Source organism: Nycticebus coucang, chromosome 21, assembly GCF_027406575.1.
Source record: "Nycticebus coucang isolate mNycCou1 chromosome 21, mNycCou1.pri, whole genome shotgun sequence".
Lineage (NCBI taxonomy): Eukaryota > Metazoa > Chordata > Mammalia > Primates > Lorisidae > Nycticebus > Nycticebus coucang.
In genome coordinates, this window is record NC_069800.1 from 1,878,912 (window position 1) to 1,951,000 (window position 72,089).

The window sequence follows — 72,089 nt, forward strand, 5'->3', positions numbered from 1 at the left end:
ATATATTGGCATAAAAGTTGTTCAAAATATTTTCTTACTATTCTTCTATAATAATGTCTACAGAATCGACAGTGAAGTCACTTTTCTTTTTATAATTTGTGTCTCTCCTTTACTTTCTTATCAGTCTGACTAGAGGTTTATCAAGTTTATTGATCTTCTCAAACTTCAATAGGTTTTGGTTTTATTGATGTAAATTTTTTTGTTTTCTGTATCATTGATTTCTGCTTAGATTACTTTTTCTCTGATTTTGCTTACTTTGAGTTTCATTTCTTTTAACACTCTAGTTTCTTGGACTGAATTGGAAGTCATCGATTTGAGATCAATCTTTTCTATTACATAGATGTTTAGTGCAAAGATTTTCTCCCTGAGTATTGCTTTACCAACATTCTACAAAATTTTAGTATGTTGTGTTTTCACTTTTATTAAGTTGAAAACATTCCCTTTAGACTTCTTCTTTGAGTTATATTTAAAGTATGTTATTGGGTTTGCAAATAATAGGGGATTTTCCAGATATCTTTGTTATTTCTGATTTGATTGTGCTCTGAAGATATATTTTGTGCGATTTTAATCATTTTTAAGTTGTTTAGACTAGTTTTACATTCCAGAAAAGAAATTATCTTGTTAAATGGTTTGTGAACAATTGAAAAATGACATAATCTTCTGTTGTTGGTTGATAATGTAGTACTATATATATATATATATATTTTTTTTTTTTTTTTTGGCGGGGGGGCAGTTTTTCGCTGGGGCTGGGCTTGAACCCACCACCTCCGGTATATGGGGCCGGCACCCTACTCCTTTCAGCCACAGGTGCCACCCAGTGTAGCACTATCTTAAATGCCTTTATTGATTCCACATCTACTTTTTCTGTCATTTCTTGACAGAGAACTATCAAACTACAATTGTGGGTTTGTCTGCCTCTTGCAGTTTTATATGTTTCCCTTATGTATTCTGAAAGTCTGTTCATAGGTACATTACTGTTCACGGTTGTTGTCCTCTTGAAAAATTGGTAACGCTCTCGGCCTTAGCGCCATCTTTCTAGAAACCTCCGCGCCATGAGAGCCAAGTGGAGGAAGAAGCGAATGCGCAGACTGAAGCGCAAAAGGAGAAAGATGAGGCAGAGGTCCAAGTAAACCGCCTGGTTGTGCACTCGTGAAGGCCACAAGAGAAGGAACATGGAATGCCAAGAGGCTAAGGAGGCTAGTACAAGCTGCTGGACTGCATGCTACTGTCTAGAACTTGCTCTCAGTGGATCTAAGATCTCATCGCCATCCAATCACCAAGACCACCCCTAAGAGACCCACCTTGTTCACACCAAAACAATCCTATTGGTCCCTTGCCCTGGACCTGACATCCTGGACTCGTTCTGTTCTCGCTTGTGGCTGAGTGTAACCAGTATACAATAAATCATACCTTCTGCTGTTTCGGCTGATGAAGCAAAAAAAAAAAAAAAAAAAAGAAAAATTGGTCACTCACCTACTTTTATCCTTGCTAGTATTCTTTGCTCTCAAATATACTTTCTCTAACATATGTATAACCACTAGGATTTTTGTTTTGTTTTGGCTAGTATTTCCAAGTTACATCTTTATCCTTTTACTTTTAACCAGTATGTCTTCATATTTAAAGTTCACTTATTTCTTACAGTCCATATGTAGTTATGTCTTGCCCTTTTAACCAAGCTATCAATCCTTCCTTTTTTTTTTTTTTTTTGCAGTTTTTGGCCAGGGCTGGGTTTGAACTCGCTACCTCCGGCATATGGGGCCAGCGCCCTACTCCGTTGAGCCACAGGCGCCGCCCAATCTTTCCTTTTTATTGGAGTGTTTCTATCATGGACATATAATGTGATAATTGGTGTGCTTAACTTTAAGTCTACAGCTTCACTGTTTGTTTTTATAAATGTTTTTTATTTCCCTTTTCTTCTTATTCTACCCTTTGTGGACTAATTGAGCATTTGATTAAATTTCACTTTGCACGTTAGCTGTAATGCTTCATTATTCTAGTTTCTACTTCAGGGTATACATCTTCAATTACCACAGTCCACCTTCTAGTGATATTTTACCACTTCTGGTGTAGCATATAAGGACCTTACAACAATATATTTCCATTTCTAAACTACAAGCATTCGTGTTATTATATTCATGCATTTTACTTTTATATATACACACCACAATATGCTGGAATTATTTGTGTTTAGACAGTCAATTATCTTTTAGAAAAATGTAATATTCTTTATTTAGCCATTTTGATGCTCTCCATTCCTTTGTGACAATCCAGATTTCTCTTTTAATATACTTTTTATAGTAAAAGTATGTGGATGATGAATTTTTTCAATGTTGAAAAAATTATTTTACCTTTATTTTTAAAAGAAGTAACATATAATCCTCGGGAAGTATAGATTTTATGATAGAAACGGAGCTAATAATCTCTCACATTCTTTCTCTTCCCTGACACTTCTCAGAGACTGTGTTGGTGAATGAGTATGAACGCTGATTTAGAAACAGCTAAGAGAAAAAAAGAAACAGCTAAGAAGACTCACAGCAGATTAAACTAGACCTGATAATATTGACAAATATCATCATCATCAATTTATTCATAATAAAGTCTCAGGAAATCATTATTGTCGTTTCATATGGATAAAAGCTTATAGCTTATTTCACGTGTTACCTTTCAAGTATTCCTCTATTGAGTCAGATGAATAAGATATTAGTTGCCTTTGGACAATATGAAAGACTTGAGAAATTCTCAGAATGACAATTTAGAAGGGCTGCTTCTAACAGGAAAAGGCATCTTAAAGAAAGATGCAAACACAAACACAGCTTCAGTCACATTCTGAAATTTAAGAGTCTGGCACCCTCTTCTTCCTCCACACATACACACTTCTTTCTTGCAAGTGAAAAGTTGAAATTGTTATAAACAAATGCCAAGTTTATTCCTGTGGCTTGACAAATTGCAAGGTCAGTCAAATTCACTGTTTTTCTGAATCTCTTAAGCAGAAGTCTGAGCACTGATTTTAAAAGAGATACCAAATGTTGGAATGTGAAGATATGGAGGAATTTAGATGATTTAAAGTTTAACTTGCCAGATTGTATGGTCCCTCCTTTGCTGAGGAAACTGTATCTCCTAGACTGGGCTCAAAGGAATTCTCTTATCCCTAATGAAAAGGCCAATAGTGTTTATAACTCATTGTCTCCCAGATGGTAACCAGATTAAAATGAAAGCAAACTCCAGAGGCTTTTTCTGTCACATATCTTTATGAGCAATACTTATGCATCATAAGAACGGTAGGATTTAATAATTAATATTGGTAACTATGGCTCAGCACCTGTAGCTCAGCAGCTAAGGCGCCAGCCATATGTTAGGGCACCAAACAACAATGACAACTACAACCAAAAAATAGCTGGGCATTGTGAAGGACGCCTGTAGTCCCAGCTACTTGGGAGGCTGAGGCAAGAGAATCACTTAAGCCCAAAAGTTTGAGGTTACTGCGAGCTGTGACACCATAGCACTCTACCAAGGATGACATAGTGAGACTCTGTCTCAAAAAAGAAAAAAAAAAAAAAATATATATATATATATAAACCGGTAACTATTTTAAAAATACAGAAGTTACAGATTCTGCTGATACTTGACAATGAAGAAAACTTTGGCTCAATTCACCGATGTTATAGCATCCTTACCAGACACTGTATATTCAAAGCTTAGGTACCTGCAAGAAGTCTGGTCTTTGTATGTCATCATTCAGCAAAATCTGGCCTAATAGAAAAGTGGGATGCTTTGTGGAGACTCAGACACAGTGGTGTTTGCAAGACAACACTATGTGAATTTAAAGAGCGGTCCTGCAAGACAACTTATGAGCTGAGAAGTGACTTATATATATGTATTGCCATTTCTCCTACAAGCAGAATGTCCATCTCCAGAAACCAAGCCTGGGGTAAAGGTAGCACCTCTCATCATCATATTCAATAATCCACTTTCAGTTCCCAAAACTCTGGACTTCAATAATGAAGAAATTCTATCTGGGGAAATAACAATGTTTACATCAATATGGAGTTTAAAGCTACCACCTAGCTATGTTAACCTCTCACTCCACTGGGCGAGAAACGACATTATAGACAAAAATTGAAAGTGTACTTTTGGGTGGTGCCTGTGGCTCAAGGAGTAGGGCGCCAGTCCCATATGCCGAAGGTAGCAGGTTCAAACCTAGCCCTGGCCAAAAACCACAAAAAAAAAAATAAATAAAGAAAGTGTACTTTTGGCTGGGGCGGAAAATCCTGAAGATCAAAAATAATTGCTATTCCTATAATCCTATGGAAACCATGAAGATTAAGGATTAAACCTAGATGATTCCCTAAATTACAACCTCAAACCTGCATTCAGTATAAAGGTTTAACTGACTTTACTAAACAGGAAGGGTCAGCAGCAGCTTAGGACCCTCAGACGTGACGATAAATACTTCTGAATGGCTGAGATGCTCGCTGAAAGCCTGGGGAACATGGAAGAAAAGTGGTGAAGTTACTAGAGACCGCAGGGTGAAGGGCTCCAATAAGGACTCTAATCTCATGTGCCTCATTTCTTACTGTCGTATGGACATATACTCTTATAATTTACCTTAGATTTATTTTCTCTCTTCCTATTGCATTTAAAGGTAAAGAGGATTTGAGGGTCATGGTTAACTTTTCAGTTTTTCCCACAGGATGAGACTTTTTTTTTTTTTTTGTAGAGACAGAGTCTCACTTTATCGCCCTCTGTAGAGTGCTGTGGCGTCACACTGCTCACAGCAACCTCCAACCCCTGGGCTTAGGCGATTCTCTTGGCTCAAGAATGAGACTATTGAGGTGGAATCATGACAGAACCAGAAGAATATGCATCAGCCAGAAATGCTATATTTGCAGCTGGATGCAACAGCTGTGTGTCTTTGGACCAACTCCTCCCATGGTATAAAAGCAACTCTAAAATCAGTTACCTGCACTTCTGAAGATAGGTTTCCAACTCAATAGTTCTAGGGTTGGCCTCAGACTTTGTACTTCTAACAGGTGGCCAAGGAATATCAATGCTGTTGGTCTGAAGACCCCCCTAAACAACACTCAAATATATATTTTTCTGTCTGTTTAGAGAAGGGGTGAGTATAGTCCTATTCGTTAAGTGTGAAAATTACAAAAATGCCAATGGGGATGTGTTTCTTAGAAGATTAGCTATAGGAAGAATAATTTGAGTGGATATTGGGAAGGCCAAAGAGGGGAGCTATGACTGTTTCTGATGTGTTTTTGGCTGTGTAGCATTTATACTCTCTCTATGTTTGCTGAATATTCTGTTCTGATTCTTCAGGGTATCAGAGCTCTTTCTCAGTAGAGATTCTATAAAGCCTAGGCATTTCTTTTCCCTGCTCCTGGCAACTGGAACACAGGTACATGGCCTAGTGTGTCCATGGTGGTGGGGTCATAGAGACTGTTTGGGGCAAGCCCCCAGGCCACAAGGTTTGTGCTATTGCCTCTCCCGCTGCTGTAGTCACACTGTCCTCACCACACTGTTCCTGGCATAATTTTTGCCATTGTTATGGTTGCCTGCCTTCCTTAATCACTGCCCACTTTTTCTTTTTTTTTTTTTTTGTAGAGACAGAGTCTCACTTTATGGCCCTCGGTAGAATGCCGTGGCCTCACCCAGCTCACAGCAACCTCCAACTCCTGGGCTTAAGCGATTTTCTTGCCTCAGCCTCCCGAGTAGCTGGGACTACAGGCGCCCGCCACAACACCCTGCTATTTTTTGGTTGCAGTTTGGCCGGGGCCGTGTTTGAACCCACCACCCTGGGTATATGGGGCCGGCGCCCTACCGACTGAGCCAAAGGAGCCGCCCAACTGCCCACTTTTTTAAAAAATGATTTTCTAATTTTTCCAGAAATTTCATGATGTACTATTTCTTTCCTGCTCAGGTTACAGTAGTGTATGTTGCTTGAAAAATAAGACCTAAGAACACAGGCCAAATATGATGTAGGTCACAGGTAATGGAGTTGTTTCAATGCTAGGCAAAATAGCCTCTGGGTGACTTTCCAAATGCACAGAGATTAAATATCTAAAGCAACTGTTAAGGCTGATGGTAAATAGGAATCATCTTACTCTAAAGTCGATACTCACATCAATCTTAAACTTGGTTTTACTAAAATTCCCAAATGAAAAATAAAAGTAAAATTCAAAAAAGCCAATTGCTTACTATGTACAGTCTTCTGACAGTATTTTGCTAGGCAAGGGTGGGACTTTCTCAGACCAATACATTGAAAGACAGACTCTTCTTGGAGCAATATAGAAAATGCAACATTTTGAAGTTATAATTCCTGTTTTATAGTATGCCTACTCACCATGCCCCATTTCTTCACAAAAATGACATCAAGAATGACCAGAAATAGTAATAGTAATGTCTGTCTATCCTTCAGGGTTGACTGGAGTAAAATGATGTTAACATCATTTGGAAGAGAAATTTGTGACTGTATCTTCAGGTGACTGTAATCATCCTGATTTTCATACATTTCAAACTCTGCTTTATATGGGTATACAGCAGACCTCCATAGTTGACCACCTCCCTACACTCACCCCCTCCTTAAGTTGACTAATTTTCACAGGTGGCACTTGCACACATGTACAGATCAGTCCAATAGGCCACGTTCCTTATGCTGACCACCTCGTATGTTGATCAGTTTGTCACAGTCTGTTAGGTGGTCAACTTACAGAGGTTCCACCGTATTTAGTTTTAGGGGTTTTTGTCCTATTCTTCGATATGCAAACTACACTTAGATACTTTGTCAGTCATTTTATTCCAAATGAAAGGAATTTTTATAAAATATTCCAATCAAATTTGTAATATCTATATTTAAGGTATACAACATGATGTTTTGATGAACATGTATATATGTAGTAAAATGATTACTACAAATGATTAGTTATTGTTTCCATAATTACCCTTCTAGGTGTGTGATAAGAGCTTCTTTTTGTGTGTGTGTGTGTGGTTTTTGGCCGGGGCTGGGTTTGAACCCACCACCTCCGGCATATGGGACCGGTACCCTACTCCTTGAGCCACAGGCACCACCCCCTTGAGCCACAGGCACCACCCAAGAGCTTCTTTTTTTTTTCCTTCAGAGACAGAGCCTCAAGCTGTCACCCTGGGTAAAGTGCCATGGCATCACAGATCACAGCAACCTCAAACTCCTGAGCTCAAGCGATTCTCCTGCCTCCGCCTCCCAAGTAGCTGGGACTACAGGCGCCTGCCACAACACCCAGCTATTTTTTTTTTGGTTGCAGCCATCATTGTTGTTTGGGCTGGATTTGAACCCACGAGCTAAGGTATATATGGCTAGTGCCTTAGCCTCTTGAGCCACAGGCGCCAAGCCGTGAAAAAGCTTCTTAAATCTACTTTCTCTAAAAATAAACCTGTTTTGCAATCAAAAAAAAAAAATCTACTTTCTCAGATTTTCCATATGCAATACAATATTACTAACTGTACTTATCCTATGAACATTAGGAGTCTGTGTTTATTTATCTTATAACACTGTAAGTTTTGACCCTTCAACTTATTTCTTTCCATTTCCTTCTCCTCCCTCCCCTTGATAACCACCATTCTACCCTGTTCTTAGTATTTCACTGTTTAAAAACATTCCACATGTACGTGAACACATGTATTTTTCTTTCTGTATTTGGCTTATTTCACTTAGCTTAATGTTCTCCAGGTTCCAGGTCTTTTTGATAAGGAGAGACTTTAAAAATGAATGAAAAACAGAACTTTATGTTGATTAGAGATTTTGTTTTGTTGTGGTAGGTGACCTGTTTGTATTTCAGGAGTTAAGATAGGGATCCTGTGACAGCTTTGGTCTGTGTGAAGACCTGAGAACTTTCATTCACTAAATCAGCTATTTCATATCCCCTTGGACCTAACTATGATCCTCTGACTTTTTATCCCCTCTGCTCACAATCTTATTCACCATATTTCCATGTAAAAACCAGAGTCTGTTACAAATTCATCACTTGATGTCTGAAAACTTCTTTCCCTCATTCCCTAATAGCTTATCTGTCTGGGTATAAGAAAAGAGCGCATTTAGAATGAAAGGTAGGGCAATTGTTGAGAAGGGCTGGCAAACGTCTGGCAGGCTTTTCCAGAGTGATCTGAGAATTAGCACGAATCTCAAACACTGCCAGTGCAGTTCAAGGAACAATGGGGTTTTATTATGGATATGAATCGCAGAATAGAGGTTATATTTCCATTGTTATGAATTAGACTATCTGTGGTCTGTTTAGCTGGTCAGGGAGAGCAAGCAGTTAGTTAAAGAGACTCAACTCTTTGGAGTAAAAATATGAAATAATTTTAGTTTTTCCAATAACTTCCTCTAATTATAAAATTTTTGAACACTCTCTTCTTGCTATTTTGTATTATTAGGGTTCTTTGTAAAATACTGTAGAAGGCCAAGGCTTTCTTGGCCACTTACTATATAATAATGTCACTTTTCTCTGTAGACATATGTACTTATTATACTCACCACTGAGGGGCATGGTACCCAAAGGCCTCCCTTTGGGTTTTCCTGGTTCTTTGTGATGCTGGTGGATCTTTGTTCATTTGTTGGTTGCCTAGTCTCCACGATTTTCCCTGGTGGAGTCTTCCTTTGAAGGAAGGTGAGATTTAAATTCTAGATCATGTAGGCTTTGGTACCCACTCACACAAACCTCAACAATGTTTTTTATTTATTTATTTATTTTTTTGTAGAGACAGAGTCTCACTTTATGGCCCTCAGTAGAGTGCGGTGGCCTCACACAGCTCACAGCAACCTCCAACTCCTGGGCTTAAGCGATCCTCTTGTCTCAGCCTCCCGAGTAGCTGGGACTACAGGCGCCCGCCACAATGCCCAGCTATTTTTTGGTTGCAGTTCAGCTGGGGCCGGGTTTGAACCCGCCACCCTCGGTATATGGGGTCGGCGCCTTACCGACTGAGCCACAGGCACCACCCTCAACAATGTTTTTAAATTTAAAGGCAGCCTCGGGGTGGGGGGAGGTTAGGGTGGAGGGAGGGTAATGGGTGGGGCCACACCTGTGGTGCATCTTAGAATGGGTACAGGCGAAACTTACTAAAGGCAGAATACGAATGTCTACATACAATAACTGAGAAAATGCCATGAAGGCTACGTTGAACAGTTTGATGAGAATATTTCAGATTGTATATGAAACCAGCACATTGTACCCCTTGATTGCACTAATGTACACAGCTATGATTTAACAATAAAATAAATAAATAAACAATAAAAAAAAATTTAAAGGCAGGCTTTGGAGGATGTTAAATAACAATGTGATCTGATTGTGGCCTTAGGAAGAAGAGTCTATATGAGTGAAAAATGGACTTCAATAGTGGAGGCACAGGGACCAGTAAAAAGCTTTGCAGAAAATAAAATAAAATAAAATAAAAAGCTTTGTAGAAGTCTAGGTAAGATATTATTGTAGTTGAGTGCTTCACCCAGGAGGTATGTCATCATATTAACCCTATAAAAGAAAATATATATATTAGAAAAACTTTTAAAAAGATATTGTTGCTAAAATTAGAAGGGTGCTGGTGAATAGGGTGAGCAGATGGGTCTAAATATATATTTTGATTGCAGAGTCAATAGACCATACTAAAGGATTGGATGTGAGATATGAAAGAAAATGAGAAGGGCCAAAGATGAGGTGAATCCAAGTTCCACAATGGAGCCATTTAAAACTACTAGAGAATGGCTCCGTGCCCTTAGCACAGTGGTTACGGCACCAACCATGTACACCCAGGCTAGAGGGTTTGAACCCAGCCCAGGCCAGCTAAATAACAATGACAATTGCAACAAAAAATAGCTGGAAGTTGTGGCAGGTGCCTGTAGTCCCAGCTACTTGGAAGGCTGAGGCAAGAGAATTGCTTAAGCCCAGGAGTTTGGAGAGCTATGAGCTGTGATGCCACAGCACTCTACTGAGGGTGACATAGTGAGATTCTGTTTCAAAAAGTCTCAAAAAAATAAAAAATAAACTACTGGAGAAGACAAGAATATCTTCTAGTTCAGTTGGGGACAATGATGAAAAGAGGAAGCAAATTACTAATCAGAGGGAAATGGCTTCAGAAGTGAGTACATTGAGAATAATGGTAGCCGAACGTGGGTCTCTGTGAGCCTGTGAGTCAATAAAGCAGCAATAACAGGACATGTCCACTTACCTGGTTCTCGGGGAAAGCAGTATCATCAAGGAAAAAGAGGGATCAGACAAGACCTGGTAGAACAAGTCTGTTAGAAGATTAGCAATCGACAGCGATTTATTCATAATCACATGATACTGAAAGAATATAGGGCCTGCATCTGAAATGAGGGGACAGGGGTCCTCGACCTACAGCCCGCAGGCCACATAAGGCGGTGTGATTGTATTTGTTCCCGTTTTGTTTTTTTACTTCAAAATAAGATATGTGCCGTGTCCATAGGAATTTGTTCATAGTTTTTTTTTAAACTATAGTCCGGCCTTCCAACGGTCTGAAGGACAGTGAACTGGCCCCCTGTTTAAAAAGTTTGAGGACCCGGGTGGCGCCTGTGGCTCAGTCGGTAGGGCGCCGGCCCCATATGCCGAGGGTGACGGGTTCAGGCCCAGCCCCGGCCGAACTGCAACCGAAAAATAGCCGGGTGTTGTGGCGGGCACCTGTAGTCCCAGCTACTCGGGAGGCTGAGGCAAGAGAATCGCTTAAGCCTGGGAGTTGGAGGTTGCTGTGAGCTGTGTGAGGCCACGGCGCTCTACCGAGGGCCATAAGGTGAGACTCTGTCTCTACAAAAAAAAAAAAAAAAAGTTTGAGGACCCCTGATTTGTGGTATTAGAAGAAAAAGCCCCTGGCACTGCTAGTTATAGCTGTCACGGGTGACAGGCTGAAGGCACAAGGAATGAGCAATGTTGGAGTGGAAAGATACAGTTTAAAGGCCAAGTTATATAACTTACCAGTGTCGAGGTTCCAGCTAGAATGTCAGCCTGATGGGAAGCACATTCTGTGCTGAGGGGAGGGGATGGGCAGGGGTCCTCTCTAAATTTTACACTTTAACTTGGTCGGTCTTTTCTAATTTCTACATTTATTGTTGAGTAGAGTAATTGTGACATCAGAAGAAAATCATCCAATCATGCTTTCTTCTTTTCTTTCAAAATTTCTTCTCATTTTCATTAGTCTTTTGCCCTTTCTCACTATCTGTATTCTTTTCTTTGTCTCACATCTTACCTGTTACACAGGGTTTGGAATATTGATTAATGAACTAACATTATAACATCCTGTTTCATGTTTGAAACTAAGTTTTGACAATTTAAGGGCCCAGAATCTTAGAAATATTAAACTGGAGTATACCTTTTGTTACGAATCACAGCCATCATGACGTAAACCAGCCATTCTTTTGGAAAATGAATATTGCTATCTGGATAACAATATCATGTGGGCTTATTATCTTTTCCCCAGTAATGCCACCTGTGACATCATTAATGGCATAATGTCTGTATCTGTACAGTGAGCCTGTCATATGAAGGATAAGGCAACACCTTCAAACAAAACATGAAATTTATGACACAGCAGCTGGTAAGACTCTGGGTTTGACAAATATCTAGCCTTTTTATCATTGAGCTAATAAACATTATTCCTTTTTCATTAAGGCTTAGTAATTAAATCTTAGTTCTATAAGCAGAATTTACATATACTGCTTTTTTGTTTGTTTTTTTTTTATTAAGTCATATACACATAGATCATGAATACATTAATGCATATGTGGGGTACAATGTGTTGTTTTTTTTATATAATCTTACTTGGTTACATCAAACCAATCAACATAGCTTTCACCTCATTTACTTGATTATTGTGTTAAGACATTTATGTTCTACACTTGACAGATTTGACTTGTACCCTTGCAATATGCTCCATAGGTGTGGTCCCACCTTTTACCCTCCTTCTATCAACCCTCTCTCTTCCCCTCCCTTCCTACTCCATTTCTCTCCTTCATCCTGGGCTATAGTTGTGTTCTGTCTTTCATAAGAAAGTGTGAGTAAAGTATCTTAAGTATGGAGGAAAGAGTACCAATGTACTCAGTATTTCTATGAAGCCAACTTATATTTACTCATATACTGCTTTATTAATACATATGTCACACTTTGTTTTGAACCTTGCCATAACCCATTGAAGGGCCTTTAACTTTACAGTTACAAAGTTGCCTCTTCTATGATGTGGGGTGGGGTGGGGGTGGTTACATAAAAACTAATTAACTTGAGTGGAGAAAATTGTGAATTCTGTAATGTTAAAGGTTTACTGAATTAGAAGAAGGTCACACAGGTCAAATAGTTTTACTGAGAGACTAGTTTTCCAATACTAAACATTTTTTATGCACTTTTAGCTTTGAAGGAAAATTTGAAAAGGGTTAGCCGAAGTCAATCACATTACTTTGTTAAGTGTGCTTTCAAGGTACAAATATCTGCCAAGGTGGTAATAATTAGAAACTATATTTTGATAGCATCCTTCTGTTATAAACTTAACTAAGATGAAATCTGAATACTTGTAGCTTCTGTATTAACAAAAGGCCAAAGACTTGTTGAACCAGCTAACTGGACGTTTTACAATGGATTGTCAAGATACAGATTGCAGGCGATGCCTACTGCGGCACAGACAACGTTCATATTTGAGGTAATACTCCTCCTTCTTGGAACACTTCACATTTAATTATTCAATATTTACCTTCTCATTGTATTGTTTCATAAAGGCAAAGATCATATCCTCAGAATTTGTTACAATGTGTGGCATGTTATAGCCCCTCTCACTAAGTGCTGATAGAATGATGAATAATCTAATTTCAATTTTGCAATATTAATCAAACTGGAAAATTTTGCTAAATAATTCATTGATTTCTTCTATTAGCCAAACTTCAAGTAGCTATAAAAATTGAGATAGTAGAGGGAAAAAAATCATGAATAACTTAGCCCTTTCATTCATTAGCTTCTACTTTCTCTTTCTCCAACAAGCCTTTTTTAAAGATGATTTTGATCTGCCTATTCAGAGATATCCGGCCAACAAAAAATGGTCCCATGCATAGCAGATAGAAAAAGCCAAGAGTCTAGAAATTAACAAATTATATAATCAAACCTCAAAATATTAGTATGTGAAGAAGTAACATTTATATTGTGTATGGCATAGAGGAAACCCTTGTCACCCAACTGCTAAAGCAGACACTGGATAGTGAGTAAAATCTCAATATTCAATATTCTTTTTTTGCAATTTTTGGCCAGGCTGGGCTTGAATCCACCACCTCCCATCTATGGGGCTGGCACCCTACTCCTTGAGCCATAGACGCCACCCTCAATATTCTTGTATAATACAACATATAAACGAATAATGTAGGGGAGTGTTTCTTAGTCCATGTTTTAGGGTTGTGGCTACTTCACTAGCTATGAACATTTTTTTTTTTTTGTAGAGACAGAGTCTCACTGTACCGCCCTCAGTAGAGTGCCATGGCGTCACACAGCTCACAGCAACCTCTAACTCTTGGGCTTACGCGATTCTCTTGCCTCAGCCTCCCGAGCAGCTGGGACTACAGGCTCCCGCCACAACGCCCGGCTATTTTTTTGTTCCAGTTTGACCGGGGCTGGGTTTGAACGCGCCACCCTCGGCATATGGGGCCAGCGCCCTAATCACTGAGCCACAGGCGCTGCCCTAGCTATGAACATTTTTAATAATTTCTTGCTAATTTCCTATATATGCTGCTGTATGTGTATGTTGGGGGGAACTTACTTTGTTATGAAAATATTGTTTGAAAGCTGTTATCTCTAAAATAGAAAACACTGGAGGAATCGCTCAAGGAGTGTCCAACAGACTAGTAGCCAAAAAAGCTGACATTAGTTAGGACTTAAATGACATTCAAACATTTCTTTTTTTTTATACTTTTTTTTTTTTCTTTTTGTAGAGACAGAGTCTCACTTTATGGCCCTCGGTAGAGTGCCGTGGCCTCACACAGCTCACAGCAACCTCTAACTCCTGGGCTTAAGGTAATTCTCTTGCCTCAGCCTCCCGAGTAGCTGGAACTACAGGCACCCACCACAATGCCCGGCTATTTTTTGGTTGCAGTTTGGCCGGGGCCAGGTTTGAACCCGCCACCCTTGGTATATGGGGCCGGCGCCTTACCGACTGAGCCACAGGCGGCACCCCAAACATTTCTTTTTTTTTAAGACAGAGTCTCACTATGTTGCCCTTGGTAGAGTACTGTGGCATCACAGCTCACAGCAACCTCAAACTCTTAAGCTTGAGTGATTCTTTTTCCTCAGCCTCTCAAGTAGCTGAGACTACAGACGCCCGCCACAACGTCTGGCTGTTTGTTGTTGTTTAGCAGGCCTGCGCCAGATTTGAACTCAACAGCCCCAGTGCATGTGGCTGACACCCTAATGACTGAGCAACAGGTGCCCAGCCAGGAATTCAAACATTTTATAACCAATTAATTTCCTACAGATTTTTGTTTTTTCCTTTTTTTTTTTTTTTTTTTTGTAGAGACAGAGTCTCACTCTATGGCCCTCGGTAGAGTGCCATGGCATCACACAGCTCACAGCAACCTCCAACTCCTGGGCTTTCCTACAGATTTTTGGTTCAAGGTTAACTATCACGGATTCTACTAAAATTCCTAGGGAAAATCATTATATCTGTCACAGCCACCTCCATTAAAAATAATTTACAATCTTCTTTTTTTTTTTTTTTTTTTGTAGAGACAGAGTCTCACTTTATCACCCTTGGTAGAGTGCCGTGGCGTCACACAGCTCACAGCAACCTCCAACTCCTAGGCTTAGGTGATTCTCTTGCCTCAGCCTCCCAAGTAGCTGGGATTACAGGCGCCCGCCACAACGCCCGGCTATTTTTTTGTTGCAGTTTGGCAGGGGCCGGGTTTGAACCCACCACCCTCGGCATGTGGGGCTGGCGCCCTACCCGCTGAGCCACAGGCGCCGCCCAATTTACAATCTTCTAATTTGTTAGGAGAAAGCTGCATTACCTAAGACCATCAGAGCCATCAGGGCCCCAGATAGTGCTGTGAAGGTTGGAGTCCCATCATCTGCAAAATCCACTCCAGTAGTTTTGTTTTGGTTCTGATACTGCTTTTGTTGAGATTTTGAGAAGACAATCATATTGCTAAAATTTTCTTCAGAGATGAGATGGATAGATGGATGTGGGAGTTCTAGTTACAAGGACCACTATTTTGCAAACCTTCTAAGCATCTTTCAAGAGAAATGCTTTAAAAATGTAACAGGAGACTAAGGAAAAGGGAATGCTATTTGTTAATGTAGGAGCCAAGGGAAAACTTTCCGGTCTTCTGCAGTTCTGCTAAAAAAAAATCAGCTCAAAAAAGCAGATTAACAGGCAGAAAAGAATACAAATTTATTTTAACATGTATAACACAGAGAAATGGTAGGCAATGATTTTCCAGTAACCCAATAAGGTACAGATGGCTATCCTTCTTCTTTAAGAAAGGGGGATTGTTACTGAAATTTTCAAGGTCTTGGGGATTCGAAGAATGAACCCACGGACCACAGATCAGTGGTAAGACAGGATTTTTATCAGACAGAAAAGAATACAGGAGTAAAAAGCACCAGAGATTCTGGCACAAGGGCAGACCTAAGTTGGAAGTCTTTCACCTGGAACTTTTGTCTAGAGCAGTGGTTCTCAACCTTCCTAATGCCGCGACCCTTTAATACAGTTCCTCATGTTGTAGTGACCCCCAACCACAAAAGGAACTGTATTAAAGGGTCACGGCATTAGGAAGGTTGAGAACCACTGGTCTAGAGGCATATATTACATTTTTGGTGGCGGCACCTGCAGCTCAAAGAGTAGGGCACCGGCCCCATATGCCAGAGGTGGTGGGTTCAAACCCAGCCAGGGCCAAAAACTGAAAAAAAAAAAAAATCGTTAGATCTCATATATTTTTGGCCAGGACTTAGTAGGTGGAAAAACACATTTTCAAACTTAATAAGTGTATTAACGAATGATTGCAGTCCCTCCTCTGCTAGGGCAAGGTTATCTCAGGGACTGGATTAGGGTGTGTGCCCCCTACTCAAGGTTGAACTACCCAAAACATTCCAGGCTGCTTTGTTCATGACCTTGCTGGAGGCCAGAGGGTGTAGCCTGGAATGGGCAGCCTGTTTGTGCCTGGAAATGGGGGTCTGATTTCTGAGCCTAAAGAATGGGGGAATCCCTGTCCAGTCAGAAGTGGGGGAATCCTGTATCAAGATGGAGAAGTGTGGATGATTTTGTAAGGTAGTAAATGATTTTTAGGAGAATTCAATGAACTTGAAGAACCTACAATGGCCTGAGATAATGTCTCCTGGGCCCTCTGAGCAGACAATAGTTCTTCCCAATCGCTTTGATAGACTTGAGTCTTTCTTCCTGGGACAGGAGTTCAGTTAATGAAAACTCAGGAAAGGGATCACAGGTAATTGTTTTTCTCCTGGGGCAGGTTTGGACTTTAAGGTGATAAGGAAACTTCAGAGAACTTTATCCTGTGCTCTGAGAGAGACAAAGGATATGGGGGTGGAACATCGAGGTCCGAGATACCAGGCTGCTTCTGCAGCCCGGTGTGTCCAAGGGCCATATTTAAAGGTAATTGTTTTCTGAGCCCCAATACTAGAACCGCCTGTCTGTATAGCACTGGCAGTGCAGCGGCACTTTCCGTGGTTAATTTTATTAATTTGAACCTACAACATTCCAACGAGGTAGGTAAAAACCCCAGTCAAAAGCAGAGGAAACAGAATTCCAGCAATCTGAAGACTTGTTTAGGTAAGGAGGAACAAAAATTTGATCCCATCAGCTTTGATGTGGACGCTGGTTGAGGCACTAACGCTTTAATGGAGGAGCAGCCAGGACCAGAAACTCTTCCAATTTCTTCTGTAAGAAATTGGAGCAGAAACTCTGGAAGCAGAGTAACCAACAGCGCAGAAAAAAAAAAAAAAAAGGCTTAAATGCGCTGAAATTCAGCAATTCTCGGGATGAGAGTGGCAAAGAGGCAGTAGTGTCTTTCGGAAACACCTGCGGCGTTTTGCGCAGCGCTGGCCGCCGCCTCTGCGCGGTTACGCAGCATCCAGAAAGTGAAAGCTGCCCGGGGCTGGACACTGTCCCCCGCGCTGCAGGCCTCCTCTCCACCCTGGGGCCGGGACCGCAGCAGCCCAGCACCAGCGCGGCCTTAGGGTGCGCCCGTTCCATTAGTCTGGGACCGACGGGGAGGGCGGAGCGGCCTTGGCGACCGGTGACCCTGGGGCGCTCACGGCGTTCCCGGCCGCTCTCTGTCTGTCCGCAGCCCCGAGGCTTGCGAGGGCGGCAGGCGTCCCAAGCTCAGTCCTGAAGAAGCCATGGCGAAGTCCCGGGGCCGTCTGTACCTTTGGATGTGCTTGGCTGCAGCGCTGGCGTCTTTCCTGGTGGGATTTATGGTGGGTAAGTGTAAGAAACACCTTCCCAGTTCCCGGGGCTCCTGCTTGTGTTCCGAGGTAAAGGGAGAAAGCTGGGAGTTTTCTGGCCCTGGCCTGGACCAGCTGAGCTACATTCAAGGAGCTTTGCAAACTTCCAGCTGAACTACCAAGCAAATGGAATGTGTTTTGGCCTTCCTAACAGGCAAAATATGACTGTAATTTCACATTGATTAAATGCTCGACAAATTCAGGCTAGTGGTACAGGCTGTTGAAAAAACAATAGCTGTCGGGCGGCGCCTGTGGCTCAAGGAGTAGGGCGCCGGTCCCATATGCCAGAGGTGGTGGGTTCAAATCTTAGCCCCGGCGAAAAAACAACAGCTGTCAATATATATATTTTTTTTTTTGCAGTTTTTGGCTAGGGCTGGGTTTGAACCCACCACCTCTGGTATATGGGACCGGCACTCTACTCCTGTGAGCCAAGTTTGAACCCACCACCCTCTGTATATGGGGACGGAGCCCTACTCACGGAGCCACAGGTGCCGCCCCAGCTGTCACTATCTTAAGGGATTTAAAAATGGTTTTATTTCGAGCAATATTGAGTCAGCACTTTCCACGAATATGGGCAGCCCTGCAAAGAACTGCTCTTCATTTAGATAAATACTGTGGAAAGCTCCCTGTGTGGCAGGCACTGTGCTGAGAACCTGGTGCCCGGGGAGTGGGGGAAAGGCCAGGCCTGGATGAATAACATAGGAGAAAATGAAAGAACATCCTCAGGGCGGCGCCTGTGGCTCAGTCGGTAAGGCGCTGGCCCCATTTCAAACCCAGCCCCGGCCAAACTGCAACCAAAAAGTAGCCGGGCGTTGTGGCGGGCGCCTGTAGTCCCAGCTACTCGGGAGGCTGAGGCAAGAGAATCGCTGAAGCCCAGGAGTTGGAGGTTGCTGTGAGCTGTGTGAGGCCACGGCACTCTACCGAGGGCCATAAAGTGAGACTCTGTCTCTACAAAAAAAATAAAAAAAAGAACATCCTCAAATAAAACAGTTTTAGCCAGCTCAAAGTCACATTACATATCAGAATTTTAATGTTTTCTGCATTTAATATGAACATATTTTTTATTAAACTCACGGTGATCTACTTGTTGGGTAATGGCTTTTAGGGGTGGGGAGCTATAGTTTTTTTTTTTTTTTTTTTTTTTTTGGCCGGGGCAGGGTTTGAACCCGCCACCTCCGGCATATGGGACCGGCGCCCTACTGCTTGAGCCACAGGCACCGCCCAGGGGAGCTATAGTTTTATAAAAAGTCAAAAGTGATTATGTGTCTATATATGTATATTTTTTCCGTCAGGCTGGTTTAGTAAGCCTCTCAGAGAAACAGCCACGTCAGCGCGCTATCATCAAAGCATACGGTGGAAATTGGTATCTGAAATGAAAGCTGAAAACATTAAATCATTTCTTCGGTAAGTTGATTTTGTCTATTTGATCTTTAAAAATAGTGTTTAAAAGATTGCAGAGTGAAAAGTGTATTATAACTGCTTTTTCTTTATGTGAAAGTATGTATTATTAATTGGTGATGGTTTAAAATGTCTATTCCAATATTACAGAAGGAGGTCTGTCTTTCTTAACTTCACCTACCAGAAAAGTATCTTGTTGGCTTATTGAGAGATGTTTCAATTTCACATAACTCTGGGGCTGCAACTGAATGTTATTCTTTGTTCCTCATCCCTGGGTTTAATCAGCAGTTTTATATAGACATCATATTATCTCAGGAAGAGTTAGATGCTTGGTAACTCAATGGTTTTAGGGGAAAAGAGATTGAAGTTACAGTTTCTGTCTGCCCAAAGTTAAACTTTTATTCCATATTGCAAATGTAAATCTATTGTTTACAAATAGGACAAAATGAAAGCAAAAAGATCAGTTTTACAGATCCTTCAGCTTCTAAGCATGAAAAAAGAGTGAATTCAAAGGAATGACTGAACTTCTTAAGGTCAATGACCATAGCATTTATTTCTTTGTTTAGACTCTTTCAAAAGGTAGCTAAAAAAATCAGCTTGTGGAAACATTATTTACATAAAGTAAGTTGCATCCCTATAGAGCCTACAATTGAGAGTATTGAGTACATGTGATATTTTTTCTTTTTTTCTTTTTTTTTTTTTTTTTGTAGAGACAGAGTTTCACTCCATGGCCCTCGGTAGAGTGCCGTGGCCTCACACATCTCACAGCAATCTCCAGCTCCTGGGCTTAAGCGATTCTCCTGCCTCAGCCTCCCGAGTAGCCGGGACTACAGGCACCCGCCACAACGCCCGGCTATTTTTTGGTTGCAGTTTGGCCGGGGCCGGGTTCGAACCCACCACCCTCAGTATACGGGGCCGGCGCCCTACCGACTGAGCCACAGGCACCGCCCCTACATGTGATATATTTTTTTTTTTTTTGGTCGGGGCTGGGTTTGAACCCGCCACCGATGTGATATTTTTTCATTCTTGTGATATTTCACTTTGAAGAATGGTCTCCAGTACATGTGATATTTTTTCATTCTTGTGATATTTCACTTTGAAGAATGGTCTCCAGTCCCTTATAGGTTGTTTCAAAAGGTACACTAGATCACCATTTTTTTTTCTGGCTGTGTAGTGCTCTGTGGTATACATGTATCCCATTTTATTAATCCATTTACATATTATAAACCCCTTTAAATGATTTTTGAAAACTAATGAAGGTGTATGCTATACCAAATAAATCTCCTCCTCAATCATGATACAAAAAAATTCCATAATTTTCTTTATTTTCGAGACAGAGTCTCACTATGTCACCCTTGGTACGAGTGCTGTGGTGTCATAGTTCACAGCAACTTCAAACTCTTGGGCTCAAGCAGTTCTCTTGCCTCAGTCTCCCAAGTAGTTTGGGACTACAGGAGCCTGCCACAATGCCTGGCTATTTTTTGTTTTAGCTTGCCTGAGCCAGGTTCAAACCCAGCAGCCCCAGTGCATGTGGCATGTACCCTAACTACTGAACTATGGGTGTCGAGTCTCTATCATGCTCTTTGTGGTTTATTCCTTATTTCTCTCCTGGCCCTAGGCAATCACAGATTATTTTTATGTCACTTGAGATTCATTTGCATTTTTTGCAAATGAAATTATATAAAATGCAATTTTATATAAATGGAATAATATGCACTCTTTGTATCTGACTTTATGATTTTGAGATTCATACAATTCTCTGCATGTGTCAATTCATTACTTTTTAAAAATTATTTAAAGAGGTTTACAATACATGAGTGGATAAATAAAATGGGGTATATGTATACTATAGGATACTACTCAGCCATAAAAAAAAATGGTGATCTAGGCTTGACACTTGTGGCTCAAGCGGCTAAGGCGCCAGCCACATACACCTGAGCTGGTGGGTTTGAATCCAGCCCGGGCCCGCCAAACCACAATGATGGCTGCAACCAAAAAATAGCCAGTGTTGTGGCAGGCGCCTGTAGTCCCAGCTATTTGGGAGGCAGAGTCAGGAGAATCACTTGAGCCCAGGAGTTTGAGGTTGCTGTGAGCTGTGATGCTACAGCACTCTACCCAGGGTGACAGCTTGAGGCTCTGTCTCAAAAAAAAAAAAAAAAAAAAAAAACAGTGATCTAATATGTCTTTTGTTGTTACCTGTAAGGAACTAGAGACCATTCTTCTAAGTGAAATATCACAAGAATGAAAAAACACCACATGTACTCAATACTAAATTGGAACTAGTTGATAAATACTGTGTGCGCATACAGAAATAAAACTCAACGGAAACCAAGTAGCTGGAGGAAGGGGGTGTGTAAATTCACACCTAACTGGTATAGTGCACACTTTCTGGGGAAAGGGCACACTTGTAACTTTGTCTTAAAATGTATAAAAGCAAATTATTTAAGTAAAACATGTAACATCCTCAAAAAAACCCCAAAATATTGCAATAAAAAATAATAATAACTTTAAGAGGCTTATTCTGAGCTGAGTTTGTGTAACACGTGGTCCAGAAGACATGGCCTTAAGAGGTCCTGAGAAAATGTGCCCCATTAATTAATTTTTATTTTGATTAGGATTCCATTGTATAGATATACTACAATACATAGTTGAGGCACATTTGAATTGTTGCCTGGTTTTTACTATTGTGAATAAAGTTGCTATGAGTCCATACAAGTCTTTGTATGGATAAATGTTTTTATTTCTCTGGAAATTGCTGGGTTGTATGATAAGCATACGTTTAACTGTTTAAGAAAACAACAAAGAAAATTCAGAAGTGGTGGGCGGCGCCTGTGGCTCAGTTAGTAGGGCGCCAGCCCCATATACCGAGGGTGGCGGGTTCAAACCCGGCCCCGGCTGAATTGCAACCAAAAAATAGCTCGGCATTGTGGCGGGCGCCTGTAGTCCCAGCTACTTGGGAGGCTGAGGCAAGAGAATCGCTTAAGCCCAGGAGTTGGAGGTTGCTGTGAGCTGTGTCATGCCATGGCACTCTACCGAGGGCCATAAAGTGAGACTCCATCTCTACAAAAAAAAAATACAAAAGAAAATTCAGAAGTGGTTATACCATTTAGCATTCCTACCTGTCATGTGTGAGGGTTTCTCCTCACCTGTTTTGACATTATCACTATGTTTAATTTTACCCATTCCAATAGATATAGTGATATCTCTTTGTGGATTTATTTATTTATTTAAGAGGCAAGGTCTCGCTAGAGTGCAGTGGCATAATCACAGCTCGCTGCAAACTTGAGCTCTTGGGCTCAAGCCATCCCCCTGCTTTGGCCTCCCAAAGTGCAGGGATTACAGCATGAGCTGCCGTGCCTGGCCTCACTGTGTTTTAATTTGCATCCCCCCAGTGCTGATATTAACCGTCTTTTCTTCTGCTTATTCACCATCTATATACCTTCTCGTCATTTGCAACATGAGTGGAATTGTAGGACATTATGTTAAGTGAAATAATCCAGGAAAGACAGATAAATATTGCATATTCTCATTCGTATGTGACAGCTAAAAAAAAAAATTGATCTCTTGGAGGTAAAGTAGAATGATGGCTACCAGGTTGGAAGAAGTAGTGATGGTGGAGATAAAGAGTGGTTGTTTAATACATACAAAAATACAGTTAGATATAAGAGATAAGCACAATTGGGTAACTATCACTAATGATTTATTACGTATTTCAAAATAATGATAGGAATGGATTTTGAATATTCCCAACCCAAAGAAATGATAAATGTTTGAGGCGTTGAACATCCTAGTTACTCAGATTTGGTCATTACACATTGTTTTCTCATATCAAAACATCATATGTATCCCATAAATGTGTATAACTAGTTTGTATCTATAAAAATTTTAAAATGACTTTAAAAAACACCATTGATAACTTTGGCCTATTTTCTATTTGGATATATATATATATAGTTTTTTTTTTGGAAGATCAAAGTTTATTTACTACCTGCATACAAAAAAACATATTGCACATCAAACAACCAAAAATCAAAAAAAAAAAAAAAAAGAAAGAAAAGAAAAAAGGGAGAGGAAGGGAAAGAAAGAAAAGAAAAAGATACTCTACCAAAGACTAACATGGAGTTTATACAGAACAAACCTTCTGGAAATTGATCTTTTTAGTAGTTCAGTGGATATATATTTTTAAATTAAGTTTTGAGAATACTTCGTATACAGTTAACCCTAAACAACATGGGAGTTAGGGGCACTGTTGCCCAGTGCAGTCGAAACTCCACGTATAACTTTACACTTCCCGAAAACTTAACTATAATAGCTTACTATTGACTGGAAGCCTTAACAATGACAATGTTGATTAACATACATTTTATACGCTCTATATATAATTCCTATATTATTACAATAAAGTAAGCTAGAGAAAAGAAAACATTATTAAGAAAATTATAAGGAAGAGGAAATACATTACTATTCATTCAGGAGAAGTGGACCATCATAAAGGTGTTCATCCTTGTTGTCTTTGAGTAGGCTGAGGAGGAGGAAGAGGGGTGGTCTGCAGTTCTGATGGAAAATGCAGGTCTGATCTTAACCTCAACTGTATTTGCACAAAATAGTAGAGCTAGCACAGCCTTTCTTGCTTTAATCCTGAGGCTCACTTCTCTTCCTGACTAATATCTGTTGTGGCTTTTTTCCCCCCAAATAGGGCACTTTCATCTTCATTTAAAATCTTTAGGCTGATGTCCTTCTCCTCAGGTGGCAGAGGCAGAGCGTGTGGAAGGGGAGGCGGGAGAAGTGGAACACTTGGTCTAACTTTAAGAAAAACGTCATAATCTCTGTCTGAGGTTTTCCTTTTTCATTTCTCTAATAATGTTTCTATACCGTACCAATTCTCCCTCCATTTGCCTTAGTTTCCATGCTTGTATCAGATGTGTGAGGAGGTCTGTGTTGTAGAAGTCAAAGGCAGGCTTGAGCACTCAGAGCTCTCCCACCAGACAAGCTGATGCCCCTTTGTCTCCTGGCTCTGCCGCTTCCCATCCTGCCTCATTGTCTGGCACTGACTGAAAGGCGCTCAGCTCCATGACATCATCCTCTGTTAATCCCTCTACTGTAGTGTAGACTTAGCTCTTAAATTTCTTCAAGATCCATTTCTTCTTTCCTTTTTTTTGTCAGCACATTGTATTTTTTAAAATTTATTTATTTATTTATTTTTTATTCTTGGGGACTCATCGAGGGTTCGAGATCCATTTCTTGTAACACTTCAACTGCCACCTTTTCTGCCATGTCTACAATTCCCTTTGCTATTTTCTTTCTTTCTTTTTTTTTTTTTTTTTGCAGTTTCTGGCCGGGGCTGGTTTTGAACCCGCCATCTCCGGCATATGGGGCCAGTGCCCTACCCCTTTGAGCCAAAGGCGCCGCCCTCCTTTATGATTTTCTTTTCTTTTTCTTTCTTTTTTTGAGACAGAGTCTCACTGTGTCGCCCTCAGTTGAGAGCTGTTGCATCACAGCTCACAGCAACCTCAAACTCTTGGGCTTAAGTGATTGTCTTGCCTCAGCCTCCCAAGTAGCTCGGACTACAGGCGCCTGCCACAATGCCCGGCTACTTCTTGGTTGTAGTTGTCATTGTTGTTTGGTAGGCCCAGGCTGGATTCAAACCCCCCAGCTCTGGTGCATGTGGCTGGCATCCTAGCCGCTGAGCTACAGGTGCCAAGCCCCTTCACGATTCTCTTGATTGGCTCTGTTGTAAATCCTGTGGAGTCAGGCACAACATCTGGGCATAATTTTCTCAGGCAGGAATTCATATGTCAGGCTTGACGGCTTTCAGGCCCTTTTCTATAACAGCAATAGCATCCCAAGTTCCATCAGAGTTCTATAGCACTGACAGTCCTTTCCACAGAGTACTGTGTGTAATGAGCCTTAAAGGTTTTTACAGCCCCCGGCTGAATTAGAGACATTGTGTTTGGGGGCAAGGAGAACACTTTGATGCCTTCAGTATTGAACTCGCAGGGTTCTGGGTGACCAGGGGCATTGTCCAATATCAAAAGAATTTTTTTTTTCTTTTTTTTGTAGAGACAGAGTTTCACTTTATTGCCCTTGGTAGAGTGCCGTGGCGTCACACAGCTCACAGCAACCTCCAACTCCTGGGCTTAGGCAATTCTCCTGCCCCAGCCTCCCAAGTAGCTGGGACTACAGGCGCCTGCCACAACGCCTGGCTATTTTTTTGTTGCAGTTTGGCCGGGGCTGGGCTTGAACCCGCCACCCTCAGTATGTGGGGCCGGCGCCCTGCTCACTGAGCTACAGGCACTGCCCATATCAAAAGAACTTTAAAAGGTCATCCCTTACTGGCAAGGCAGGGAGGGATGAAGCATCAATGGAACCAATCTAGAAAAAGAGTTCTTGTCTAGACATTCTTGCTGTATAACCAAAAGAGCAGCAGCTGGTGTTTATCTTTTCCCTTTTCAAGGCTTAAGAGTCACTAGCTTAGTAGGAAAATGCAGTTCTGATCTTAACCTCAACTGTATTTGCACAAAATAGAAGAGCTAGCACAGCTTTTCTTGCCTTAAATCCTTGGGCTCACTTCTCTTCTTGACTAATATCTGTTGTGGCTTTTTCCTCCCAAATAGGACACTTTCATCTTCATTAAAAACCTGTTAGGCTGATGTCCTTTCTCCTCAGTGATTTTCTTTTTTTTTTTTTTTTTTTTTGTAGAGACAGAGTCTCACTTTATGGCCCTTGGTAAAGTGTTGTGGCATCACAGCTCACAGCAACCTCCAACTCTTGGGCTTAAGCGAGTCTCTTGCCTCAGCCTCCCGAGTAGCTGGGACTACAGGTGCCCGCCACAATGCCCGGCTATTTTTTAGTTGCAGTTCAGCCGGGGCCGGGTTTGAACCCACCACCCTCAGTATATGGGGCTGGCGCCTTACCCATTGAGCCACAGGCGCCACCCCTCAGTGATTTTCTTTCTTTTTTTTTTTTTTGTAGAGACAGAGTCTCACTTTATGGCCCTCGGTAGAGTGCCGTGGCATCACACAGCTCACAGCAACCTCCAACTCCTGGGCTTAAGCGATTATCTTGCCTCAGCCTCCCGAGTAGCTGGGACTACAGGCGCCCGCCACAACGCCCGGCTATTTTTTGGTTGCAGTTTGGCCGGGGCCGGGTTTGAACCCGCCACCCTCGGTATATGGGGCCGGCGCCTTACCGACTGAGCCACAGGCGCCGCCCATCAGTGATTTTCTTAATGGGTCTGGGGACTTGTCTGCTGCCTCTTGGTTGACAGAAGCTACTTTTTTTTTTTTTCTTTTGAGACAGAGTCTCACTTGGTCACCCTTGATAGAGTGCTGTACCATCAAAGCTCACAGCAAACCTCAAACTCTTGGGCTCAAGTGATTCTCTTGTCTCGGCCTCCCAAGTAGCTGGGACTACAGGCGCCCACCACAACTCCCAGCTATTTTTTAGAGATGGGTTCTCACTCTGGCTCAGGCTGGTCTCCATCCTGTGAGCTCAGGCAATCCACCCACCTTGGCCTCCCAGAGTGCTAGGATTACAGGCATGAGCCCCTGAATCTAGCCTAGTAGCTACTTCTTCTGTTTTGATAGTTTTTAAGCCAAACCTTTCCAAAATTATCAAACTATTTATTTTATTTTATTTTTTATTTTTTTTGTAGAGACAGAGCGGTATACGGGGCCGGCGCCTTACCGACTGAGCCACAGGCGCCGCCCGAAACACTATTGTATTTCTACAGGAAATACATTGATCTTGTATCCTGCAAACTTGTTAGACTTACCAGTTAGTCCTGGTAGGTTTTTGTAGATTCTGAGAGTTTTTACATGGATGATCATGCCATTTACAAATAAGGACATTTTATTTCTTTGTTTCTAATCTGGATATGTTTTATTACCTTTTCTTGCCCTCTTGTATTGGCTAGAACTTCCCATACAATCTTGGACAGAAATTGTTAGAGCAGACATCTTTGCTTTTTTCCATTTTCAGAAAGCATCAACTCATTCTCTGTTAAATATTATGCTAGTTCTAGGTTTTTTACAGATTCTTTTCCTATCACTAAGAAAGATTACTTCTATCCTAAAGTGGTGAGAGTTCATCTAGAAAGTATATTGCATTTTGCTTTTTTGTGTGTATACTAAGAAAATCATGTTATTTTTTACTTTTGTTAAATAATGGTAATTTGAGTTTTAAACCAACCCTGCTATCCTGAGATAAAATTTACTTAGAATTTATTATGCTGTTGAATTTTTGGTGAATTTTTCTTAACATCTCTATGTTCATAAGGGATCTTGGTCTCTATTTATTTTCTTCTGTGGTGAATTTTTCTTAATATCTCTATGTTCATAAGGGATCTTGGTCTCTATATTTATTTTCTTGTGATATTTTTGATATCAGAGTAATGCTGGCCTCTTCGAATGAGTTGGAAACTATTCTTTTTCATCTTTCCGCCAGATTTTGTATGGGATGAGTTCAATTTTGTCTATATGTTTGGTAGAATTACCTTGGAATCCAGCTGAGCCTGAAATTGTGTTTGTAGGATTGTTTTTCGTGACAAATTGAATTTCTTTAATAGATATATGGCTTTGCAGATTACCTGTTTATTCTTGAGTGAGCTTTGATAGTTTCTGTGTTCTGAGAATTTTCTCCCCTTCATAGAAATTATTGACTTTATGGGCATAGAGGTGTTCATAATATTTTCTTATTCTTTGTTTTCAGACACTAAAGCAATATTCTCTCCTTTATTCCTAATATTGGAAATTTATGAGCTGTCTTACTAGAGACAAACATTTATTAGTTTTATTGATCTTTACAAAGAACCAGCTTTGGGTTTCATTGATTTTTCTCTGTTATTTATTTATGTTTCTTCCCATTTCTTAGATTTGTATTTTGTTCTTTTTTATGTCCTTTCTCCTGCACATTTGGCCTTCATTCATTGTTTTTCTAATTTGAAGTTAGACTTCAAAGTCATTTGTTTGAAACCTTTCTCTTTTTTCCTAAGACAGGTGATTTAGTGCTATTATTCTTTCTCTAAGCACTGCCCTAACTGCTTCATACAACTTTTAATATATTGTATTTTATATTTTGTTAGCGCCAAATATTTTCTAATTTTCCTCTTCATTTCTACTTTTACCCATGGTTTATTTTTAAGTGTATTATTTAGTTTTCAAATACTTGGAGATTTTCTAGTTGTCTTTCTAATATTGATTTCTGATTTAATTCTACTGTAGCCAAAGAACATACTTTGTATGATTTTTACATTTTTTTGGTCTCTTTATAAAGGTCCAAACAAAACCATTTACATTTATTAAGATGTGTTTTATGACCCAGAATATGGTCTATCTTACACATTCTATATACACCTGAAACAATGTGTATTCTGTTTTGAGGTGGAGCATTCTATAACTGGAAACATAAAGTAAATTAGGTCAAATTAATTTCTAATCATATTATTAAAATTTTTGTTACAACAGTCAATTATCTTATAAAATAATTTAAATAATAAATCTTATGGAAAAGGTATTGTTTTGTATATTTTGTCATTTTAAAATTGTTTCAAGTATGAAGGTAAATTTAGTCCCTTTTACTTTATCTTGACTGAAATCCAAAGCTCCAGGGAAGTTATGAGGCTGGAAGTATCTTCAGACTTTCCTTACAGAGAATATTTATTACATTATTATTTGAATAAGATGTTTATCTTTTATTCCAAAGATCTTATATATTCCTTTTGAGGTTTTTTTCCCCAATTATTTATAGTTTCAGAATCTTAGACACATTACCTAGCCATCTTGTTAAGGAAACTTCTTTAAGAAGGATTCAAGATACCTCTGAGGAAATAAAATATTCTTGTAAAATTCAAGATAATTATACAAAATGTCAAAACAAATTTGGGAATCTATAATTTCTATGAGAAATTTAACTTTAAAATGTAAATGATTTAATTCTTTTTTTTTTTTTACTTTTAGCAGTTTTTGGCAGGGGCTGGGTTTGAACCTGCCACCTCCGGCATATGAAGCTGGCACCCTACTCCTTTGAGCCACAGGCACCGCCCTAAATGATTTAATTCTTACTGTTGAATCAGCTAAGCCATATTCTATGATTGTTTGTCTTTTTGGGAATGTTTAATTTTGGTATAATTGTAAATGTATGTTAAACATGCAACAGTAATACAAAAAATTCTTTTATACCCCTTGTTCAGATTCTTTAATTATTTTCTTTTTATGCACTTGATTTTTGCAGAGTACACCTTTAGACTTAACATTGAAGAAGGAGTGGGAATCCCCAAAATACCTGTACAACCCATTGGATATAATGATGCGGAAATATTATTACGGTATTGTTTACTAGTTGGATATAAAATTAAGATATTAAGATATTTTGGATTGAGGTATCCATTTTCTGATCTAAAACCAACAATATCTGAAGGCTAATTATTTAAAAAGTGAAGTTTTATATCAATGTAATACCTGAAGTTGGAAAAACAAAACATACTGTGTTTTTATTATGTAAGAGAAAAGTAGTCTGTTTACTGCCTAAAATGTGGGAGTACATGGCTCACCTCCTGGGGGCGGGACACAACTATAACAGGGACTGTACCTAACAAATGCAAACACTGTAACCTAATTCTTTATATCCTCAAATTAACCTGAACTTAAAAAAATAAAAAATAATAGGAAAACATTGCTCTGTTTGCTACAAATGAAAATTCTCAAAATATGAAACTATGTCTGAAAATAAAAATGAATACAAATTTGAGATTTTTCAAGTAGTTGGATTTTCATAGATATTAATTCCATATTTATATTTGATATGAAGTTTAAAAATAATGCCCACCACATACTAGATGAATGGCCTTGGACCAGTTGCTTAATCTTTTTCTGATTCAGTTTCCTTGTCTATAAAATGAGAACAGTAATTTTTCCTCCATGGTAGCATTACTGTAAGATCATATATGTATTTTGCAGTGTCTAGAATATGATAAATTGTGTTTGCTTTTATTATATTTTTATATTTTAAATGTTTGCATTAGCACAACTTAATAATTGCTTGTGAGTGCCTATTATGTAATCAGCAGCTTCTTTACAAGTTTCTTATCCTTGGCAGTCATTGAGTGTCAGGATTTTTGGACCCAGTGCTTTCCCACATAAATAACTAGGTCAAAGGTGAGGAGGCAGATGCTTCCCATTTGCCCTCACTATTTTATTTTTTCTCCTTATCTCTTATCACTAACACATTACATATGTGGTATTTTACTTATTTATTTCCATTATGGCTATCTCACTGGAATGTAAGCTCTCCAACGGAAGTTTTCGATAGTACCTAAACCTAGCACTTAGTAAATATGCAATATTTCTTAGGTATATGAAAGAAATATTATTTTATCATCAAATTTTATTATTTCTTCTTGAAAGTTGTCATACTCAACCTTTATCTGTCATTTTATTTTCTTTTGACAGCCATTTGGGAGGAACTGCTCCACCAGATGACAGCTGGAAGGGAAGTCTTAATGTGAGTTATAATATTGGGCCTGGCTTTACCGGGGGTGATTCTTTCAGGTAATTTTGCATTGCTTTCCTAGCCTGCAAAAGCTTTCAGAATCTGAGCAGAGAGCACATGTTTATTTTTATGTTTAGGTTAGCATCAATTTTTTTCCATCATTCTTCATTTGTTATGTTTTTCTTTTCTTCATTTTATTTAATGACATATGAGATCAACAAATTTGGGCTTCTTAACCTAAGATATTTTCAGGAAGACATGCTAAACAATATTTCGGTCTTTCTAATATTCTTATCTCTTGGAAGCAAAAATAAATTCCTCATTTAATGCCTTAAAATAAAAAAAGAAAAACACTCATATATCCTAACATAATTGATGCTATTAAAAAAAAAGATTAAAAAACTCTCATCCATTGATTAGTTTTCCTTTGAAGTACTGTTATTGAATATTGCGAGTGTATTAAATTTGCACTCAGAAGTGGTATACTTTTGTCTGGGGGCCAGAATCTGCTTTTAACAATATGCAGGTTTTGACAACATATTAGTTCTTCCATTTAAAAAAATAACCACAAACTAGAAACAAGTGGGGTACCCTCACTCCTAGGATAAATATTTAGTTTGTTCTTCTTTCAAAATATGGCAATTTTCTCATGTCATTTTGGATTAATTAAATGTTAATGTCACTTTTGTTCTGTCTTGCTGAGCTTGATTAAATTTTCCCTTGTTTTCTAATTTGGTTAACTGTAATTTATAAATGAATATTTACAAGTATAGCTCAGATCAGAATCAACATTGAAGGTCTGGAAATGTCTCATTATGTAGTTGTGTATTGTAGCAGGAGCTTCCCAAATTCTCATTTAGCAATATATCATGTTTGTTATAAGTAGGACTCAGTCAGCTCTTTAACAATGAACTTATATGCCACTTCCATAGTCATTAAGAAAGTTACAAAATAGCAGGATTTAATATAAATACAAAGAAAAATATTCAAATAATGTTTATATTTTTGCCTTTATTGCATAATCAGATATCTTCCCTTTTTTTTGTAATTAAGGAAGGTGTATTGAGAATTTTTAGAATAAACTAAGACTTTTTTTTTTTAATTGCAGTTTGGCTGGGGTCGGGTTCGAACCTGCCACCCTTGGTATCTGGGGCCAGTGCCCTACTCACTGAGCCACCGGCGCTGCCCAAACTAAGACATTTTTAATAAAGGAATATTTTGAATTTTTAATAAATAATAGTATATCTATAAGTGACTTTAAGAGGCATGTTTAGGAACTTAGGAATAAATGACATGATGTCTGAAACTTACTTGCTGATGGTTCAACAGTAAGCCCAGGAGCTGGAGGTTGCTGTGAAGTGTGATGCCACAGCACTCTACCGAGGGCGATAAAATGAAACTCTGTCTCTAAAAAAAAAAAAAAAATAAGAATAAAAAAAAAAATTACTGAACTTAAGTGGTCAATATATGAGAACCCGATCTTCCATTTTACATTTTTTCATAATAAACTTTCATTATGAAAACAGCTTTTCATAATAAAACAATGGAAGAGAACGTCAGCCATAATGCTCTATACTGACTAGTTTATTCTTTTTGAAATTCTAGGAAGGTTAGAATGCATGTGCATAACACCAATAAAATCACAAGGATTTACAATGTAATTGGAACTATCCGAGGATCTGTGGAACCTGGTGAGTCAGTGATTTTTTTTTTTAGCATGTTGTTTTTACAAGGATTAAAAAGGGGGAGGCTGAGGCAGGTGGATTGCTTGAGCTTAGGAGTTCAAGACCAGCCTGAGCAAGAGCAAGACCCCGTCTCTACTAAAAATAGAAAAACTGGCCAAGCATTGTGGCAGGCACCTTTAGTCCCAGCTATTTGGAAACTGAGACAAGAAGATCACTTCAGCCCTAGAGTTTGTTGTTGCTGTGAGCTATTAGACCATGGCACTATGCCCAGGGCAACAGAGTGAGACTCTGTCTCAAAAAAAAAAAAAAAGATGATAAATTTCAAGTCAATGATTTTTTTTCTTGATTGATTTGAAACTACTAAATTTAGGAGAAAATTGTACAACTCTAAAAGAAAACATTATAGTGATTTTCTATGAAGGAAATTTAAACAAGAACTTCTTATGGAGATTTTTTTCTAGAGAGGAGACTTAAGCAAGAGAAAGTTGAATTTGAAAACATAAACTACAAACATTTATTACATATTTAAAGTTGTAGTTATTTGAACATATTCCTTTCCAGACAGGTATGTTATTCTGGGAGGTCACAGGGACTCCTGGGTATTTGGAGCTATTGACCCAACCAGTGGGGCTGCTCTTTTGCAAGAAATTGCCCAGAGTTTTGGAAAACTGATGAGTAGAGGTAATTAACTTTTCTTTCCTAGGTGATAACAAAAAATATGACTTTCTTTTTTTTTTTTTTATTGTTGGGGATTCATTGAGGGTACAATAAGCCAGTTACACTGATTGCAATTGTTAGGTAAAGTCCCTCTTGCAATCATGTCTTGCCCCCATAAAGTGTGACACACACTAAGGCCCCACCCTCCTCCCTCCATCCCTCTTTCTGCTTCCCCCCCCATAAACTTAATTGTCATTAATTGTCCTCATATCAAGATTGAGTACATAGGATTCATGCTTCTCCATTTTTGTGATGCTTTACTAAGAATAATGTCTTCCACTTACATCCAGGTTAATACGAAGGATGTAAAGTCTCCATTTTTTTTAATAGCTGAATAGTATTCCATGGTATACATATACCACAGCTTGTTAATCCATTCCCGGGTTGGTGGGCATTTAGGCTATTTCCACATTTTGGCAATGGTAAATTGAGCTGCAATAAACAGTCTAGTACAAGTGTCCTTATGATAAAAGGATTTTTTTCCTTCTGGGTAGATGCCCAGTAATGGGATTGCAGGATCGAATGGGAGGTCTAGGTTGAGTGCTTTGAGGTTTCTCCATACTTCCTTCCAGAAAGGTTGTACTAGTTTGCAGTCCCACCAGCAGTGTAAAAGTGTTCCCTTCTCTCCACATCCACGCCAGCATCTGCAGTTTTGAGATTTTGTGATGTGGGCCATTCTCACTGGGGTTAGATGATATCTCAGGGTGGTTTTGATTTGCATTTCTCTAATATATAGAGATGATGAACATTTTTTCATGTGTTTTTTTTTTTTTTTTTATTGTTGGGGATTCATTGAGGGTACAATAAGCCAGTTTTCATGTGTTTGTTAGCCATTCGTCTGTCATCTTTAGAGAAAGTTCTATTCATGTCTCTTGCCCATTGATATAAGGGATTGTTGGCTTTTTTCATGTGGATTAATTTGAGTTCTCTATAGATCCTGGTTATCAAGCTTTTGTCTGATTGAAAATATGCAAATATCCTTTCCCATTGTGTAGGTTGTCTCTTTGCTTTGGTTATTGTGTCCTTAGCTGTACAGAAGCTTTTCAGTTTAATGAAGTCCCATTTGTTTATTTTTGTTGTTGTTGCAATTGCCATGGCAGTCTTCTTCATGAAGTCTTCCCCCAGGCCAAGATCTTCCAGTGTTTTTCCTATGCTTTCTTTGAGGATTTTTATTGTTTCATGCCTAAAATTTAAGACCTTTATCCATCTTGAATCAATTTTTGTGAGTGGGGAAAGGTGTGGGTCCAGTTTCAGTCTTTTACATGTAGACATCCAGTTCTCCCAACACCATTTATTGAATAGGGAGTCTTTCCCCCAAGGTAAGTTCTTGTTTGGTTTATCAAAGATTAGGTGGTTGTAAGATGTTAGTTTCATTTCTTGGTGTTCAATTCGATTCCAAGTGTCTATGTCTCTGTTTTTGTGCCAGTACCATGCTGTCTTGACCACTATGGCTTTGTAGTACAGACTAAAATCTGGTATGCTGATGCCCCCAGCTTTATTTTTGTTACTAAGAACTGCCTTAGCTATACGGGGTTTTTTCTGGTTCCATACAAAACGCAGAATCATTTTTTCCAAATCTTGAAAGTACGATGTAGGTACTTTGATAGGAATGGCATTGAATAGGTAGATAGCTTTGGGAAGTATAGACATTTTAACAATGTTGATTCTTCCCATCCATGAGCATGGTATATTCTTCCATTTGTTAATATCCTCTGCTATTTCCTTTCTGAGGATTTCATAGTTTTCTTTATAGAGGTCCTTCACCTCCTTCGTTAGGTATATTCCTAGGTATTTCATTTTCTTTGAAACTCTGGTGAAGGGAGTTGTGTCCTTAATTAGCTTCTCATCTTGACTGTTATTGGTGTATACAAAGGCTACTGACTTGTGGACGTTGATTTTATATCCTGAAACATTACTGTATTTTTTGATGACTTCTAGGAGTCTTGTGGTTGAGTCTTTGGGGTTCTCTAAGTATAAGATCATGTCGTCAGCAAAGAGGGAGAGTTTGACCTCCTCTGCTCCCATTTGGATTCCCTTTATTTCCTTGTCTTGCCTAATTGTATTGGCTAGAACTTCCAGCACTACGTTGAATAGTAAAGGTGACAGAGGACAACCTTGTCTGGTTCCAGTTCTAAGAGGAAAAGCTTTCAGTTTTACTCCATTCAGTAAAATATTGGCTGTGGGTTTGTCATAGATAGCTTCAATCAGTTTTAGAAATGTGCCACCTATGCCTATACTCTTCAGAGTTCTAATTAGAAAAGGATGCTGGATTTTATCAAATGCTTTTTCTGCATCTATTGAGAGGATCATGTGATCTTTATTTTTGCCTCTGTTAATATGGTGGATAACGTTTATAGACTTGCATATGTTAAACCAGCCTTGCATCCCTGGGATGAAGCCTACTTGATCATGATGAATGACTTTTTTGATGATAAGCTGCAATCTATTGGCTAGGATTTTGTTGAGAATTTTTGCGTCTATGTTCATGAGTGAGATTGGTCTGAAATTCTCCTTTTTGTTTGGGTCTTTTCCTGGTTTTGGTATCAGGGTGATGTTTGCTTCATAGAATGTGTTGGGGAAGATTCCTTCTTCCTCAGTTTTTTGGAATAATTTCTGCAGTACAGGGATAAGCTCTTCCTTGAAGGTTTGATAGAATTCTGGAGTGAAGCCATCTGGACAAGGGCATTTTTTGGTTGGAAGCTTTTTTATTGTTTCTTTGATCTCAGTGCTTGAAATTGGTCTGTTCAGGAGCTCTATTTCATCCTGGCTAAGTCTAGGGAGAGGGTGTGATTCCAAATATTGATCCATTTCCTTCACATTGTCAAATTTCTGGGCATAGAGTTTCTGGTAGTATTCAGAGATGATCTCTTGTATCTCTGTGGGATCAGTTGTTATTTCCCCTTTATCGTTTCTGATTGAGGTTATTAGTGATTTTACTTTTCTATTTCTAGTTAGTCTGGCCAATGGTTTATCTATTTTATTTATTTTTTCAAAAAACCAACTCCTTGTTTCATTAATTTTCTTAATGATTCTTTTGTTTTCAATTTCATTGATCTCTGATTTGATTTTGGATATTTCTTTTCTTCTACTGAGTTTAGGCTTAGATTGTTCTTCTTTTTCCAATTCCATAAGATCTCTTGTGAGATTGTTGATGTGCTCTCTTTCTGTTTTTCGAATGTAGGCATCTAAAGCGATGAATTTTCCTCTCAAAACTGCTTTTGCAGTATCCCACAGGTTTTGGTAGCTTGTGTCTTCATTGTTGTTATGCTCAAGGAAGTTAATGATTTCCTGTTTTATTTCTTCCTTCACCCATCTGTTATTCAACAGAAGATTGTTTAATTTCCATGCCTTTGGGTGGGGTCGAGCATTTTTGTTAGAGTTGAGTTCCACCTTTAGTGCCTTTTGGTCTGAAAAGATACAAGGTAAAATTTCAATTCTTTTGATTCTGTTGATATTTGTTTTGTGTCCCAGGATATGATCAATTTTGGAGAATGTTCCATGGGGTGATGAGAAGAATGTATATTCTTTATCTTTGGGGTGGAGTGTTCTATATGCGTCTATCAAGCATAGTTGTTCTAGGGTCTCATTTAAATCTCTTACATCTTTGTTTAATTTCTGTTTAGAGGATCTGTCCAGCTCTGTAAGAGGTGTGTTAAAGTCCCCTGTTATGATGGTATTATCAGATATCATATTGCTCAGACTGAGTAAGGTCTGCTTCAAGAATCTGGGAGCATTTAAATTGGGTGCATAAATATTTAGAATGGAAATGTCTTCTTGTTGTAGTTTTCCCTTGACCAATATAAAGTGACCATCTTTGTCTTTTTTGACTTTAGTTGCTTTAAATCCACATGTATCTGAAAATAAGATTGCAACTTCTCTTTTCTTCTGAATTCCATTTACCTGAAAAATTGTCTTCCAACCCTTGACTCGGAGCTTTAATTTGTCTTTTGAAGCCAGGTGTGTTTCTTGCAGACAGCAAATAGATGGCCTGTGTTTTTTAATCCAGTCAGCCAATCTATGTCTCTTCAGTGGGGAATTCAAGCCATTAACATTTATTGAGATAATTGATAAGTGTGGTAGTATTCTATTCGTCTTATTTGGTGAGAGTCCGTTGCTTAGTTTTATCTTTTGCATCAGTGTGGAGGTTATGTTCTGTCCTTTGATTTCTGAGTTCTTACTTTGCTGCTGATCCATTGTGGTGGTCAGTGTGCAGAACAGGTTGAAGTATTTCCTGTAGAGCTGGTCTTGTTGTGGCGAATTTCCTCAATGTTTGTGTATCCGTAAATGATTTGATTTCTCCGTCAATTTTGAAGCTTAGCTTAGCAGGGTATAGAATTCTGGGCTGAAAATTGTTCTGTTTAAGTAGATTAAAGGTAGATGACCATTGTCTTCTTGCTTGGAAAGTTTCATTAGAGAAGTCTGCGGTCACTGATGGATTTGCCCCTGTAGGTCAACTGGCGCTTACTCCTGGCAGCTTGCAGAATCTTTTCTTTTGTCTTGACTTTTGACAGGTTCATCACAATGTGTCTTGGAGAAGCTCGGAAAATATGACTTTCTTAATATCTTTTTGTTTTTAGACAGTTGTACCTAACCATGTATGTTAACAATGATTATAGGCTGGAGACCCAGAAGAACTATCATTTTTGCCAGCTGGGATGCAGAATAATTTGGACTTTTGGGTTCCACAGAGTGGGCTGAGGTAAATAAGACAGAGAAGGCTCTTGCTATTTTTGCGTCAACAGATAACAAATGAATATGGATCTCAGGATGATCACAAATAGATTCCATTACCTAATACGATTTTAATTTGGAAAATGACTCAAGAAAATTTAAGCAAGTTTGGTTTTATTTTCCTGCTACTTTGGCATAAAAGAATAATCTATTATTATTAGGCTACAAACAAATTTATTTGTTCTTGTCAAAGTGTTTTAGTTTCTCTCTGTATTTGTTTTGTGAAAAATTAGTAAAATCAGTAAGCTCACAAAATAATAAGATTAGCAAACTGTTTTTTACAAGTGATTTCATTTATCTAAAAACTGAACCAAATCTTTGAAGTGAATTTTTAAATTTTTGAACTTTCCTTGGAGTTCTTCCAACTGAGGAAGAGAAAACATACTGTGTTCTATTAACATAGCTATACTTTGATTATAATTTCACATTTATAGATTGGTATATTTTCCCGATTTTGATTATAATTTCACATTTATAGATGGTATATTTTCCCATTCACAAGATAGATGCTTAATTGTTAAGTATAAGATGATAATTTTGTAAATTGAATTACTTTATTTTTTTTTTAATTTTTTTATTAAATCATAACTGTATACAATGATATGATTATGGGGCATCATACACTCACTTCATAAACCATTTGACACTTTTTTATCACAGTGGTTAACATAGCCTTTCCGGCGTTATCTCAGTTACTGTGCCAAAACATTTATATTCTACATTTACCAAGTTTCGCAAATACCCCTGTAATATGCACCACAGGTGTGATCCCACCGATTCCCCTCCCTCTACCCACCCCCCCCTTTCCCACTTCCCCCTGTTGTTAAGTTGTAGCTGGGTTATAGCTTTCATGTGAGAGTCCCAAATTAGTTTCATAGTAGGGCTGTGTACATTGGGTATTTTTTCTTCCATTCTTGGGATACTTTACTAAGAAGAATATGTTCCAGCTCCATCCATGTAAACATGAAAGAGGTAAAGTCTCCATCTTTCTTTAAGGCTGCATAGTATTCCATGGTATACATATACCACAATTTATTAATCCATTCGTGGATCGATGGGCACTTGGGCTTTTTCCATGACTTAGCAATTATGAATTGGGCTGCAATAAACATTCTGGTACAAATATCTTTGTTATGTTGTGATTTTTGGTCTTCTGGGTATATGCCCAGCAGAGGAATTACAGGATTGAATGGCAGATCTATTTTTAGATCTCTGAGTGTTCTCCATATATCTTTCCAAAAGGAATGTATTAATTTGCATTCCCACCAGCAGTGCAGAAGTGTTCCCTTTTCTCCGCATCCACGCCAACATCTCTGGTCTAGAGATTTTGTGATATAGGCTAGTCTCATTGGAGTTAGATGATATCTCAAAGTAGTTTTGATTTGCATTTCTCTGATGATTAAAGATGATGAGCATTTTTTCATATGTCTGAAGGCCGTGCGCCTGTCTTCTTCAGAGAAGTTTCTCTTCAAATCCCTTGCCCAGCCTGCGATGGGATCCCTTGTTTTTTTCTTGCTGATGCGTTTGAGTTCTCTGTGGATTTACTTTAGTGAATAGATCTGCTTTATACTTGGAGTTGATTTGTTTATTTTTATTTATTTTTTTCCTTTCATTAAGCCATATACACATAGATCATGAATACATTTATGCTTTTGTGGGGTACAATGTGTTGATTGTTTTATACAATTTGGAATGGTTACATCAACTAATTAAAATAACCTTCACCTCGTTTACTTAATTATTGCATTAAGACATTTATGTTCTATACTGCATAGATTTGACTTTTACCCTTACAATATGCTCAATAGGTGTGGTCCCACCGTTTACCCTCCCTCTATTAAACCTCCCCCCTCCCCTTCCATCCTCCTCTACTTCTCTCTTTCATCCTGGAAAAGTTCACATAGACCACAGCATCCTATAGTTGTGATCTATCTTTCATAAGAAAATGTAATTATAAATAATTACATTCAAGGGTTGATGGGCACTTGGGCTTCTTCCATGACTGGCAATTATGAATTGAGCCACAGTGAACAATCTGGTGCAAATATCTTTGTTGCAAAGTGATTTTTGGTCTTTTGGATATATACCGTAGTACAGTAATTGCAGGATCTACTTTTAGATCCCTGAATGTTTTCCAAACTTCTTTTCAAAAGTAACGTTATTAGTTTGCATTCCCACCAGCAGTGCAGAAGTGTCCCTTTTTCTCTACATCCATGCCAACATCCATAGTTTGGGGATTTTGTTATGTGAGCCACTCTTACTGGAGTTAGATGATATCTCAAAGTGGTTTTGATTTGCATTTCTTTGATGATTAAAGGTGATGAGCATTTTTTCATGTATCTGTAGGCTATGCACCTATATTCTTCAGAGAAGCTTCTGTTCAAGTTTCTTGCCCACAATGAAATGGGATCACTGGTTCTTTTCTTAATAATAAATTTGAGTTCTCTGTGGATTCTGGTTATCAAACCTCTTTCAGAAACGTAACCTGCAAATGTCCTCTCCCATTCTGAGGGCCGTCTGTTTGCTTTACTCACTGTGTGTCCATGGTTGTGCAGAAGCTTTTTAGTTTGATCAGATCCCAGTAATGTATTTTTGGTGTTGCTTCAATTGCCCAGGGGTCCTCCTCATAAAATATTCTCCCAGGCCAATTTCTTCAAGTTTTTCCCCTGCAGTCTCTCCAAGAATGTTTATCGTTTCATGTCTTAAATTTAAGTCTTTTATCCAGTGAGAGTCAACTATTTTTTATTTATTTTTATTTATTTATTTATTTATTTTTTATTAAATCATAGCTGTGTACATTAATGCGATCATGGGGCACCATACACTGGTTTTATAGACTGTTTGATACATTTTCATCACACTGGTTAACATGGCCTTCCTGGAGAGTTAATTTTTGTTAGAGGTGAAAGGTGTGGGTCCAGTTTCAGTCTTCTACAAGTCGCCAGCCAGTTTAACCAGCACCATTTGTTAAATAGGGAATCTTTCCCCCAATTTATATTTTTGATGGGCTCAAATGGTGGTTAAGAGTCTAGGTTCATCTCTTGGTTCTCAATTCTGTTCCATACATCTGCCTCTCTATTTTTGTGCCAGTACCATGCTTTTTTTCCCACTATAGATTATAGTATAGTCTGAAGTCTCATAGTTTGATTCCTCCTGATTTGTTTTTATTTCTGAGTAATGTCTTGGCTACTAGAGGTTGTTTCTGTTTTCATATAAAATGAAGTACTAATTTTTCCAGATCTTTAAAGTATGGTAGAGATGCTTTAATAGGGATCACATTAAATCTGTAGATTGCTTTAGGTAGTATAGACATTTTAACAATGTTGATTCTTCCCAGCCGTGAGCATGGTATGTTTTTCCATTTGTTGACATCTTCAGCTATTTCTTTTCTCAGAGTTTCATAGTTCTCTTTATAGAAATCTTTTATGTCCTTTGTTAAGTACACTCCCAGATATTTCATCTACTTTGGCACTATTGTAAAGGGAATAGGGTCCTTCCTTGATTATTTTTTCCCCTTGACTATTGTTAGTATATATAAATGCTACTGATTTGTGAGTATTGATTTTATATCCTGAGACGCTGCTGTATTCCTTGATCACTTCTTTTTTTTTTTTTTTTTTTTTTTTTTTTTTTTTTTTTTTTGTAGAGACAGAGTCTCACTTTATGGCCCTTGGTAGAGTGCCGTGGCCTCACACAGCTCACAGCAACCTCCAACTCCTGGGCTTAAGCGATTCTCTTGCCTCAGCCTCCCGAGTAGCTGGGACTACAGGCGCCCGCCACAGCACCCAGCTATTTTTTGGTTGCAGTTCAGCCGAGGCCGGGTTTGAACCCGCCACCCTCGGTATATGGGGCCGGCGCCTTACCGACTGAGCCACAGGCGCCGCCCCCCTTGATCACTTCTAAGAGTTTTATAGTTGAGTCTCTGGGGTTTTCTAGGTATACAATCATGTCATCTGTGAAGAGTGAAAGTTTGATCTCCTCTCCCTATCCTATCCCTAGGATACCCTATATCACCTTTTCTTCCCTAATTTATATGGCTAAGACTTATATTACAATGCTAAAAAGCAGTGGAGACAATGGGCAGCCTTGCCTGGTTCCTGATCTGAGTGGAAATGTTTTCAATTTTACTCCATTCAATACGATATTGGCTGTGGGTTTGCTGTAGATGGCATCTATCAGTTTAAGAAATGTCCCTTCTATACTAAATTTCTTAAGTGTTCTGATCATGAAAGGATGCTGGATATTATCGAAAGCTTTTTCTGCATTAATTGAGAGAATCATGGCTTTTGTTTTTTATTTTGTTATGTGATTAATTATATTTATAGATTTATGTATATTGAACCAACCTTGAGACCCTGGGATAAAACCCACTTGGTCATAGTGTATAATTTGTTTGATATGTTGCTGGAATCTGTTTGCTAGGATCTTATTGAATATTTTTGCATCAATATTCATTAGAGATATTGGTCTATAATTTTCCTTTCTTGTTGGGTCTTTTTCTGGTTTGAGGATCAAGGTGATGTTTGCTTCATAGAATGTGTTGGGAAGTATTCCCTCTTTTTCTATGTTTTGGAAAAGGTTAAATAATATAGGTACTAGTTCCTCTTTAAAGGTTTCATAGAATTCTGTTGTGAAGCCATCTGGTCCCAGATTTTTCTTTTTGGGGAGATTTTGTATAGTTGATGCTATTTCAGAACTTGATACAGTCCTGTTCAGCATTTCCACTTCTTTCTGGCTAAGTCTAGGAAGGTCGTATGCTTCCAAGTATTGGCCTTTTTCCTTCAGATTTTCATATTAATGAGAATAGAGGTTTTTGTAATATTCATTAAGGGTTTTTTGAATTTCTGAGGAGTCTGTTGTTATTTCATCTTTGTCATTTCTGATTCATGAAATTAGAGATTTAACTCTTATTTCTGGTTAGATTAGCCAAAGGTTTATCTATTTTATTGATCTTTTCAAAAAACCAACTTTTTGATTTTTTGATCTGTTGTATAATTCTTTTATTTTCAATTTCATTTAATTCTCTAATTTTGGTTCTTTCTTTTTTCTGCTGGGTTTGGGGTTGGAATGTTCTTCCTTTTCCTGTTGCTTGAGATGTCCCATTAAGTTGTTAACTTCCTCTCTTTCCTTTCTCTTGAGGAAGGCTTGCAATGCTATACATTTTCCTCTTAGGACTGCCTTTGCAGTATCCCACAGGTTCTGGTAATTCATGTCTTTATTATTGTTTTATTCCCAAACTTTGGTAATTTCCTTTTTAATCTCCTCTATTATCCAGCTGTCATTCAGCATAAGGTTATTTATTTTCCATGTCTTTGTGTCAGTATGCTGATTTCTGTTGTTACTGAGTTCAACTTTTATTCCGTGATGGTCTGAGAAGATACAAGGAATAATTTCTATTCTGAGGTTAGACTTGTGACCTAAGATGTGATCAATTTTGGAGGATGTTCCATAGGCTGATGAGAAGAATGTTTATTCAGTTTTGTAGGATGAAATGTTCTGTAGGTATTTGTTAAATCCAGTTGCTGAATGGTTAATTTTAAGTCTAAAAATTCTTTGTTTAGTTTCTTATTGGAGGATCTGTCCAACACTGCCAAAGGGGTGTTAAAATCTCTGACTATTATGGTGCTAAAGGAAATCAAGTTGCTCATGTCTATTAGGGTCTCTCTTATAAATTGAGGAGCATTCTGGTTGGGTGCGTAAAGGTTAATAATTGAAATCTCATCATCTTGAGTGTTTCCTTAAGAAATAGGAAGTGACCATTCTTATCTTTCCTTACTTTTGTTGGTTTAAAGCCTGTTGTATCTGCGATTAAAATTGCAACACCTGCTTTTTTCTGATTTCCATTTACCTGAATTATAGCTAACTATCCATTCACCCTGAGTCTACATTTATCCTGTAAGGTAAGATGCAGGCCCCATTAGCAAAGGGTATGCCTGAGGTGATTCCTGCCCTGGCGGGGCCTGGAGGGGACTCAGACTAGAATACGCCTGCACAGAGGCTGCAAACTCCCAAGGCAGAGTTGATTTAGAATTGTTGCTTTTGTGAGTACAAGATGCACCTGATCCCCAGTGAAGCATAGCCGGGACAAGAGGGGTCAAGGCAGTGGCGGTGCAGGAACTGAGAACCCTTTTTGATCTCTAATCACGTGGCCCAACAAAGAGTGCAGCGGAGACAGAGATGCCAGCTCCATGAGAATTTGCATGGCGGTGGTGGCACAGGGTGTGCCGAGTCACAACTTCTGTGAACTCAAATCTCGCCTGGCCCATGGTAAAACACAGCCAGGACAGAAACACAAATTCTGCAAGATTATAAGTGGCAGCAGTATCAGCCCAGGGCAGGGCTGCAGGTGTTTGTTAAATCCAATTGCTGAGTGACACTCTCCAGCTTCCTTTGAGCACTTGAGGTAGTCAGGCTTCAGCTCCCCATGCTGGCTGGTGGCAGAGTGTGGCAGCCTGGCCGACGAGACATTGATCTACCTATGACACTGGCAGGCGCAAACCCCTGGTGCATTTGCGTGTGGAGTCAGCACAGACTTGTAGCAGCCCTCGCCTTGCCCGTACCTCTCTGGAAATTGCCCAAGAGTCTGGACTCCGGGGGACAGGCTTCCAGACTTTGGGGTGGTAGCAGAGGGGAGTGCTGGGAGATCAGAACTGCAGGCAGAGTATATGTTTAGTTGGAGAATGCCAAGGCACACAAGTGGGTTCTCTCTGGGGAAGGAGTTCCAGTTTTTAGCAGGTCTCTCCCATGGGATAAAATAGGAGGGCATCTGAACTCTGCTCACTTTGTAGAAAGTACATTGTGAGCTTTTCTCATGGGGGAGGGGTTTCCCATCCACTTGGAGATGTGTTTTGTAGCTATTGGTTATTTGCTTGGGGTCGCAGCTCACCTCAGCAGGGGTGATGTGCCCTCTTCAGTATCTCTCTTGGCTCAGCTCCAAACCATCAGCTTACTTGACAAGCTTCTGTCCATCAACTCTCCTTCTGGACGGGAGCCTCTGTGGAAAGTTGGTTCCAGTTAGCCATCTTGCCTCTCCCTGAGGTGATTTTTCTTTTCCTTCAGATATGATTGATTGTCACTAGTTCTTCTTTAAATGTCTCTCCTAGGCCCTTTTTCTTTCATCTTTTGCCTTTAGCCTGTCTGTTGAGTAATTTCTAAGTTCTTAAACTTATAGGTAAACTCATACATTTTATACAGGTCAGTATACTATGTAACTACTTCCTTCCTCTCCACTGCCGTTACTTTTTATTACTGATAAATCCAGGTTTTATTGAGTTGTTTTAAAATATGGCATACTAGGCTTGGGGCCTATGGCTCAAGCGGCTAAGGCACCAGCCACATACACCTGAGCTGGCGGGTTCGAATCCAGCCTGGGCCCACCAAACAACAATGATGGCTGCAACCAAAAAATAGCCAGGCGTTGTGGCGGGCGCCTGTGGTCCCAGCTACTTGAGAGGCTGAGGCAAGACAATCACATAAGCCCAGGAGTTGGAGGTTGTTGTGAGCTGTGATGCTACGGCACTCTACACAGGGGGACAGCTTGAGGCTCTATCTCAAAAAGAAAAAGATATATATATATATGGCATACTGACATGCCATTGTGTTTAATTTCAAAAATGCTTTTCATCCTAGCACTCTGAGAGGCCAAGGCAGGTGGATTGCCTGAGCTCAGGAGTTCCAGATTAGCCTTAGAAAGTGTGAGACCTCATCTCTAAAAACAGCCAAGCCTTGTGGCGGGTACCTGTAGACCCAGCTACTCTGAAGGCTGAGGCAAGAGAATCGCTTGAGCCCAAGAGTTTGAGGTTGCTGTAAGCTACGACGCCACTACCGAGGGCGACTGTGTCTCAAAAAAAAAAGAAAAAAACAAAGCTTCCTTCTGACTCAGTTCCTTTTTTTTTTTTTTTATAGAGACAGAGTCTCACTTTATGGCCCTCAGTAGAGTGCCGTGGCCTCACACAGCTCACAGCAACCTCCAACTCCTGGGCTTAAGCGATTCTCTTGCCTCAGCCTCCCGAGCAGCTGGGACTACAGGCGCCCACCACAACGCCCAGCTATTTTTTGGTTTGCAGTTCAGCCGGGGCTGGGTTTGAACCCACCACCCTCGGTATATGGGGCCGGCGCCCTACCGACTGAGCCACAGGCGCCGCCCTATTTTTTTTTTTTTAATTTTAAATTTCAAGTGCATAAAAGATTAGGTTACATTGTTTGCGTTTCTTAGGTAGAGTCCCTATTGTAGTTGTGCCCCTGTGCTGCTTTTAATTTCAACGGATTTGAGGGATGCAAGTGGTTTTTTTGTTACGTGGATGAATTGTGAAGTCATGAAGTTAGAGCTTTTGGTGTACCCATCACCTGAGTAGTGTACATTGTACCTGATGCCTCATCCTCCTCCCAGCCTTCCTGATCTCAAGTTTCAAAAATCTCTTGTGCTACACTCTGTGTGACCATATACATCTCATTCAACTCCCTTTCTTTTTTTTTCTTTTTTTTTTTTTTTGTAGAGACAGAGTCTCACTGTACCGCCCTCGGGTAGAGTGCCGTGGCGTCACACGGCTCACAGCAACCTCTAACTCTTGGGCTTATGTGATTCTCTTGCCTCAGCCTCCCAAGCAGCTGGGACCACAGGCACCCGCCACAACGCCCGGCTATTTTTTTTTTTTTGTTGCAGTTTGGCTGGGGCTGGGTTTGAACCCGCCACCCTCGGCATATGGGGCCGGCGCCCTACTCACTGAGCCACAGGCGCCGCCCTCAACTCCCTTTCATAAGTAAGTACAAGTGGTCTTTGTTTTTCCATTCCTGAGATACCAAATATTCCACTTAGGATAATGGTTTCCAATTCCATCCAAGTTGTTGCAAGAAATGTTATTTCATTCCTTTTTTATGGCTCACTTGTACTGAGTATGTAAATATACATCCATATGCATGCATCACATTTTCTTTTTTTTTTTTGTAGAGACAGAGTCTCACTTTATGGCCCTTGGTAGAGTGCCGTGACCTCACACAGCTCACAGCAACCTCCAACTCCTGGGCTTAAGCGATTCTCTTGCCTCAGCCTCCTGAGTAGCTGGGACTACAGGCGAGCATCACATTTTCTTTATCCACTTACCAGTTGATGGACACTTAGATTGATTCCATATCTTTGTAATTGTGAATTGTGCTACAATAAACACACAAGTGCATGTGTCTTTTTGACATAATGACTTCTTTTCCTTTGGGTAGATACCCAGTACTGGGACTGCTGAATCAAATAGTAGGTCTACTTTCAGTTCTTTGAGAAATCTCCATTTCCAAATTTACATTTGCAACAACAGTGGATAAGCATTCCCTTTTCATCTCATATAAGCCAACATTTGCTGCTTTTTTTTTTGTGCCTTTTTCATTTTTTAATAGTAATTCTGACATGGATAAGGCAGTATCTCATTATTTTATTTTAATAATTTGTATTTCCATGATAATTAGTGATAATGAGCATTTTTTTGTATTTTCATTGGCCATTTTTATATCATCTTTTAAAAAGTGTTTGTGTCTTTTGCCCACTTTTTCTGATCAGGTTATTTGGTATTTCCTGCTGATTTGTTTGAGTTTCTTGTAGATTCTGACATTAGTCCTTTGTTTGTTGCACAGTTTGTGAATATTTTCTCACATTTTGTAGATTGTGTTGATTTTTTTCATTTGCAGTATAGAATCTTTTTGGTTTAATTAAGTTTATTTACTTTTGTTTTTGTTGTATTGCTTTTGGAGCTCAGTCATAAATTCTTTGCCTTGGCCAATATCCAGAAGAGTTTTCCTGAAATTTTCTTCTAGAATTTCTATGGTATCAGGTCTTACATATAAGTCTTTAATCCATCTTGAGTTAAATTTTGTGTATGGCGAGAGATAGGGATCCAGTTTCATTCTTGTGCACATGGTTTTCCAGTTACTTTCTAATCAGTTGTTTGTAGGTATATGGTTTTATGTCTGGGTTCTCCATTCTGTTGCATTGATCTATGTATCTACTTTTATACCGGGACCATACTGTGTTGGTTACTATAGCCTTGTAGTATAATTTGAAGTCAGATAATGTGATGCCTTCAGATTTATTCTTTTTGCTTAGGTTTTCTTTGGTTAATTGGGCCTTTTTAAATGCCATATGAAATTTAGGATTTTTTCAAATTCTGTAAACAATGATCTTGGTATTTTTTTTCTTTTTTTTTTTTTTGTGGTCAGGGCTAGGCTTGAACCCACCACCTCTGGCATATGGGGCTGGTGCCCTACCCTTTTGAGCCACAGGCACCGCCCATGATGTTGGTATTTTGATGGGCATAATATTGAACCTGTAAATCATTTTGGACAATAAGAACATTTTTACATATTGATTCTTCCAATCCATGGGCATGAAATGTTTTTCCATCCATGTCAAACAATTTATGTCACCAGTGTTTTGTAGTTCTTTTTGTGGAGATGTTTTACCTCCTTGGTTAAGTGTATTACTGAGTATTTTATTTTATTTTATATAGCTATTTTAAATGGTATTGAGTTCTTGATTTGATTTTGAGTTTGGCTGTTATTAGTATATAGAAATGCTCCTGATTTGTGTACGTTAATTTTGATTCCATTTATATTGCAAATTTTTATTACTACAGTTATATTATGAATATGCATTTTAAAAGTAGAATATTAATTTAGTTGAATCAAATTTCACTTTTAGGTCACTTTTTTTTTCCTGCTTCTATATTCGTTGAAGGTCATTTACTTTAGAAATATATAATTTCTTGTGATACATAAATAGATGTGTCTTTTTTTAATTTCAGCAGGTTAAAGGTAAAAGAAATCTAAGATACAAAATGATAAATATACTTTGGTTTAACTTGTATACATGTGCCTTAAAAGACAATTTTAATATTCTTTCCAGTTTTGTACCAGATTCTTGGTCATATTCAGCAGCATATTTCTCTCCTTTAAATACACATAAGAAATAATTTTTATTTCTACTGTAAACCTATTATAATGGAAACTCTGGTTTTATATTTATAACAGAGGCAACTATCATCTGGACTGTGCAGGCAAGTGTAAAAAGTTGACAGTTTTGGGCGGCGCCTGTGGCTCAGTCGGTAAGGCGCTGGCCCCATATACCGAGGGTGGCGGGTTCAAACCCGGCCCCGGCAGAACTGCAACCAAAAAATAGCCGGGCGTTGTGGCGGGCGCCTGTCGTCCCAGCTACTCGGGAGGCTGAGGCAAGAGAATCACTTAAGCCCAGGAGTTGGAGGTTGCTGTGAGCTGTGTGATGCCACGGCACTCTACCGAGGGCCATAAAGTGAGACTCTGTCTCTACAAAAAAAAAAAAAAAAAAGAGTTGACAGTTTTTATTTGTGCCATAACTATACGCAGCTTTAAATAAGTTTACTATAAGATGTTCTCATAAGGTAATTAGCTAGCAGGGGTCCTCAAACTTTTTAAACAGGGGGCCAGTTCATTGTCCCTCAGACTATTGGAGGGCCGGATTAAAGTTTAAGAAAAAAACAAAACTGAACAAATTCCTATGCACACTGCACATATCTTATTTTGAAGTAAAAAAACAAAACGGGAACAAATACAATCACACCGCCGCATGTGGCCCATGGGCCGTAGTTTGAGGACCCCTGAGAGAGGTGAAAGACTCCATCAGCACGTTCCCCTGTGTGTGACTACACTGGTCTCCCTCTATTTTATCTTTCTTGCCTCTGCGTAGTGTGCGCGCATGAGTGTGTGAGAGTCTTATTTTTGTCTTAACTATCCTTCCTTTTCTCCCTCTAACTTTTTCGGACTTCCTCTCCTTTTTTCATTCTTTTTTTTTTTTTTTTAAGATTTATTTATTTATTTTTTAATTGTTGGGGATTCTTGAGCCCAGCAGTTCAAGGCATAGAGAGACACTCTCTCTTTTAACTGATCTAAATTGTGTGGGACAGAGTACTGATTAGCACTTCTTTAAGATAGTATGATTTCAGAAAAAGGAAAGGATTTTGATGGGAATTCAACCCCCAAAAGATGTCAGAAATGGCATAGAATTTCTCAGCAATTGCAATTTGACAGAAGCAGAGTAGCCCTCTCTGGCTGGCTGGAAATGAGCAGGACACGGCTATTGCTGCAACATGCTGGGGGAAATGGTTCTGTGGAGTACCACGGCTGTTTTAAGCTGAGGACTTTGTATGCGGTGAGGAAGTACCCTCTCCTCCAGACTGAGCTAAGCACAAGTCACCACTCCCAGCCTCACCTTTAGTCTGTGAATCACCACTGTTACCTTCTACTGGATAGAATGGTAAGGGCCTGTGTCAACACAGAGCTTTTGTGCATCAAAGTAGAGATGGTATGAAATTGAAATAATTTCAATTCAATTGGGTAAATGTTCAAAAACACGTGACAGTACCTAACATCTTTATTAAATTTTCTTAAATTTCATTGCCATTTTCTCAGGAAGGCTTTTTCTGTTGACACATCTATCTTACATCTCCTATCCACATTTCTTTACAACACTTTATTCTTTTTTTTTTAATTGCTTAGCATAACTCTGTATTAATATTTGTTTGGTAGATATATATATATAGATATAGATATATATATATATCTCCAATTAGATTTGATTGTGAAGTCCAAGGGGTAGAAACTGTTTTTCATTTTCCCATTTATACTATTTCCCCATCTTTACTGAGTTCAGCACTAAGTAAATATCTGTAGAAAAAAAAATTGTTATGAATAGTGACACAGAAAAAGGAATAACAAAACTCTATCTAAAGACCAGAGAAGATATTAGAGGGGATTATATTTAGATTAAGGTAGATGTTAGTATCCTCATTTTTACAGATGAGAAAACTAAGGTCTAAAGAGGGGGAATGAGACACCAAGTTAGAATGTTTTCAGAGTTACATAAGTTGGGTCTGCCTTGGGTTTATTTTGGGACACAGAAGAGTTATAAACAAAAAGTATATAGCTGATAATGTAGTAATCTAGATCTAAAATAGGATTTAGACTCTGCAGTTCATGATGTTTCCAGCACATGACCCTGTTTCTTCTTAGAGTAGAGAAAGACAAGGCAAGTCTAAGTTTGTAAATGTAAATATGTTTTGCCTTCATTCAGAGTACATTTACATTTATACTAAGTACATTTACATTTATACAATGTGTATATTTATACATGTACAGGAGTGCTTAAAATTCACAGAAGAAATGTGAGGTTATGTAGAGGTGTTTTAAATCCATAAAATTCTAACTTTGTTTAAACATAATTAGACATTGTAAAATAGTAGTCCTTCCACCAACTCCCACTTGCCCTGCAAAACTAGGACTTACATTAATAATTTCAATTATTAATTTGAAATTATTTGAAAAATTTCCTTATTAAATTATGAATTTAAGCAGCTGAGCTTGAAATTAATTCAATTTCAAGCTCCGCTGCTTAATCTAGATTGCCTCTATTGCCCCGAGGCTTCTCTGTAGGTCTCTTTGGGCAAAATAATTTACTAAAATAGATATTACATGTTAAGTTTTCCCAATGTCTTCCCACTAAAAGAAATCCAAGCTGCCAAACATTAAAGTGATGACATTTGTAAAAAATTTGAAACTCTTATTAAAAATTTTACCTAAACAGCAAAAAAAATTTTTTTTTACCAAAATAAGCAGGAAATTACATCTTAGGTTTATGGCGAAGTTACTAACAGGTAGACATCACAAATTAACAAGAACTGGGGCTAGCCCATTGCAGTGGCACGCACCTGTAGTCCTAGCTACTCAGCAGGCTGAGACAGGAGGATTACTTGAGCCCAGGAGTTCAAGGTTAGCCTGTGTAACATGCAAGACTCTGTCTCTAAGAAATGAAAATAAAGAATTTGGGATAGATTCTTTCTTTCCATTTGCCAAAAATACATTTTTTTTTTTTTTTTTTTTGTAGAGACAGAGTCTCACTGTACCGCCCTCGGGTAGAGTACCGTGGCCTCACACAGCTCACAGCAACCTCTAACTCTTGGGCTTACGTGATCAAAAATACATTTTCTATAAATGAACATGATAGATATATGCACATATAGAGAGAAATATAAGTTGATAGCAAATAATATATGATTTTATTTTGGTATGAATGTGGTTGCTTCTGCCTCTAATTCCCTGTATTCGGTTTATCTGTCTAGATCTCTAGCCCTGATGATGGTTTTGCGGGTAAATCACTTTATGAAAGCTGGTTAGAGAAAGACCCTTCACCTGAAAATAAAAATCTTCCTAGGTAAAGTATTCGTGTGCATCTTTTTTTACCAGGGAATAAATTATAACTTCTTCTCCCTTTGTTTCTCCAAATATGCAATTCTCAGGCATTGCCTCAATAACATGAGTAAATAAAAAAATAATAAAGGATTTCTCTGTCTAGCCTTTGTCTTGGTGACTGGCCAGCACAGCTAAATCTTTCAGCTTGTGATAGAACACAGATAGATGTAGTTTTCCAAGTTTTTTAATCAAAAATTGTGCTACGTTATTAACTATTATTTGATATATAGGAAATGTAAATGAATTTTGTGTATAGACTTGAGTCCTATCCCCAAGATATATCATTATGTGTATGCAAATATTCAAAATCTGAAAAAATTCTGAAATCTGAATCAGTTTTGGTCCTAAGCACTTTGAATGGGGGATACTCAAGCTGTACCAGCAGATGATGGTAGCAGCTTATAGCTTTATTCCATATTCCAAATCAGTCTCTTGAAAATTTGCATGTTTCTATTATAAAATGATAATTCAACAAAAATAGTAGTACAAAAAAGGATTTTAAGAACATTGAAGTTCTCACTCTGGGTGGCCAAGGAGGGTGGATTGGTTGAGCTCAGGAGTTTGAGACCCCCCTGAGCAAGAGCTAGACCCTGTCTTTACCATTAAAAAGAAAAAAAGAAAGAAAAACTTGCCAGGTATTATGGCTGGTACCTGTAGTTCCAGCTACTTGGAAGGCTGATGCAAGAGGATTGCTTAAGCCCAAAGGTTTGAGGTTGCTGTGAGCTGTGACACCACGGCACTGTACTGAGGGTGACAGAGTGAGACTCTGTCTCAAAAATAAACAACCCCCCCCATTGAAGTTCTCTATTTCTTTTCTTTTCTTTTTTTTTTGAGACAGAGTCTCACTTTCTCACCCTTAGTAGAGTACTGTGGTGTCACAGCCCACAGCAACCTCAAACTCTTGGGCTTAAGCCATTCTCTTGCCTCAGCCTCCCAAGTAAGCTGGGATGACAGGTGCCCACCACAACGCCCGGCTGTTTTTTTTTTTTTTTTTGTTCTAGTTGTCGTCGTTTGGCAGGCCCAGGCTGGGTTTGAACCCACCAGCTCCTGTGTATGTGGACGGCGCCCTCGCCACTGAGCTACAGGCGCCAAGCCATTCAATTCAGATTTATGGGTTTATTGCAATTTTTTTCAGCAGATGATAGAAAGTGTCTCGAGGGTTGTTAAACTTAATTCTTAGAAGTGTACATATAATCCTGTGCTATTTTTCACATTTATTTAGCTTTGTATAATTTATTTCACTCTGTGTGTGTGTACTATATTTTACATCTAGAATCAATAAGCTGGGATCTGGAAGTGATTTTGAAGCTTATTTTCAGAGACTTGGAATTGCTTCAGGCAGAGCCCGTTACACTAAGAATAAGGTAAACCATTTTATTATTTTGGAAATACAGCATTTCATCCACATTCCTTTGGTGAGAACTCTGTCTCTGAATCATTTGGCTCCTGACATCTGGTGGACATGTGACCCGGGAAGAGTTCCAGGGATAGAGTTAGACCACATGTCTCTTTGAAGATAGACTAGGATATAATTTGAATTATTTTGTGAATATTTCCTTATCAGAGATATTCAATGAAATGACAGTTCACAGAGTAATACCAGACACTTAGCTGGTTATCGGTACTGAGTAGTTCATATCCTTTTCCTGATGCAGGATTTGCCAGAAAAATCTCATTTCTCTAGACTAATCTTGCAGGCGATGAAGTAAGTGTTCTTCCTGAGGAAAAGTGCGATTGGAGGACATATTTCAGTCAAGGGGAACTAGACTAGGAGTCTTGATTGTAAGCACCTCGTCCATCTTCTAGTCCTGACTGTCATCTAAGGCAAGGCCTCTTTAGTTAGGCAATAAAGCAAGTTTCTTTTTTAAACTTGATCCTCTTTTGTGTTCTGCACTGACTGGTTTGTACTATTGTCGCACAAATATCCTGAGTGGATATGCAAGTACTTGTAATATAACCAACATACACGCTTGTCAATGTAATAAGTTGTTTCATAAACCAAACTGCAGATTACATTAGTAGAGACAGGTTTGTCATACATTTTAATCAATTTTTAAATCTCAGTTCCAATACACCAACATATTGCTTATTCATGTTAATATAAATGTAAGTAATGTGACATTATATATATATATATATACACACACACATCACTAACAAATTTGACTATTCAGAATACAAAAAAGAAAGAAAATTAATTCCAAAGTAACCAAAATATGTGTATAAATGCTGTATAATAACATTCATTACACTTAATACATAAAAGGTGTGTAACATGTTACCTGTTATTACTATTTTATTGTAACTCTTTTCTTTTATTCTGGGGGCACATATTCGTAGCATATATTGCAAATATCATATATGTGCTGAATGTCTACTGCGTACCAAATACTCTGTTTTTCCTGGGCAAAATAAGGATGTGTAAGGCATAGCCATAGTCCTGAAAAAACTTGAAGTCTTGGCTCGGTGCCTGTGGCTCAAGTGGCTAAGGCGCCAGCCACATACGCCTGAGCTGGCAGGTTTGAATCCAGCCCAGGCCTGCCAAACAATAATGACGGCTGCAACCAAAAAATAGCCAGGCATTATGGCGGGTGCCTGTAATCCCAACTACTGGGGAAGCTGTGGCAGGAGAATTGCTTGAGCCCAGGAGTTGGAGTTTGCTGTGAGCTGTGATCCACAGCACTCTACCCAGGGTGACAGCTTGAGGCTCTGTCTAAAAAAAAAAAAAAAACTTGAAGTCTCAGGTGGGGCAGGAGAAGAATGCAAAAGCCAGGCTATTAGGGGTACATAGAGGGCACTATCATAGGAGCCCAGAGAAGAGGTGTGGGGTGATGACCGTTGACTATTATCCATAAAGGGTTAGTAATCTTTAGGAAGTTATGAAGAACAGCAGGTACTACTATAATCTAGAAAATAAAACGAAGAAAGTAAAATATAGGATTGTGTTTACATAATCAGAGTATCTCTGCAAAGATTGGGGATATGGTGAAAGATGAAATGGGAGAAATAAGCACGACCTTTATAGATTTGTAGCTATCTGTCATCCAGACGTCATCCTGAACATCCCGACTTGTTTGGGGAATTACCTCTTACTAGTTTGTAGAGGTCAGGATGCACTCAACAGACTGAAACTACACAGTTATTGTAGAAGAGCTTTTTGATAAAAGTTGATTCCTCTAACCATTGTCTTCCCCTAAGGTTTGACCTGTTAATGCCTTTCTCTGCTATATTTTCAAAATCTCTGTTATCATTGGTAACTAATCACCAAATTATATATTCTCATATCTTTCCTATCTTTTATTTTTTCTTTCTTTAAGCAGTCATAGGAAGAAATCTTTTCTATCTGAACAACAGGATTTCTTCTACCTGATGTGTTCTGCTTCCTTCACAATCAAAGTTCTTCATTTAGTGCCAGGAAAAATTTGTTCCTGAGAGAATGTATGAATGTACGATTGGAGGAATGCAGGTATGATTGAAGCAGTGAATGAAGGGATACGTAATCTACACTACTGCTTTATCATTCTTTACTTCCTACCAACCAATCCACTGTGCTGTCTTTTTTTTTTTTTTTGTCATCCTCAGTAGAGTGCTGTGGCGTCACAGCTCACAGCAACCTCCAGCTCTTAGGCTAGGGCGATTCTCTTGCCTCAGCCTCCTGAGTACCTGGGACTACAGGTGCCCGCCACAGTGCCTGGCTATTTTTGTTGCAGTTGCCACTGCTGTTTTAGCTGGCCGGGGCCCGGTTAGAACCCGTCACCCTTGGTATATGGGGCCGGCGCCCTACCCACTGAGCCACAGGTGCCACCCAAAAGGCAGTTAGTGGTTATTATTATTTTGCAGGGGCTTTTTTTGGCTGGGGCTGGGTTTGAACCCACCACCTCTGGTATATGGGTCCAGCACCCTACTTCTTTGAGCCAAAGGCGCCGCCTCCACTGTGCTGTCTTACGTCCCTACTTCTGTGGAGAAAATGCTCTTGCCATAGCTGTTATTGACCAGTGTCACTAAATCCCAGGGACAAATTTCAGTTCCTAGCTATCTTGATTTAAATTCAATCTTTAATTCTCTCCTCTTAGATTTTATTGTCCTCATTATTAGATTATTTGATTTGAACAAGGTTTAAAAAATGACAGGTAATGTCAATAGCCGGGTGTTGTGGCGCCTGTGGTCCCAGCTGCTCGGGAGGCTGAGGCAAGAGAATCGCGTAAGCCCAAGAGTTAGAGGTTGCTGTGAGCCGTGTGACACCATGGCACTCTACCCGAGGGCGGTACAGTGAGACTCTGTCTCTACAAAAAAAAAAAAAAAAAATGACAGGTGATGTCATTTAAAATGTCATTTTGGGGGGGGGGCGGTGGCACCTGTGGCTCAATGGAGTAGGGTGCCGGCCCCATATGCTGGAGGTGGTGGGTTCAAACCCAGCCCTGGCCAAAAACTGCAAAAACAAACAAAAAAAAAGTCATTTTAAAAATGATTTAGGACTTCAGGAATATCTAGGACTAAAATACCCTGGTCTTTTGTACTGAATGTGCTTAGACTAAATGTTTCCTTCACTACCTGTGTCATGTAATAGAAATCCTATATCTGGAGCTTTAAGTGCTTTATCAGGAAATTGAATACTGTATCTTCTAGTTGCTTGCATCACAGGATTGATGCAAACAACAAAACAATAGTGTATGTTAAAGTTTTTTTAGAAAAAATATGGAAAACAGTAAGTAGGCCATTGTCATGAAAAATACAGTAGATTGTCGGCCCTCTGAATCTATGGGTTCTCCATCTGTATATTCAACCAGCTGTGGTTCAAAAAATTGGCAGGAATTCCACAATCTCAAAAAGCAAAACCTGAATTTGCCGTGTTTTGAGTACTATGTTAAATCCACACAAATGAAGTATGAGTGGGTATTGTATTGGATATTTATTATCAGTAACCTAGAGATGATTTAAAACATACGGGAGGATGTGCATAAGATATAGGCAAATATTAATGCTGCATCTTTAGGAACTTGGGCATCTGTGGATTTTGATACCTATTGGGGTGGGGGTCCTGGAACCAGTCCCCAAAAGATACCTAGAGACACTGAGCACCTAATTACCATCCTCAGAAACTTAGTGAACTAAAGGAAGGTTTGACCAGGCCAAAGCTTGTCTTCTTTCCCCGAGTTTGTCACATGTTGGATATATTGGTTTGTCACATGTTTTCATTTGAACAAGACCTTAAATGCACTCTTTGAAAACAAAAATTGTTATTGTTTGATTCTGTAATAATTACAGAATCGTAGTTCATATTTATTCATAGTTGTATCCAGTATCCAGTATTAAGTATACAGTAGTTATCCCAATAAATATGTATTGAATAAATGTATAAATAAAGGCTTTCTGGTGAAGTATGAGTTAAGGAATTACTTATGTTCTAGATTTCTTAAAGATACTTTCTTAAGAGGAAATTTTACCCATTTTTAATTTTTATATAATATTTCTCTGTTGTAATATTTAAAAAAAATTTTTTTTCATGGATCTCCAAGAAAGCATAGTAGAGAAATACCATTTCAGCATCTATTCAGTCTTATAAACCCAGAGTGAGGAGAGCAAGAAAGTAAACCTCTGAAACATGAAGCACTCGTGTGTACTAATTTCTCTTCTACTTTTCCATTTTTAAAAAAGACTCCTTATTTTCTGCTGTGAAAAACTTCTCAGAGGCTGCTTCAGATTTTCATAGAAGACTTACACAAGTTGATCTTAATAAGTAAGTTTCAGGGCGGCGCCTGTGGCTCAGTGAGTAGGGCGCCGGCCCCATATGCCAAGGGTGGCGGGTTCGGACCCAGCCCCGGCCAAACTGCAACCAAAAAATAGCCGGGTGTTGTGGCGGGCGCCTGTAGTCCCAGCTGCTCGGGAGGCTGAGGCAGGAGAATCGCGTAAGCCCAAGAGCTGGAGGTTGCTGTGAGCTGTGTGACGCCACGGCACTCTACCCGAGGGCGGTACAGTGAGACTCTGTCTCTACAAAAAAAAAAAAAAAAAAATAAGTAAGTTTCAAATGCCTACTGTTTGAAAAACAATCTTGTGACTAGAATGAACTGTTTTCACTCAGATAAGCATTCACCTCTAAATCATTGCTATTCCATTGAAAGTCTGCAGACCACTAGCAGCAGCAGCACCTGGGATCTTGTTAGAAAAGCAGAATATCAGACCCCACCCAGACATATTGAATTAGAATTTTGCAGTTTAGCAACATTAAAGCTTGAGGAACGTGGCTCTGAATGGTAGACTAAAATCTCATCCCAAGACGAGGGCCAAAGAGACTGTCTTTAGAGACTGTTGGCTGATGAGAATTTTTGTCTATAGCTGGTAATGTAAGTTTAAGTGTATTTGTAACACATTTCACTACAGCCCCTTGTCTGCAACTCATATGCATCATTTTAGAAATTATTCTTTTCGTTGTGGCATGGTGGCTCATGCCTATGATTCCAGGGCATTGGGAAGCTGAGGTGGGAAGATCACTTGAGGCCAAGAGTTTGAGACCAGCCTGGGCAAAATACCAGGACTCTATCTCTACAAAATATTAAAAAATTAGCTGGGTCTGATGGCACATGCCTGGGGTCTCACCTGTTTGGAGTTGGAGATTGCACTGAGCTTTGTGGCACACACTTAGCCTGGGCGATGGAGCAAGACCCTGTTGTCTTAACACTGAAAAAAACAAAAGAGAAAACTTCTTTTTTCATTGATGCATTTTTGCATTTCACTTAATATCTTACCACTTTTAAGTTCAGAATAGTTTAAAAGGTATATTCAAAGTAAGACATTATGTAACAAGCATAAATTGTTTCAGTCCATGTCACATTTTTTCAGACTTAATCAGTATTATTGGCATATTGCCAGAAGGCTGAATAAGTCAGCATTGAGGGGCTTCGCTCTCCCTGAGATGATAGCAGAGCCCAGGGAACTTGTTCAGCATCCAAAAAAGAAAGTCTGAGTGTGAAAGGAACTCCCTGTAGGCTGTGTGCAGCTGCCTCCCACCCTTCTGACCGACACCATTTACTCTTTACTGCCCAGCTTTATCTGCTCCATTCTTCCACAGAACTGAAAAGCTTATCAGGAACAATGCTCTGTCTCCCTTTTCAAGAGGTCTGGATATCCTCCTAGAAAGAAATAAAAAATGGCTTTCAGTTCTTTTTTATCAGTCTATGATCTAGAAAAATGAAACAAACTGTTTCCCAGTGGGTCTCTCTGTTTATTAAAAATATAGGCTGACCCTGCTGTTATTGGAGCTTATCATGTAAAGCTTAATTATGTTAACATATGTTTTGTTAAAAATCTATTAATCTATTGATTTTAGATGTTTATTTTCTCATGCTTGTCTTTAATATTGTTTTAAAATGGTTTTCTTGGGGCTCGGCGCTTGTAGCTCAAGTGGTTAGGGTGCCAGCCACATACACTGGAGCTGGTGGGTTCAAATCCAGCCCGAGCCTGCCAAACAATGACAACTACAACCAAAAAATAGCTGGGCATTGTGGCAGGTGCCTATAGTCCCAGCTCCTTGGAAGGTTAAGGCAAGAGAATTGCTTAGGCCCAAGAGTTTGAGGTTGCTGTGAGCTGTGACGCCATAGCACTCTACCCAGGGTGACAGCTTGAGACTCTCAAAAAAAAAAATGGGTTTCATGGTACATATTATAATTATGTACATCTTGTTCTCTAAGTCCCATTGCAGTGAGAGTCATGAACGACCAAGTGATGCTGCTGGAAAGAGCGTTCATTGATCCCCTTGGTTTACCCGGGAGGCAGTTCTACAGGTAAGGAGACAACAGATGTCCCACTAAAGCAGTGATTCTCAACAGGTGTGCTGTGAACAATTTTAAAGCTCATTAATTAATAATTTTTGAAAGAAGTTCAAATCACAGTAAGTATATTCTTTTTTTACTCTTTTTTTTTTTTAACCAACATAAGTATGCCACAGAAGTTTAACTATATGTTCAAGTGTGCTATGAGGTAAAAAAGGTTGAAAAGCTGTACTAAAGAGTACATGTCAGCTGGGGATGGTGGCTCACAACTGTAATCCTAGCACTTGGGGAGGCTGAGACTGGAGGATTGCTTGAGCTCAGGAGTTTAAGACGAGCCTGAACAAAAGTAAGACTCCACCTGCCCCGCCCCCCATCTCTACTAAAAATAGAAAAGCTAGCCAGGCATTGTGACGGGTGCCTGTAAGTCTCAGCTACGCTACTCGTGAGACTGAGGCAAGAGGACTGCTTGAGCCCAAAGGTTTGAAGTTGCCGTGAGTGCCAGGGCACTCTACCAACAGTGGGGGGAGGAGGAGAAATATATATATATATATATATATATATATATATATACACACACACACACACACACACACACACATGTATATACATATACATGTATACACATCACTATGACCAAAAACAGCATTCCTAAAGTCATCTTTAAACTAATGTCACTAGATGACTGGAAGGTGAATGTGTTTACTGTAGGGAATATAAGTAAGATTATGCATCTAATAATAGTATAATGCATGAATTAGAAGAATAAATTTTGTAACCTGAGACACTGCTGTATTCCTTGATCACTTCTAAGAGTTTTGTAGTAGAATCCCTTTATTGCAGCCCAATTCACAATTGCTAAGTCATGGAAAAAGCCCAAATGCCCATCGATCCACAAATGGATTAATAAATTGTGGTATATTTACACCATGGAATATTACACAGCTTTAAAGAAAGATGGAGACTTTACCTCTTTCCTGTTTACATGGATGGAGCTGGAACATATTCTTCTTAGTAAAGTATCTCAAGAATGGAAGAAAAGGTATCCAATGTACTCAGCCCTACTATGAAACTAATTTATGGCTTTCATAGGAAAGCTATAACCCAGTTATAACCTAAGAATATGGAGAAAGGGACGGGAGTTGGGGGAGGTTGGGCAGAGGGAGGGTGATTGCTGGGATTACACCTGCGGTGCATCTTACAAGGGTACATGTGAAACTTAGTGAATGCAGAATGTAAATGTCTTAACACAGTAACTAAGAAAATGCCAGGAATGCTATGTTAACCAGTGTGATGAAAATGTGTCGAACTGTTTATAAAACCAGTGCATGGTGCCTCATGATCGCATTAATGTACACAGCTATGATCTAATACTAATAAAAATAAATAAATAAATAAAAATAAATAAAAAGAAGAATAAATTTTATATTGTTTATTGCTTTGCTGTGGGTGAATATGGTAATTGATAGTTGAAAATGAATTCTTTCTAACAAAATCTTCAAGCTGTAGAATCTTAAAGGGGATCATACAGCTTATCTAGCTCAACCTTCCACATCAATCCCTTCTGTACATTCTCAGATAAGTAGCTATTCAGTCTCTGAATTTCCTGGTGATGGAAAGCTTGCTGCCTCCTGAGGAAGCCCCTTCCATTTTAGGGGAAGTCTAATTATTAGAACGTTTTCTTCACAAGGATCTGAAATCTATTTTCCTTTAATTTTCTCCCTTGGTTCTGCTCTTTGGGGTCAAACAGAATAAGTCTTGCTCTATTTCTATATAATCTTGTAGATTTTTGAAGGTGTATGTCCTATTTTACCTAAAGAAATATAAATGGTTCCTGACTTAAAAATGATTTGCCTTATAGCTCGGGCCAGCTAAACAACAATGACAACTACAACCAAAAAATAGCCAGGTGTTGTGGCAGGCACCTGTAGTCCCAGCTACTTGGGAGGCTGAGGCAAGAGAATCACTTAAGCTCAAGAGTTGGAGGTTGCTGTGAGATGTGACTCAACAGTACTCTACCCAGGGTGACATAGCGAGATTCCATGTCAAAAAAAGGAAAAAAAAATGGTTTGCCTTTCAACTTTTCAACTTCATGGTGATGCAAAAGTAACATGCATTAAATAGAAATTGTACTTTGAGTATACAATTATTCTTTTTTTTTTCACTTTCAGTATAGTATTCAATAAATTACAAGATAGTTTGCATTTTATTATAAAATAGGCTTTGTGTCTAATGATTTTGCCCAACTGTAGGCTAATGTGTTTTGAGCACATTTAAGGTAAGCTAGGCTAAGCAGTGATCTTCAGTAGGTTAGGTGTATAAAATGCATTTTTGGTTAATGATATTTTCAATTTATGTCAGAACATAACCTCCTTGTTAAAGTGAAAGGCATCTGTATCTTGTTTTATTTCTGTGTGTTGGCTGCATGCCTCTATTTTCTCAAGATCCTTCTTAAACTATGTTTTTTAAGGTAGAAGTTAGAAATATCCCAGCATTTAAAGTCAGAAAGTCTTTGTTTTAGTTCATTAACAAACGTATGATTTACAGCAAGTCACTTCTTGGGTTATCCCATCTGAATTAAGATGATGATAATTTGCTACTTTACAAAGCAATCTATCATCAAATATCATGCAAAAAGTTCTCTATGTCATCTTTCTTATAAATGTTAGTGATCAGCATTAATGTTTAAATAATTATAAGCACAGGTTTTTAGACCCTAGCTCTGACACATCCTACGTGTGACCAGGGAAAATCACGTCTTTAAGCTTCAGATTCATTAGTTGTTAAGTGGAGATTATAATTGCTATTACCCCATAGGCTCAGAGATGGAAGATTTATCTCAGAAAGAAATGCTCTCAGAAAACAGCAACTATTTTTATACATTATAAGTAAGAACATAGACAGATCTTTCTTCATTGATACTATAGGGGTGAAGGGAAATGGGCCCTTTTCTCCAAAAGTTCATTGAAAGATCAACTAACAATTAAGGCAGGTTAATCAGAGAATGCATTTATTTACCATGCATATGGGGAGAAGTCACAGTGATAACCCAATTTTCCAATGGAGTTCAGATATCTTTATGCCTTTTAGAAGGGAGAGAGGAAATTGAGGAGTATAGGAGGATAAAAGGTTTCTAGGTAGGACAAATGGATATGGGAAAAAAATTGACTTGTGAACCAACCTGGGAGGCAGCTATTTATGACTTAAATGATTTGGGCCAGGTCTGCTTACACTCTTGACCTTCATTCCTAAAATATAGGCAGGTAACAGAAAGAGGGAGTGGGAGTCAGTTGTCCACGTGGTTCTTCCCATCGGTCAGGTCAGGCCAGTGCGTGCAGATAGAAGGAAGGCCCCTCCAGGGATTCTTCAGCACCAATGGCCTTCAATTCAAAGTATTCCTTATACCAGGGAGTCATATTTGGGGGTGAAATTTCCTGTGTTCTTTCAGTAGAAATGAAATAGCAACCATCAGTTCAGTATTAATATAAACCAGACAAAAAAGTGAAAGAAATACCTACAATGTTAGTCCTCTCTGAAGTGTTACTGTTTTATTTATAAATTTTATTCATAAACTATGATGTAATTATAAAAAATTCAGTCTATAGAAGCATCTGTAATAAAAAGGGACAGTGCCACTTCTACATCCCACACCTAGTTCTGTTACTCTCCTGAAAGAACATGAAGGTTTAGTGATTCAGGCCTGGCACAGTGGGGCATGCCTTTGGGAGGCAGAGGCAGGAAACCTTTGAAGCCAACAAGATCAGGAACAGCCTGAGCAACATCTTGAGACCCCATCTCTTAAAAAAATTAGAGAAAGTTTAATATGAAATTTTTTTTTAATTTTTTTGTTGTTAAATCATAGCTGTGTACATTAGTGCAATCAAGGGGTACAATGTGCTGGTTTCATATACAATCTGAAGTATTCTCATCAAACTGTTCAACGTAGCCTTCATGGCATTTTCTTAGTTATTGTATGTAGACATTTATATTCTGCCTTTAGTAAGTTTCACCTGTACCCATTCTAAGATGCCCCGTAGATGTGGCCCCACCCATTACCCTCCCTCCACCCTAACCTCCCCCCTCCCTTCCCCTTCCTTGACCCTTTCCTCATAGTCCTGTGCTATAGTTGGGTTATAGCCTTCATGTGAAAGCTATAATTTAGCTTCACAGTAGGGCTGAGTACATTGGATACTTTTTCTTCCATTCCTGAGATACTTTGCTAAGAAGAATATGTTCTAGCTCCATCCATGTAAACATGAAAGAGGTAAAGTCTCCATCTTTCTTTAAGGCTGCATAGTATTCCATGGTATACATGTACCACAATTTGCTAGTCCATTCGTGGGTCGATGGGCACTTGGGCTTCTTCCATGACTTAGCAATTATGAATTGGGCTGCAATAAACATTCTGATACAGATGTCTTTGTTATATTGTTATTTTTGGTCTTGTGGATATAAACCTAGTTAAAGGAATTAAAGGATCAAATGGCAGGTCTATTTTTAGGTCTCTATTCTCCAAACATCCTTCTAGGAGGAACGTATTAGTGTGCATTCCCACCAGCAATTTAGAAGTGTGCCCTTTTCTCCACATCCACGCCAGCGTCTCTGGTTTTGGGATTTTATTATGTGGGCTACTCTTCCTGGGGTTAGGTTGATATCTCAAAGTAGTTTTGATTTGCATTTCTTAGTATGAAAATTTTAATGCACTTATATGTGTGTGTATATACAAGGTCATACATTTAAGTTTGTGAACTCATTTTAGAAAAAGTGTTACACATCTCATTGCAGAATATCCATATGGTCATCTTTGAAGTACTCTCTGTTGGGTACAAGATAGAAATGGGGTGATAGACCACAGAAAGCAGTAGAGGCCGGTATGGGGACCAAAGTGGAGTTTATTAATGAAAAGAACAGAAGTGGGGACTAAACTAGAGTTGCCCCCCCCCAATTCCAGGCATTTTTATCAAGCTTATCAGTATAGCAACAATGTGGGTGTGGGGAGCTCTTGGAGGGGCCACCCTTTGTAGAGGGGCCACGCCTCACAGGAGCCTGAGTACAAAGTCCTTGTTCCAACATTACAGGAACACTTGCTATGCGTTCTATTTGGGTACAAATTTTACTGCTAAAAATCTGTAATGACATTTTAATGTCATGTAAGTGTGGTTGCCAGATTTTTTTATCTTTATTTGTAAAAGCTAAACCTTTTAATAATTATATGACTACATCTAATTGTCATCTGCTAAGGGTAATAAAATGATACATACATTTTATTAACTAAGATAGCACTTATGTAAATTTTTTCTTTAGAAGAATTCCACTAATACCAAGAACTGGAAAACATTCAAGGAGTTTGAGAAACAAACTTTTTTCATTGTTAATATATATAAGCCCAATTAATCCCCAAATTTCTGCCATAGTCTGGCTTTCATAACATTTCTTAATTTTAGATTTTGTTTTTAGCTCTTGCTGGATCAAAAATGGATCAACTTAGTATAAACAATCTAATTTTGTCACATATTTAATATAAATAAAAACAACATATAATCAACATTGTATCACTAGAATTGTGAAGCTCTTCATGAAAACCTTAAAACAATTCCAAAAGAAGCTATTTAACACATAATAGTTGTCATTCAGTTAAGTTTCTACATTTAATTTTCTCACACCCTAATGTATTTCCACAAACCTTTTAAGTCTATGATTTTATAGATACAGTTTTCCATTAGGGAGGATTTTATATGTAACAAAGTTTTTAAGAGGGTTTAATCTGTAAATCAGGTACAGTTTAGTCATACCACCATACAGAGGTATCGTCAAAAAAGATTTTTAACATTATTGTTTTGTTTTACAAAATGGTGAATTTTAACCAAATTGATACCCCTGCAATTCCATTTGTTTCCTATACTCTTAAATCATGTTTGCCAAGTAATGTAAGTTTGATGTAATTTTGAAAGTCAGTTAGTTGTAAACAAATTCTTATTTGTTAACCAATACACATCTTCTCCTGTAGCTATACACCTCTTCCTCCTTAAAAAGTGATCAATGCCACATAAAAAAAGGTAGAGCTTCATCTCAAGTATCTTCAAGTATCAGAGGAACGTAAAATCCATGAGAAGACTGATTAAAAATATAACATTTCATCTTGCTTTACTAATTATGGTAGGACAGATGTGAAAAAAAGTTGCTTAGTATTTCTCTGACGCTGTGTGTATGAGCCATATTCCAGCTTCTTCAAGTGCAGGACACAACCATGGTACTGTAAGTGAGAAATGAATAACCAATCTTATATAACTCAAAAGGAAGACGGGAGGCACAAAAAAGTAAACGGACTTTGGCTTTAAAAAAAACTTGGTAAATGTAGAATATAAATGTTTTGGCACAGTAACTGAGATAACGCTGGAAAGGCTATGTTAACCACTGTGATAAAAATGTGTCAAATGGTTTATGAAGTGAGTGTATGATGCCCCATAATCATATCATTGTATACAGTTATGATTTAATAAAAAAATTAAAAAAAAAATAAAAATAAAAATAAAAAAATAAAAATAAAAATAAAAAAACAAACAAACAAACAAAAACTAATCTTGACCCTGAAATGCCAGATTCAGAAATAACACACGACTAAAGACGACAGCAGCGGGCCAGCGCTTCACACAGTGAGAATTCTGAAACAGGGAATGGCTTTTGTTTCCCCTTTTCCCTCAATCTGTTCTATCTTCTTGTTGTTTTTCTGGCTTCTTGGCTGCAGGCAGTTCAAGGCTTGCCCACTGCATAGGCTCAGCTTTTCTCATGGTGATCTCAATCTTTGTGGCAGTCATAGTTACATAACTTCGCTTTACATCAATCACCTATGATACATGAAAAAGGAATTACAGTAAACTTGGGTGGTTTTATTAGTTTCAGAGGAAAACAAAAGTCTCACTTATGCAAATAACCTCAAATTTATTCTTCTAAGGCCATTTTTACATCTAGAAAAATTTTTTGGTAAGACATAATGTTAAGTTATCTCTGTACTTTTTATAAATGCTTACTGCCTTTTTATTCTACAAATGGTATTTTAAATTATCATAAAAAATTCTTATGATTTCATAATACTTACACCCCATAATTTAACATTTTGATGAAATTCCTTCTCTCCTTCAAATACAATGTGCACATTTAACTGAAAAAGATATAGAAAGTTAATTGATCAAATTCTAATTAAAGGTTTATAAATGCTGATTATAAAAATTATTAATACTAATAAAAAATAAATCTATTTTAAGAAACTGCTTTTTTTGAGACAGAGTCTCACTATGGCACCCTCGGTAGAGTGCTGTGGTTGCCACAGCTCATAGCAACCTCAAACACTTGGGCATAACTAATTCTCTTGCCCCAGTCTCTGGGACTACAGTTGCTCACCAAAACATTTGGCTATTTTTTGTTGCAGTTGTCATTGTTGTTTAGCTGGATCTGGCTGGGTTTGAACCCACCAACCTCATGTGGCTGGTGCTGTAACCACAGGGCTATGGGCACCGAGCCAAATATTTTATTTTTTATATGAAAAAAACATTAGCAAAAAAGAAAAACTGAAGAAGTTTCATATTAAGAACTAAGTATTGTATTATTTTAATTTTTTTTACTGTAGTTTTGAGATCTTAAATATCATGACTTCATACATCTTCTAAGCTACCACATCTCCATGTTTCATAAGTAACTATCATGCAGAAATTTTCATTCAAAATAGTTTTATGAATATAAATTACTTTTTCACAAGTAAGAGATTGTAAAATCTTCTTTTTTTTTTTTGCCAGGGCTGGGTTTGAACCTGCCACCTCCGACATATGGGACCAGCGCCCTACTCCTTGAGCCACAGGTGCCACCCATAAAATCTTTTCTTAAAATCAGCTGAAATGTCAACATTTTGTAACACACTAACATAAAGGACATTGTACAAAACAGAATTTTTATTCCAAGTCATTTTGCGGACTTACCGATGTACTATTTGCTTCTACTCGACTAAGGTCAGGAAGTGAATTTTTAGCATATACTGAAATCGTGACTTCACCCCCAGTCTGATGCCAGTCATGCCTACATGGAACAACTTTCTTCCCCTGTAATATAAAAACTTTCTAAGTTTAAAATGTACCACATAATTGATTTCTTAAAAAGAGAAATCTGACCCTTTCAATTGAAAAAAAAATTACCGTAACCAACTAAGCACTTATTGTTTTTATAGCAAATATCAAAACTTTTCACCAAGAGGTTTAAAACAAAAACATGCGCCATGATGCAAACATTCTCCGTAGTTTAATAATTTGAGAACAAAATTTACTCTTTTGTTTTCTTCTTTTTTAGGGCTGTAGTATTAATATGCATCAAAAAAGACAATTTAAGAACTCCTCCTACACTTTATCCAATTTTATGTTCTCTAATCCACCTCTAAGTATTGTCATCAATACATTCTCTGAAATAAAGACATCTGCTTAACACTTCAACCTCACATACCTTCATCTTGTATTTTCTACAAATTAAAAATTTGTGGGAAAACTGATCACATAACTATCAGCTATTACTATTGACAGTTATTTTCCTCTTATGTAAACGTTTTGATTACTATTACAGAAATAGTCATTACTATTAGAAATTTACTAATAGTAATTTCACATCAGTCCTTTTTCTTTTCTTTTTTTGCAGTTTTTGGCTGCGGCTGGGTTTGAACCTGCCTCCGGCATATGGGGCTGGCTCCCTACTCCTTTCAGCCACAGGCACCTCCCCTTTTCTTTTTTTTTAAAGGGGCAAATGGTGATTTGTTTTCTACATGAAAACAATTTATTCACATAATTAAGAACTGTAAGCTGCTCCTCCTTGTGAAGGTACTGTTTATGTTTTGGTACAATTACACCAGCTGCATTTAAATTACATCTATCACTCACATTTTGCCCTTAGCTACCAGCTTAAATACTTAGTGCATATATGAAAAAAATTTTAAAAATACATCACTTCTTCAAGGGTTATATTCTAAAAATAGAAAATAACTTTTCAAACTATAATTTTTGAACTTTTGAACCTTGGAAAATATATACAGACAGCCCTCAATTTCTGCTCATAAAACATTCCTGAGATTTTGTGGTAGATACAGTATTATAACTTCAAGGGTATATTTATGATATCCAATCCATGTATTATTGAAAAGCAGCAACTACTGAATACTTGAATACTGAAAACATTTCTAAACTAATTTGAAAAATACATTATAAAATACGTTAACCACAGATAACAGACAAAAATTTATTTTGCAATAAACTGCTTGTCATATTTAATTACAATTTAATGGGCTTTGGAGAATTATTTTGTGTAGCCCTAAATATTTTATAAAAGTTGCAGGTAAGAACTGATGCTTTCTTTTTTCCCTTCATAAATTTCCCTGCAGCAAAGCAAAGGCATTCAAAAGAATTCCACAAAAACAAGCCTGCAATCTTCCCCTTTGGATACTAGATGGAGTGTTTGTGCATCTGTACAGTCGATGGTTAAATTTTTTTTTTAATTTTATTATTAAATCATAGCTGTATACATTAATGCGATCATGGGGCTCCATACACTGGTTTTATAGACCATTTGACATATTTTCACCAGACTGGTTAACATAGCCTTCCTGGCATTTTTTTAGTTATTGTGTTAAGACATTTATATTCTACATTTACTAAATTTCACATGTATCCTTGTAAGATGCACCGCAGGTGTAATCCCACCAATCACCCTCCCTCTGCCCATCCTCACCCCTCCCTCCCCACTCTCTCCCCTTCCCCATATTCTTAGGTTATAACTGGGTTATAACTTTCATATAACTTGGTTTCATAGTAGGGCTGAGTACATTGGATACTTTTTCTTCCATTCTTGAGATACTTAGTACTAAGAAGAATGTGTTCCAGCTCCATCCATGTAAACATGAAAGAGGTGAAGTCTCCATCTTTCTTTAAGGCTGCATAATATTCCAGGGTATACATATTTTTAAGTGACCAAAAAATAATCAGTGGTCTAAATATTCAGTATTAAATAACTAAAAAGTAATTTTTAAAACACTAAGGAGTAGAAACAGACTACATAGTTAATTTTATTTAAAAAAGGAAAGGATATTTCAATTTGGGCAGGCTTAAGTATTTCACAAAAACCTACCTATCTGCATCAGTTTACACAATAGCTATTTAGCTTGTGCATTAGGTAAGAACTTGACTCTAATTTTACTTTGTAGGTATGTCAGAGCTTTACTGTGTGAGGAAGAGAGCTTTTATAAAAATCTAATGACAGAATAATCTCAAAACTTTTAAAAATGATTCGATGAGTATAACCCAGTCTGTTTATTTTGGAAGTTACTTACAGCATCCTTTTTTGTCCACATGTGTTTCCCTGTTGTACAGCCCTCTTGGGCTAAGAATGTATTAAAATCAGAAGTTTTTCTTCTACAACAGCTCCAGTATTTCATCCTTTAAATTATCATAAAGATATTCAGAAATAAAATCTCATAACCAATTCAGAATTATCATAGTGACAAGTGCGATTTAAAAAAAAAGTTAAGTGTACAACTTTAATATCGTGGAAGTGTTTATATTACTAAACAGCTAAAAATGGCTACACAGTATATCAGGAACATTAATAATTTTAAAATTAGAATGCCATTTATTATATTAATTTTGGAGATCCTTAGTAAAAATAATCAAATTCAATCAGCTTTTCATCAATAGCTCACACTCCCGATGTCCCCACGAAACTACCAAAAAGTGACAAAGAAACAAAGATTTATTGATAAGGCTCACAGTCAATATATCAGTAAAGCAAGAACTCCTAAGTATATTAAAAACTAGTATTACACAACTTGTGATGGTCAATCCCGAAGTACGTGAAATTCACTATTATTTATGTGAGAAAAATCCAATATAGGAAGTAAGAAGTTACAGTAAAACTTCAGGTCTGAGTCCTGAAGAATATAGAAACAGTGCAAGATTTCAACATGGAATTGTGCTTCTGTAAACTTAAGCGTAATATAGAAGAAAGAATCTCAATTGAGGGCTACAGAAAAATATGGGTCTTCTTGGGTAATTAGCACCTAACAGCTCAAAAACTAAATGGCTTTCAATGTTGAATTCAGTCAGTCTTTCAAAAAAAAAAAAAACTGATTTAGCCCCCCAAAGAAGCATCATATTGAAATACAGAGCATAAAGAAAAACAATAGGGTTTCTGAAGCACAACCACTTAATAATAACCTTGTTTCTGTTTTCTCATATACAAAAAGAGGACAAATCCTAGATTTCTAGGTTACTGTAAAGATTAAATGGCAATGTAAGTAAAATGGTTTGGCAAATAATGTTTAAAGGCATTAAGGTTTAATTTTCCTAAACTCTACCACGAAGTATTTTAATAAGTCATGAATAAGTTACCCCTCATGAAAAATAGGTACTCCAGAATGATAAACACAGACTTCTTCTAGACCCTGTTATGTCTAGAAGAGAAAAAGAAAAAAATTAGCTGCATATCCTAGTTACATCTCCTACCGTATCTGTAGTACTGATATGTACTATATCTGTGGCACTGGTCACCACTATGAAAATAACTCAACCTTTTTTTTTTTTTTTTGTAGAGACAGAGTCTCACTTTACTGCCCTCGGTAGAGTGCCATGGCGTCACACGGCTCACAGCAACCCCCAGCTCTTGGGCTTATGTGATTCTCTTGCCTCAGCCTCCTGAGCAGTTGGGACTACAGGTGCCCGCCACAACGCCCAGCTATTTTTTTGTTGTTGCAGTTTGGCCGGGGCTGGGTTTGAACCCACCACCCTCGGCATATGGGGCCGGCGCCCTACTCACTGAGCCACAGGCACCGCCCAATAACTCAACCTTTTAAGTGTGAGGTCCCAACCAAATCATAGGTATTTAAACTTACGGCTGAAATCAGGGATTAGTACTCTCAATAGAAATACAGCTGCAGTATGACTTACATGTATATTACACTCCATGTGTGCACTATCAATTAATACGGAAAAATTAATAGGCAATTCTCCAAGTTCTAGAGTGATGGGAATTTTTTTATTATCATCAAAGGTAAAATGAGCTGCAGACGTATATGTATCTCCAAAGTTTATCTGCAAGTTTCCAGACCCTGTTGCTGCTGAAAGAGAAGGCTCCACAGACGAATTCACAAAAACTTATGGTAAAAAAACATGGTGTGGCCAATGTGCCTTCGATTTTTGTATTTATAGCAACCACCTACAAGAACAGAAAATCAAACTCTTGCATTTATTTTTTGTAAATCCAAAGCAGTACTGGATATGTATATATCCTAAAGATAGCACACAAGCACATAAAGCTCTATATGTAAGATTCTAAATTTGTCACTATTGCCCCCTAAAACTTCTTCATCCCGTATTATTCAATACATCCTATTCAGTCTCCCAAAGCAATTCTGTAAGTCCTCTTTGGTTTCTCCTCACTCCACACATTCAAATTCTTTTTTTTTTTTTTTTATTGTTGGGGATTCATTGAGGGCACAATAAGCCAGTTACACTGATTGCAATTGTTAGGTAAAGTCCCTCTTGCAATCATGTCTTGCCCCCATA

At 38.4% G+C, this 72,089-nt stretch overlaps 2 pseudogenes; one reads left to right on the plus strand and one right to left on the minus strand.

The window, feature by feature from the left end:
* Window positions 1-22,446: 22,446 nt before the first annotated feature.
* Window positions 22,447-53,513, plus strand: LOC128574171 (N-acetylated-alpha-linked acidic dipeptidase 2-like; annotated as a pseudogene).
* Window positions 53,514-66,089: 12,576 nt separating this feature from the next.
* Window positions 66,090-72,089, minus strand: part of LOC128574172 (cysteine and histidine-rich domain-containing protein 1-like) — a 20,939-nt pseudogene continuing 14,939 nt past the window's right edge.